This window comes from Spinacia oleracea, chromosome 2 (assembly GCF_020520425.1).
Source record: "Spinacia oleracea cultivar Varoflay chromosome 2, BTI_SOV_V1, whole genome shotgun sequence".
NCBI lineage: Eukaryota > Viridiplantae > Streptophyta > Magnoliopsida > Caryophyllales > Amaranthaceae > Spinacia > Spinacia oleracea.
In genome coordinates this window covers 72,786,062-72,836,986 of record NC_079488.1, presented here as the reverse complement: position 1 = coordinate 72,836,986, position 50,925 = coordinate 72,786,062, and the positions used below count along the sequence as shown (strand labels likewise).

The 50,925-nt window shown below is 36.2% G+C and overlaps 4 protein-coding genes across 10 annotated transcripts; 2 read left to right on the top strand and 2 right to left on the bottom strand.

Moving 5' to 3' along the window:
- Positions 1-6,024: 6,024 nt before the first annotated feature.
- On the top strand, positions 6,025-8,589 carry LOC110801264 (rho guanine nucleotide exchange factor 8). The gene is made up of 7 exons (XM_022006607.2): positions 6,025-6,349; positions 6,431-6,547; positions 6,649-6,803; positions 6,913-6,987; positions 7,078-7,350; positions 7,487-7,807; positions 7,909-8,589. Exons 1-7 carry the CDS (start codon positions 6,115-6,117, stop codon positions 8,269-8,271), a joined length of 1,539 nt encoding a protein of 512 aa, XP_021862299.2. The 5' UTR covers positions 6,025-6,114; the 3' UTR covers positions 8,272-8,589.
- On the bottom strand, positions 7,802-12,097 carry LOC110801262 (pentatricopeptide repeat-containing protein At5g18950). Of its 5 annotated transcripts, XM_056837006.1 has the most exons (5): positions 10,031-12,097; positions 9,644-9,929; positions 8,832-8,907; positions 8,416-8,460; positions 7,802-8,272 (listed from the first exon to the last, which is right to left on the bottom strand). In XM_056837006.1, the coding sequence occupies exon 1, from the start codon at positions 12,024-12,026 to the stop codon at positions 10,272-10,274; it is 1,755 nt and encodes a 584-aa protein (XP_056692984.1). In that variant the 5' UTR covers positions 12,027-12,097; the 3' UTR covers positions 7,802-8,272; positions 8,416-8,460; positions 8,832-8,907; positions 9,644-9,929; positions 10,031-10,271. The 5 variants fall into 5 exon arrangements, with proteins under 5 accessions (XP_056692984.1, XP_056692983.1, XP_056692986.1 ...); XM_056837005.1 differs by lacking the exon at positions 8,416-8,460 and having other exon boundaries at positions 7,802-8,154; XM_056837008.1 differs by having other exon boundaries at positions 7,802-8,460; positions 9,644-12,097.
- An 831-nt stretch (positions 12,098-12,928) lies between these two features.
- On the bottom strand, positions 12,929-18,895 carry LOC110801266 (aspartate aminotransferase, cytoplasmic). Of its 2 annotated transcripts, XM_056837009.1 has the most exons (13): positions 18,669-18,880; positions 18,397-18,468; positions 18,214-18,275; positions 18,017-18,100; positions 15,842-15,941; positions 15,633-15,753; positions 15,332-15,495; positions 15,064-15,201; positions 14,586-14,654; positions 14,322-14,443; positions 13,985-14,079; positions 13,547-13,667; positions 12,929-13,332 (listed from the first exon to the last, which is right to left on the bottom strand). In XM_056837009.1, the coding sequence occupies exons 1-13, from the start codon at positions 18,720-18,722 to the stop codon at positions 13,248-13,250; spliced, it is 1,287 nt and encodes a 428-aa protein (XP_056692987.1). In that variant the 5' UTR covers positions 18,723-18,880; the 3' UTR covers positions 12,929-13,247. The 2 variants fall into 2 exon arrangements, with proteins under 2 accessions (XP_056692987.1, XP_021862303.1); XM_022006611.2 differs by lacking the exon at positions 14,586-14,654 and having other exon boundaries at positions 18,669-18,895.
- A 7,989-nt stretch (positions 18,896-26,884) lies between these two features.
- LOC110801265 (uncharacterized WD repeat-containing protein C17D11.16) lies at positions 26,885-37,484 on the top strand. Of its 2 annotated transcripts, none has more exons than XM_022006608.2 (16): positions 26,885-27,074; positions 27,179-27,306; positions 28,265-28,437; positions 28,599-28,678; positions 28,753-28,848; positions 29,203-29,323; positions 31,287-31,345; positions 31,450-31,515; positions 32,909-32,979; positions 33,077-33,173; positions 34,736-34,810; positions 36,263-36,361; positions 36,454-36,597; positions 36,683-36,775; positions 37,010-37,087; positions 37,175-37,484. In XM_022006608.2, the coding sequence occupies exons 2-16, from the start codon at positions 27,188-27,190 to the stop codon at positions 37,241-37,243; spliced, it is 1,440 nt and encodes a 479-aa protein (XP_021862300.1). In that variant the 5' UTR covers positions 26,885-27,074; positions 27,179-27,187; the 3' UTR covers positions 37,244-37,484. The 2 variants fall into 2 exon arrangements, with proteins under 2 accessions (XP_021862300.1, XP_021862301.1); XM_022006609.2 differs by having other exon boundaries at positions 26,889-27,074; positions 27,167-27,306.
- The last annotated feature ends 13,441 nt before the right edge of the window (positions 37,485-50,925 follow it).

Here is a 50,925-nt window from a genome sequence, read left to right as displayed (position 1 = left end):
GCTGCAAGTGGGTGTTCAAAGTCAAGTTAAAGTCAACTGGTGCTCTGGAAAGGTGTAAAGCCAGATTAGTTGCAAAAGGGTTCAACCAGAAGTATGGGATTGACTATGAAGAGACCTTCAGTCCAGTAGTAAAGATGACAACTGTCAGGTGTTTGATTGCTGTTGCAGCTAGCAGAAACTGGCCTCTTTTCCAGTTGGATGTTAACAATGCATTTCTCCATGGAGATTTAAAAGAGGAGGTGTATATGCAAGTACCAGAAGGCATTGATAATCCTGATAACAAAGTATGCAAGCTGCTCAAGTCCATATATGGTTTAAAACAAGCTTCAAGGCAATGGCATGAAAAGCTTATGACTGCTCTTGAAACACAGGGGTTCATTCAATCCAAGCATGACTACAGTTTGTTCATTCACAAACAACAAGGTCATATTAATATAGCAGCAGTTTATGTTGATGATATCATCCTTACTGGTACAGATCACAACAAACTCACTGCTTTGAAAGCATACTTGCACCAAGAGTTCAGTATCAAAGATTTGGGGAAGCTGAACTATTTCCTAGGTATTGAAGTTGGCTATTCTTCTGAAGGTATCATTCTTAGCCAAAAGAAATTCACCAAAGAATTGCTCAGTGACTGTGGTTTTGATATCACAAAGAAAGCAATCACCCCTTTACCAGCTAATGTAAAGCTAACTCTATCAGATGGAGAATTGTACACTGACACAGAGAAGTATAGATCACTGGTTGGGAAACTTAACTTTCTAACTCATACCAGACCAGACTTGTCCTATGCAGTTCAGTTCTTAAGCCGGTACTTGCAAAATCCTAGACTTCCTCACATTACAGCTCTACAACACACCTTGAGATACTTGGCACACACAGCAGGACAAGGTATACTTCTAAAAGCTTCAGAGTGTATCAGATTGCAAGCTTTCTCAGACTCAGATTGGGCATCTTGTCCAGATTCTAGAAGGTCCATCACTGGTTATGTATTGTTGTTAGGGGGGTCACCAGTTTCATGGAAATCCAAAAAGCAAAACACAGTTTCTAAGTCATCTGCAGAAGCAGAATATAGGGCAATGGCTGCAGCATCATCTGAGGTAACTTGGTTGGTTAACTTATTGGAAGACATGGGAGTTTCTAATCTTAAACCTATCAGCCTTCACTGTGATAATCAATCAGCATTACACATTGCTAGGAATCCAGTGTTTCATGAAAGAACGAAAAACATTGAGATTGACTGTCATTTTACACGTGACAAAGTGTTAGAAGGCCTTCTACATCTTGCTTACTTACCCACTGAACATCAACTAGCAGATGTTTTTACCAAGTCTCTTTCTTCTGCACAGTTTCAACAATTATTGTCCAAGATTGGAACTTGTGATGTTCCATCTTGAGGGGGACTGTTAAGCTTATACATGTTGCACAATTGATCAGCTTGAGCATTAGTTCAGTACGTACTACATTGTAGTGCATGAGAGTTGCCACGCTAGCACTTTCAGTTAGTATAGCTTCCTTATTTCTAGGAGTTAGTTGTAACAGATTTCAGTAGCTTCTAGAATGTATTAAGCTATAAAAGGCCTTCATTACTGTAATAATTATTCATTAGTTTTTGATCATCAATACAAACTCTCTCTCTTTTGATCACATTTTGTCATTTTCTTAGCGTTTAGACCATAAATAGACTAATTTCTTCTGATATTAGACAGTTTTGGACCTCTTTGTTGTTTTCCTTAGGTTTTTGTTTTTTCGTTTTGTTTGTTCCATTTATGGATTTTTTTTTTCTAGCTTTGGCTAGGTTCTGGGAAGATGATATGGCTTTATTGGATTATGGTTTGTCATTAACTCGTTGATTGAATAATTCGTGCGCAGAAAGCGAATGAATCTACTTGGAAAGATTTGAAGACTTCAAAACTCATTGTTCGCTTAGAAACGGTGGAGTACGAACTATGTTATAGCAGACGGGAGAGTAAATTATTTTGATTGTAACATTTATTTTTTGGTATCAATGTAAGTTTTCAGTTTTTGGTTGGTTTTGAAAGTCGTGTGATTTAGATTGAATCATGAACTAAAAGTTAGTCATACAATCATACTTATAGTAATCATGTTGATTTTAAAACTAACAACAAAACACTGGAAACTACTTTTGTGATTTTCCTACTTTTGTTTATAGTTTTGTAAAAAAACAGAAAATTAAAAACAAAAAGCGATACCGAACAGAAACCTATAATTTATTTTTTTTTTTTTTTTTTTTTTGTAAGAATGAAGATGCTAATATTAGTACACGGCGTTTTACCTATATAAAACCATTTCATTCCTTCCTTCTTGGAGATACTTCAGATACGAGCAAAACCCATATTCAATTCTTGGGCCTAGCGTCGAACTCATTAACACAGCCCATAGCCCATGGGGCGACTTTCATCTGGCCCATGTCTCGTGTTTCAAAGGCAGCATACATTGATTTAGTTAAACAACAACAACAACAACAAAGCTTTAGTCCCAAAATAATTTGGGATCGGCTAACATGAATCGTCGTAGGAGATCGTCATTGTCATCAATCAAACCAGAAAGGAGCAGGAAGTAAAAAGAAAAAAAAGCAAGGAAGAGAAGGTGGAATTAATAAAAGTAATAAGAGAAAAATGTATATATATATTATAGAAGAAATATTATAAGAGATAATAAAAAAAATATGTAAAGTTTAAAGTAAATGAATAAGTAAAATAAGTACATTTCAAAATAACATGTAAAAATAAATAAAAAATTCAAAAGAATTTTAAAAATAAAAAATTAAAAAAAAATTAAAAAAAAAATTAAAAAATTAGAAAGATGAAAGTTGTATAAATCAAATGAAGTCATCAATATATATTCTCTCCCTCCACTCTGTCCTATCCAACGCCATATTTTCCTCAATCCCAAGAAAGCTTATATCGTGCTCAATCACCTTCCTCCAAGTTTTTTTAGGTCTTCATTCACTGCCGGTCCCCAAGTCCGGATAAAGGAGGAGGGTGCGGTAGGTTGGTGGCGGCCAGCATAAAATTAAGCCACATATCATGACATGAATCGACATTAATTTAGTTAAATTTAAACTAAATTTGTTTTTCTTTTTCTTTAACACACATTGAACCAAGTCAAACACTAAAAAAATGTTATAGACCAAGTCTTATTTGCTTTAGAATATTTTGTATTTATGCCAATATGCTTTACAAATAACAATATTTCATAATTCCTATTCCCCTACGTGCACATGTTTTTTTCAATTCACTAAGGCATTGTCCGGCCATTTTCATCAAAAATCCATAATGTTATTATTTACGCCTTTTCTTTTGCGAGAAATAATCTTTACATAAGACTTATATAATGAAAATTAATTATTTTGACGAAATCATGCGTCGAGGTTGTACTTTAACCAGTCGTGTGTGAAATGAGCTAAGAAAAAGTTGTATCATCCGAGTCCATGCCTCTCTTCCAAAATAAGGGTCATAATTATTGTGAGAAGAGAGGCCGAACGTGAAAAGCATGACTTTCCTTAACTCATTCCACACACAACTCGTTGAGGTAATGATACATAAAAACACGAAGACCTAGCATATAGGCCTACACTATCTAACACGTTGTCGATCACGTAACATTTGTCCTACTCTAAACGCATACATTATGTTTTTGACATTTTTTTATATGATCTTTAAATAAGAGAACCATAAGATTATCTCTAATTTTATTATTAGAGTGAGTTGAAGCCGGTCAAAACTCAGCCTTTTTTTTGTAAGAATTTATTTATTTTTCTCATGTGACAAAATTAAAAAAAAAAAGGGTAGGTTGAGGGTTGGATTCCGAGTGAGATATGAAGTCCAACATGACTCAGCAATTTTGCCGGCCGAATGCAATTGGGCCAAATCTTGGTCAATGGGTTGGGTCATGTGGGTTAATACCTTAATGCTCATACTCTTGCCACTTCTAATATTTATTGTGTTTTTTTTTATTTTTTTTTAAAAAAATGAGTCGTCGAATATTTCGAATTAGAATATTTTTACCAAATCTCTTTTTTATTGTCGGCAGTTCAATTTGCAAATTAGGGCAAGAGTTTATACAAACAATAATATAAGATTCCCCCTAAAAAAACAAGAATATAAGATTGCACAAGAATTTCATATGCATGTTTTAATTTAGGTGAGCTAAATTAATTAAAATTGTTGCATCAAATAAACTAATTAAAATTGGCTAACACAATTATTATCATACAGATTAATAATTTAATCTGATGAAGTCCACTAAAAAAAATTAGCTTCTACTTTGTAAATAAATATCGGTTAGGATATGAGAAAAAAATACATCAGTCTGATACAATTAATTGAGTTCTAATTTCATAAAAATCGATTAATATTCCTCTAGTTGAGGTGTAGAAGCAATTTTTTTTTTGGTGGTACCACTCGGTTCACCCTTAGGGCTAATCCGGAGTCAGTGTGAGTTTTGGGTGCATAAGCTTCATTTCCCTCCCAAATGTTATTGCAGGGAATCGAACATGCATCCTACCTACCAAATTCAGCCTCGTTTACCACTGAACCAACAAACTATTAGTGGTGTAGAAACATATTTGACGTAAGAAAATATATTTAACTATGTCAAGTAAGAGAGTTTAACTGTTTAAGACCTAAAAAAAGTAAGAGAGTTCAATGTTACCATTTGCTTCAAAGTGGCTCCGACGTACGTACATCATTATTTTAATTTTAATTTTTTTTTTTAGTTAGTTAAGAAGAAATGACTCTACTGAACCAGTATCAATCACAGATTAATCAATTTAGCTACACTCTCAAGCATTTTCGCAGTTGATAAGCTCAATCCTATCGCCTTCAAGTCACAAAATGAGTTATCTACTAACTTATATTGGTTATTTTCTTATTATATGTCCATAAATATGATAATTTATGCTACATACGTACTTGGTCGGTACGGAGTATTACAACAATGACTTAGCTTCTATGATAGTTACTCTTAAGTTGTTAACCACTCCTAAAAACTCCCACGGAAAAAGACATACAACGAGTACTTGTTACTTTCATAGATGATAGATAAGTTAGTTGTAAATTGAAAACTATATTACACTTTATAATTATAAGATAAGAGGCTATAGGTTAGCAAGCTAGACCCATTTTGAGAGTGGGGAAAAATGATAAGGGGAATCCTCTGTTACAGTGCCTCTGGTGAAGATTGAACTCGAAAATGAAATTCTTTCACACGATGCCCAAGGCGTTGCTTGGTATAACTATATTACATGCATGACATCTTCCATGCTATTTTTTAAAACAATGCACACCACTAATAAGATAAACATTGTATTGCATTTATTTGCCTAGTGGCTCATTCGCGGAAAAAGAACCAACAAGTTAAACACATTGACCATTGACTTGCATATGTAAACATTACAGAACAATAGTTTAACAATAGTTTAAAAATAAATAAATAAATAAATAAGTCATAATCTGATAAAAACAAGTAATAGTCAAAAACATAAACCCAGAATTAGAACTTAGAAGACGGCAGAAGAATTGGCAGTAAACAATTAGACAATTAGCTGTAACTTGGCGTATTACCGGGAATTTAGGCTCTAAATTGGAAGATTTGGCTTTAAATTCAACCATTAATCTCTCATTTTTACTTAAAATAAGGCCTCTATAAATTTATGTTTCTGTCAATCTTCTCACCCTAGGTTTTATTTTTATTTTTATTTTTTTCTCTCTTTCAACAACAGAACAACAGTAGATCATGCATCCCTCATTGTATTGCTGAAACACGACGTTTTCGACATCCCCTTTAAGTCTTAAGCCTTAATTAAACTCTGAAAACATCCATTTGCTTGGTTGTTTGTGTTGTTCCATTATTTCTCCCCCCAAAACCCTCAAAGTCGGAAAGCTGAATCCCCTTTCATTAACGGTTTTACCAAAAAGACAAGAAGATAGAATCCCTCAAAAGGGGATTGACAATTTAACAAATCTGTCAGAGGATAAAGGATCATCTCCTCCGCCGCTGTCGGGTTCTGGTTATCACGAAAACCATGGGTTTTACCCTTCTTTGATAAAACTAAGAAGGGGAAAGACATACGTTAGGAATCCCCTTACAATGGTAAGAGCCTTTGATAGAAGCAGATCGTCATCATTCAACTTCAGAAAAATGTTTGATTTAAAAAGCCACAGTTCTGACAGTAACCATTCTCATTCAAGTACTGAATCAAAAAGTCCCATGGAAGCTCATCATCATAATGTAGCATCATCCTCCCCCCCTGATCACATAGGTTTCGTTTCTCGCGTTACAAAAGACGTTGGTGTACATAAATATGTCTGCAAGGTGTCCTCAGGTAAAAACCTATATACTATATCACCTGTTTTCTTCAGATGAATTATTTGTCAGATTATAATGTTGTGGGTTTCATGCACAGATGTTGATTTAATGAAAGAAAGATTTGCAAAGTTGTTGCTGGGTGAAGACATGTCAGGTGGTGGCAAAGGTGTTTCATCAGCCTTGGCTTTGTCAAATGCCATTACTAATCTTTCAGGTTCATCTCTTTTCCTTGATTTCAGCCCAATATTATGGAAAATGGAATATGGAAAATGGTGAATCAATTCTAAGTCTTTTCCATGATAATTAATGCTGCAGCTTCTATATTTGGAGACTCTAAGAAATTAGAACCAATGTCATCGGATATGAAAGCGAGGTGGCGAAAAGAAGTCGATTGGCTCCTATCGGTCACCGACCACATTGTCGAACTCGTCCCTTCGCAGCAACAAGCTGCCGATGGTTCAACCATGGAGGTAACATATTACATATATCACCCTGGCCCACATTATTTTATATAAATCTGGTTATGCAGAAAATCTGCAGGAGGAATTTGTTTCTGATTCTGGAATTGTTCTTGTACAGATAATGGTAACGAAACAACGAAGCGATCTCCTGGTTAACATCCCAGCATTGCGGAAACTCGATGCCATGCTTCTTGTAAGAATCCATGAAACTTGTATACCTAAGTTCCCAATTAACTGCATCATTTCCCCGTCTGACGAGCACAATTTTGTTCTGATAAAACAGGACTGTTTAGATAACTTCAAAGGGCAGACAGAGTTTACGTATGTTGATTTCAAGGATGCAAATGACGCAGAGAAAGCCGCCAGCCGAGACAATGACAAATGGTGGATACCTACTGTCAAGATCCCAACTGGCGGTCTATCAGAAGCAACGAAGAAATGGATACAGCAGCAAAAAGATGCTGTCAATCAGGTTCTGAAAGCAGCCATGGCTATCAATGCCCAAGTGCTCTCAGAAATGGAGATCCCAGAAAGCTACATTGAGTCCCTTCCTAAGGTGAGGATTACTTCCTTCCTTTCAAACAAATCATGTTTTCAGACAAACCCACATCCAAATTGTACTAAGAAATTGCAACCAAGAAAAACAGAGAAGTAACTAACTTGTATAATTTTCATTTGTGATGCTTTGACAGAATGGAAGAGCAAGCCTCGGTGATTTAATCTACAAAAGCATCACAGATGAATTCTTCGATCCTGATAGCCTATTATCATCCATGGACTTGACGTCAGAGCACAAAGTACTCGACTTAAAGAACAGGATTGAGGCCTCAATCGTGATCTGGAAGAGGAAGATGGTCCAAAAAGATGGCAAGTCGTCATGGAGCTCCGCCATAAGCATGGAGAAGAGGGAGCTCTTTGAAGAAAGAGCAGAAACTATGCTACTCATACTAAAGCATCATTTTCCTGGACTTCCTCAATCCACACTTGACATATCCAAAATCCAATACAACAAGGTAACTGACCAAGATCATTTCATTTTATTCAGCAAGTTTCTGATACAAATTCCAAACATAGTCTCTAACAATCTGGATATTTTTACTTTTGTGTTTTACAGGATGTGGGACACGCGGTACTAGAGAGCTACTCAAGGGTACTAGAAAGTTTGGCTGCTGCCATCTTGAATCGGGTAGATGATGTCGTTTATGCTGATGCTTTAGCAGTAAAATCATCATCAGGGAGTGAACCAGAAGAGAATCTTACACCAGGGACACCAACATCCATGACATTACTGGATTTTATGGGATGGAATATCGACCAGGGAGAAGCAAAGAAGAACCCAGGTAGTGATTTTGATGAATACCTGAAAGAGCATGATCATGAAAAGATTATGGCAAAGACTCCAGAAAACAAGAAGATATCCTATCTTGAGAAGCTTGAGCATTGGGGCGGCCTAAGAAGTCCAACAGCGCGGCATTAAACTGGGAAGTGCACAACATGATGAGATTAAAAAAGACAGCGAATTTTAAGCTGAGAGGGACAGGAAGAGCATAGGACCAAAGAAAGCATGTAGAGAGAGATATCTTACTTTTTCTGAAATGTGTATATAAATTTTAACAGATACCTGAGGTGGTTTGTACTGACCTAGTCCTTTAGGAGTTCTTCCTTCCTATGACAGGACAGGGAAGTTTCAGCGTTTAACCGTGGATGCTTTTATGAGGTATCCGATATCCTAACTTTCACTGTGCAAAGTGTACTCGAGCGGCCATGATTTATAAATTTAACTTAACTTGCTCTTTGTTTCTCCCCTTTTTTTTCTTTGAAATAACATGAACAAGCAATGTTTCCCAACAAGAAAAAAACAGAAATTCTCAATGAACAACAAATTAAGAGAAGAAATTATTTTCCTTGTTTTGTTTTTTATAGTGAAGAACCAAACGTTGATCCACTTCCTTATGAGTTATGAGATAGGCAAGCATTCCCATATGTGTTCACAATCGACAAAAATTAAATGCCGTCCAAAAGATGAACATATCTTACCCCAATGTAGGATTGATACTCAACATGTGTAAAGCTCCAATCTGCCAGATGAATTGACTCAAATGTCTAGGTATGCCTGTCCAAAGAAACACAATAAATAGAAAGAAAAATGCTAAGTATGGCCACCAAATCGTCCAAGTAATAATTTGAAACACTCAGATTTAAGATATGCAGAATAAAATGTTCATGCTGTCATCAGATAGATGCAGACGTCTTTGCTGTTATAAATGCTCGTACAAGTCATGTAAATTTGCCTGAACAGAACAAAGAAAAACTTAAACAAGAAAGAGACAAGAAAAACCAAGAGGTGAAAGAAATGATGATCAGTGAAATGTTTTTTCTGCAAAATCTGTCCAGGGGTCAAGTCATCAATTAAAAGTAGAAACGTATGTATCACATACTCAGGGAACTACCACAATTCATCACTCATTACCTCAATAGTTACAAGTCTCAACAAACAATATAATCTGGAAAAATTACCCCTTTTGATACAACATAAGAGTCGTCTTAGCAGATTCCTCTTTCACCAATATAAGTTTCCTTTTAGATTTTTCTACCAGTATTAAGCATCCATTTAAAGATCAGCTGAACAATATGAATCATACTTCGTAAAAAACTAAAAATCCCACAAACAAACAATAAGATATGACTAGCAACAGCTCTTTCCATTTCTACACTTGACAATCCTCAATCTAAATCAAATTATTGAGAAAAAAAGATCGAATAGAACATTAATGCAATGAGAAGTACTGATATTGTAACATTAAATATATTCAAGCATCCAGGGTAAAAATGAGGAGTAGAATACTCACACAAAGGGTGTTAAGTGCATTAAGCAATAGACTATTTCGTGATGAGGTCCATAAATAGCAGCGTAAAATACCATGGCAAGAGGGCAAGAGAAATCACTCATATCACTGTAGTATGGGTTACCAGTAAACCAGTATTTCTTCTGCATAAGTAATTTCTGAGGAAATAGCTTGGTTGGTGCAATATACTGTGTAGTTCTTTGTATATTGGAGAAGTTGTTTTGTGAAAGAAAGACAATAAGAAATACAAGTACTTGTCAATAGCTCACTGCCACTTTAATCTGTTTGCCTGCGCATTGCATCACATCAAAGCAAAGAGTTGAGAGTCCACATACAACCGTTGATCACCACCAAGAAAATTTGAGTTGGACAAGTGAAAAAGGGAAAGACCTCTACAAAGACAGTTCCTTCCTGAGCAAAGAGGTCCAAATTAACGATGGTGACAATGAGTAATCATAACATCAAGGTTGTGCATATATGCTGAGCCACTAATGGAGCAAACAGTCACACTAGCAGCACTATAGCTTAATAAGGACAGTGTACCATATAACATGTCTTCGCCTCCATGCTTGAGCAAGAAAGACCATAGACAGTAACAAATCTATCTCAGATAATGCATCAGCACAAATAGCTAGGAAACTTGGCTACTGGATATGATATCTTGGAGAAGCATCTCAACATGGTTTGAATTAGTACTACAAAATTTACTAACAAGGGAACGGGATAAAAATTTCCCAAGCATATACCCTACTGGTAGCATAGAGTTCACAACAATTAGTGCAGACTCCAGCTTATCTTGCTGAACAAGGCATTTAATGAGTCCCAGAAAGACCTTCCGTCTTGGAATAAGCTTTCTATCTAGCATCTCAGACAACCAACGCATCCCATCAATTGGTGATCCTTCCTTGCACAATCCATCTACAATACATTCCCGGTTGTATATTGAAGGTTCAACCCCTCTGTTCATCATATCTGTCAACAGCTCTAATGCTTGCTGAGTTCTTCCCAGACGACAAAGTTGTTCAATAAAAGGTGTATAGGATGAATTTGTAGGCGTCAATCCTTGTGCCAAAAGCTCTTCAAAGAACACCTGACCCTTAGCCAACTGTCCATCCTTACAGAGGCCCCGGATAAGAGAGTTGTATGTAATTACATCAGGTACAACACCACTCTGAGACATTTCTTCAAACAAGTCACAAGCTTCCTTTGTCCTTCTATTCATGCACAATCCAGCAATCAAGGTGTTATAATTCACAGTGTTCAGCCTATAACCTCTATCACACATCTCCTTTAGCAACTTTAAAGCCTCTTCAACTTCATAGATTCGACAATATCCACGAATAAGCACATTATAAGTATACTCATTTGGAGGTATACCTTTTTCTTTCATTTCAACCCACAAACCCCTAGCTTTCTCAATCCATTTTAACTGACAAAGCCCATGAATCATTATCGTATACATCACCCTATCCGGAGCATACCCTCTAGCCTTGAGCTCATTAAAAACTCGATACCCTTCACCCACTCTCCCACACTTGCAAAGACCATGAATTATTTCTTGATAAGTAAAAATATCAAGGTGATGATTTGTTTCAACCATCAGATGCAAAAGCTCTGAAACCCTATCATACTTTCCATCCATAGAAAATCCACTTATCAATCTTTTCAAAGCAACAGTATCAGGAACAACCCCATCCTTCCGAATCTGGCGAAGAAGCTCATAACCCCCCTCAGCATTGTTATCAATACAACAAGCTTGAATCAAATACCCAGCAGTCTCCACATTTAGAACAACCCCACAATCCATCATCTCCCCATACAAACTCCAAACAATATCAGTTCTCTTATCCCGAACCGCCCCGGCAAAGGCGGCATTCCAAGTAACAATAGATGGGCGATGCCCCAATGATTTCAACTTCTCAAACAAATCAACAGCCTCATTAACAAACCCATCATTACACAAACAACAAATCAAAGACTCAACTGAATCCGGCTCATGGTTAAACTGAGGAAACGAGTCGTAAATCGATTTCGCAACAACAGAAGCATTACATTCAACAAGGGAAGTAAACAAAGACTTACATGAAATGGGATCAAGGGAAAACCCAGATTGGGATTCAAGCCAATTGAAGAGACGAAGAGAGAGAAATGGATTGTTTTGAAGTCGAAGTACCTCATTGAAGAATCTGGTGTCCAAGAAATTGAAGGATGGGAAAAGAGAGATTAGTGTATTCTCCCATCTGGGGCGAGTGCGAATGATCTCACAAACTTCCCCAGCAACTTTTGTGATCAATTGTTGCTGTTGTTGGGGTTCGGAATTGGTTGAAAAGTGTCGGAAACAGGGCTTAGGGTTTTGGCGGAAAATGAACGATACTTGCTTTGCCATTGGAAGGAAAGGTGTGAAATGAGGGAGTATAATCAAGAACAGAGTACAATTATAAGTTAGAAAGTTACACTTGGAGTTTAGAACTTGATTTTCCTATATCCCAAATTCAGCGAATCAGAGCGCAAATTAAGTGACATTTTTAGTTCGGGGTAATAATAATATTACTGTTTAATGATAACAATATACACAACTCTTAGACTTTACATATGTAATGCATCTCCTAAATTGCAATTAATTTAGGAATACGAATCAAAATCACGTTTCGAGCCCACTACATAGGGCAATCATGACATTTTCGAACATTTTTTTATAATTTAAATGAAGAGAGAAGCTCCAAAGAAAAAGAAAATAAGTTAACGAAAGAAAGAACAAGCGTACAGAAGTACAGAGGAGCTAAACATGCCAATGCCACACCCCTAATTGGCTAATATCATCATCTAAAATTCTACTAAGATCTATCGGGATGGTCTCCAAGAAAAGGAATTTGGACAATTGAGTGATGTCGTGATTTGCAAGCCAATTCGCCGCCTTCTATTACCTCTCATTATATATGAATTACCTTCAGTTCCCAATCATCTTCTTCAAACATGTAGACAATAATTTAGCTGGTGTACACACTCTCCTCTTCCACCATCAATTGTTGCTAAAGGATTGCACAAAAGCCAGACATTGTTTAGCAACTGGTTGGTTCACTTGACTGATTTGACCGTCTTTATGTATTACGGAGTAACATTTTATTTTTGTTTAAAAACATACTCCTTATTGTATACAAATCCGTATGGAGTAATATTCTCAGAATTAATATAGATGAGTACGAGGACTATAGACCCCAAAAATGCCTGTTTCGGGCCTAATAATCATGTTTGAAGATTAAAAAAAACGTAAATGTCCAAGGTGCAAAATTGGGGATGGCAGAGCCTAAACAATTAAAATTTACAATTTCAAACAATCAAAAAAACCTAAGATGATCACGGATCACCCATAGGCAATGAAGACCATTTCACTTCAGTCACAATCTCATACTGAGTATTTATTTTCCTGAAACTCGGAAAACGTCAACTTTTCGAATAATCCTGATCTTATGAGCTCAAGCTAATACAAGTAGAATCCCAAATCAGGAAAGTTTTACTAGAAACAAGCAAAATAGGTGATTGTGGGTCTTCGCCAGAGGGGAAAACAACCTCATCAGCCAGCCACGTTATTCAAAAACCGAGTCTTGATCTAGGCAACCCGAGTAACAGCAGCATGTATAGCATCCGCAAGATGTGGGACAGTCCGAGAACTCAAACCAGCCATGCTTATCCTCCTGTACATAATCAATATTCAGAAATAGTATCATAAACCTATGTCACAAATCACAATCAAGTTTGAAGCATCTTTTAACTAGAGCATCAGTCCTTTTTTGAAGAGCAGTGCTTCCTCTGCCACATTGGCATATGTGTTTATGTGAGTCCAAGGATGAGCATAACATTCAGATTGCCAAAAGAAAAACTGCTAAAAATAAACAAATATCTTCATACCCATCAGATGTCATGTAGATATGGTACTCGTTCCTCATGAAACTGACTTGTTCAGCATTCAAGCCGGTGAAAGTAAACATGCCAATCTGCTTGATAATGTGACTCCAATCTCCAGGTGTACCTGTAAAAAAGAGTACATTATTAACATGCATTTGCACTAAGACTAAAACTATGTCTAAATCTTTGCATCATTAGAAATTTCAGGACTGAAAAAGGTGAAGAGTATATTATCCAAGCTGTTATTAACATATCATAGACATCAGTAGCCAAGTTATAAGGAGATTCTTTCATTAAAAAAAAGTTGAAAGGGGATTCGTAAAATCTTTTTAAAGTATGCACCCCAAATCCAGGGAAGGACTAAGTAGAAGATAGCAAGATTAGCAACCAGCATGAAATTGTATTATCGTTATCCTCAGTTCCTTAATTACAATAACTCACCTCTAGCAGTTAATGCATCAAAGAGCTGCTGGCGCATGCTTATAATTCGATCAGCCATTCCCTTTAGCTCAGCAGTCCATTCATCATACAAATCCCTGAAGACATTTAACATTCAGGTTGAGTAACAAAACCCATATACCATGATAATTATTTAAATATTTACTCAACGAAAGCTGTGAACAGCCATAACAGCTTTCAGAATATCAATTAATCTATTTACATTTCAACTAGTAGGACAGACGTTACAAAGAAGGTAAATTCGTTCAATAGTTATCGTTGCTCACTTGATTAAGTAAAATTTTAATGGTCAAATTATTGAAAAAAGGAGAATGCATACTTGTCTTTGAGTACTTTGGCTACAATGGATGCTCCATGAATAGGGGGGTTGGAGTACATAGGTCTAACCACAAGTTTCAGTTGGCTTTCCACCCTGCTCGCGACATCTGCTGCCTTGCACACCTACCAAGTGAATTTATTATAAGAACACGTCAAACCTCATAATTTCTATAATGTTTAATTATTTTGCTTCAGTGCTTAGCCCAAGTCTGGGGCCTGATTTGAATTACTTCCATATTATAAGATGAAGCTTAAGACCACTAGCCTTCTTTTCATGCCTGAACCAGTACTTCCAATCCAAAGCAGGTTTGAAAAACCAAGTAAAGATCCAAATCTGAGCCAACTCCAAAACAGAAAGACTTCAACAATTTATGAGAAAACTCATGCCCTTTTCAAAGTATTGTGTCTTTAATATACTCCAATCATATATACTGAAAATGTTCAATTGTTTGTCGAATTTTCATACAATACTACACTTACCTACCGAATCAATGGATTCAAAAAACTTAGTGTCAAATTGCATCTACAGGATACGATACCTCACGAATAAATGACTCGCTTGGATACAACAGATGTTCAGTGGGATAACATAACAGATGAAAAGAACATCTACCACCCCCCCCCCCCCCCACCCCCACCCCCTCCACAGGAATGACTTGTTTGTAAACATATATGCTCACTAGTAACAGATATATACATTTACAGACCTAGAAAGGGTTTGCAAGAGTTCAGAAATGTCTTACAATGCTGAGGGCACCGACACGTTCCCCATAAAGACCCATATTTTTTGCATAACTTTGAGCTATGAAACATTCACCTCCATCTGCAACAAACATACGAACAGACTGCGCATCTTCATCAAGGCTGCCACTAGCAAAACCCTGGAATACAAATTAAAAGAACGCATGTCAAAGGTCATTCTATAACTTGCACTCCAATCCAATGACTATTTACTTGATTGAGAATATCATCTATATCCAGAATTAGAATTTAGAAAGGTGATATTATTACCTGATAGGCACTGTCAAAGAATGGCAACAACCCTTTTGATCTTACTAGCTGTCTTATCTGTTCCCATTGTTCTGGGGTAGGATCAACACCTGTTGGATTATGAGCGCATGCATGAAAAAGCACTACTGATCCGGCGTCAGCAGCATTTAGATCCTCTAAGAGACCTGTTTTGATGGGTAAATGTATTTAGAAAAATCAACAGATTTTTTCTATGGACTCGGTTTAATGAAACATCATTCTACGACACAAGATAGGAACTATGAGAAATTGAAGCACTGAACTCAGGACAAGGGGTTATAACCTTGTAAGTCCAGACCCCGTGTTGTCGGGTCATAGTATCGGTAACTCTTTACATTCAACCCTCCTGAAGTGAAAACTTTTGGGTGGTTTCCCCATGTTGGTTGTGGAATGTATATTGTGTGCTGTACAACAAGTACACGGGTAAGTTTGGTCTTCACATCAGTGTATAGTCACTTTTAAAAGACGATGAAGTAGACCATGAGAGCATACTTGGTGGTAATGTCTTGCCAGAAATTCAGAACCAACCCTAAGTGACCCTGTACCTGACAAACATTGGGCAGTAGCGATCCTGTTCTCCAATACGGCAGGGCTGAGGCAACGAGAACAATGAGCAACATAAGAAAAACCAGTATAGCTAATACAATAAAACTCTACAAAGTACGAAGAACAATTGAACCATACAAGTAATTCCAATATCAAAAACAAAGAGGAGGGTGTTCCAATAAGTAAAATTGAAAAAATACAAGATTTCTTAACCATCAAGCAAAAGAAACAATGTCTCGTAAGTTCAGGGTAAGCAAACCCTGGGTTGCAGTGGAATATAAGCGTAATAAACAGAATAGCTCAAGGCGCTGAAGATTAATCTATAAATTGTTAAAAAAAATACTAATCAGTACCATCATTAAACACCATACATTTAGGCTCCGTTTGGTAAGGCGTAAAACATTTTCATTGTAAAACGATTTTCCATGGAAAATAGTTTTCAAGGGAAAAAACAATTCCAAACTAGTTTTCCTTTGTTTGGTAACTTAAAGGAAAATGGGAGAAAATGGTGAAGATTGAGGGGAAGAAAGGAGAGGGAGGTAAGGAGGAAAGAAGGAAAAGTGGTTTCCCTCCATTTCAAATGGAAAAGAGTTTTCCATCTTTGAGAGAGTAATGGAAAATTGTTTTACATCCCTTACCCAACCAAACAACGTAAAATGATTAAAAGGGGGAAAATCGTTTTCCATGAAAACGTTTTACGCCCTACCAAACGGAGCCTAAAAAGTGTAAAATACAACAAAAACACCATGAGACTACTATTTCATTTCTTTCTTCGCTAGCTTGTTAGCACTTAGCAGGAAGAGTACAAGGAAAATAATGAACCAACTCATTAAATCATGAGCAACAGATAGTCTAACCAGTTATTGTAAAAAAATAAAATAAAAAAATAAAGAGGTCAAACTCAATGCCCGTCAACTCAGATTTTTCATACAAAATTAAGAGGTTGATTCAGCAGAAGGGATGCTAGGTTTATCTATAGAAATCTTAATTGGGACTATGAAATGTGATGAGCATTTGATTACTATAAGGAGGGACGCTACGTTTAGTTTAGAAATCTAAATTTACATACTTAACTGTAAGGTACAAGTATACAGAAGCACACTTGCAGCTGCTGCTGTGGTATGGTATAGTTGGCACAAAAAGAATCACCAATTGTTCCAAGGAAGACAAAAGCTGCCCCTAATATAAGGAGGATAATCCGAGATATAAGTTTTGAAACAGATTAATACCCTTAAGTCTGTTTTTCTTGATGCTATAACCTAGTGTGTATGAATTTAGATTTCTAGTGGCTACAGAAGCCCGTCCTAAAATGTAAGTTAAAGCCTAAGTCTCAAAATGATGATTTCTATGATATGATTGCAAGCTAGGTTACTCGCCCTAACTATTACATCTCTAAGCACCTGTGTTGAATCCTCGCAACTCCTACATGAGTATGTATACTCCAACACTTCATTTTGGTTAAAATCATGGGAAAACATCTAAGTGAGATACTTGGACACATCTTTGTGTTGGACACAAGTACCCAAGTCTAAGCATCATAGACTGCAAGGATGATGTATCTTCTGTTAAAAGAGTTAAATTTTACTAACATTTGCGAGAAAACTGTCACATTGTCTCAACCCCTTATCCAAGACAAGACATAATTTTACTAAAAAAAACTGTATAATAGTTTGGTCATTTCCACACTCCCTCCCATTACTCAATCAAAGTAGGGCATATAGGAAAGTTCAATCATTATTCATTACTGCCTAAAATTAGTTATCAAATTGTCTCAAACCCCTCATAATCAAGGACATCACATGAATCACAAAATTTTCTTTTATTAGTTACGACTTCGTATATCATTCCATCCACTCCTCATCACTTGATTTAAGTAGTGGCATATCAAGATACCCAACCATAAACCACTACCATTTCAGAAAATGTAACATCTTTGTTTGGACATCCAAATTGTGACTATAAATTCTAGACAATGGAATATGGTTGCAAAAAAAGGTAACAACTTTTCCCGAACATCACAAAATAACATACATATTATCAATTCCTGACGAGAACGGTATTATTAACAGGAACAACTGAATAAAACTATAACCAGAAAGTACGAAAACTCCAAAGGATCACCTGTCAGCACCAAGAATGAGCTTTGCAGTCAACTTATTGAAGTCGGCCAATCCAAGAATCGGAAGATACTCCTTCAAGTGAGACCTTTACAACCAATTGAGCGTACACGAAATCAAAAATCACAAAGTAACACAACATAAACAACACAACCAGCAAATTCAAAGCCAAATCATCAACTAGTTAGTGGGAATACTTACGGATCATTAACCAACAATTGCTCAGCTTTCCTGACTACATTCAACACAATAGGTTTTCCTTCCTATCATCAATCATACAAACTTCAATCTAACAAAATACCACGTTTTTTATACCAGGGGCAGGGGCAGGGTGTGTAAATAGTACAAAAGTCAAAACTTTGCAACTCAAAAAACGAAACGCACCTCAGTTCGATAAGCACCAACTCCTAAATTCAGCTTAGCTGGGCTAGGATCCTTGTTATAAGCAACTGTCACCTTTTTCATATTAAAAAATATCACAATTAATCATCATCCCAAGTATATCACTCATTCATAATCATAACAGACTAATCAATGAAAAAATTTAAATAAAAAAATGTGATCAATCAAAGATTTGTACTTAACTAAACAGATTATGGAAAAGAAAATCAAAATGATTGGAAAATCGATCATAAAAATGAAATGGAATGACATACCCCTAAAATGGGATCTTCGGGAGCTTGGACGACATTAGCGAAGACAGAATCCATGGAAGAAGAAGAGTTTTGAAGGAGCGATGAGATGAGAGAGAAAATGTAAAGTGGCGATCAGAGGAGAGAGAAAGTTAGAAGGTTTTGGAAGTGACGAGAAACTGTGGGCGCACCACGTATATGTAAATATGTAAATATGTAATTGTAACTGGCTTGGGGAAGAGGAAAAAGCAGAGAGGAGTCTACAACTTCCATGCTTTTGTGTTTTTAATTGCTGTTAACTGACGCGGCGATCTGTTAAGTTTTGTCTACTGTGACGTGGCCTTTTGCCCCGGTATAGCCTCCGGCACGGGACTACGGGTCACCTAAGTTGCACCAAAACGGATACGGACACGGACACGGACATAATACGGGTACGGCGATACGCCATCTTAAAAATGATGGACACGGGGACACGAAAAATAATAATACTAAAATAATATAATATATCAAATAAATATAAAATTAGAATCATTAATAAAATAATACGCAAAAAGTAATTAAATTTATTAACGACATTCAAATAAGAAAATAGAACTATTCTACACAAAATGATACGATAATGACACAATAATCATCTCCTCCTGCATCCCACACTCCTCCTAGAAAGTAGACGGAGATTGTTGTGAATGAACATTAAGGCTTCATAAACATAAGATCAGATTCACATGATGGATGGAGAAACCCGCTAAGGAGACCTTAATTAATGTCATGGTGGCTTGTGAATCTGGTCTTATGTTTATGAAGGTTGTTGATTGCTCATGACGCCTTAATAGTAATATGAAATATTACTCCGTAATTAATAATGAAATATGTGTTCAAGACGTGTCAATCGTGTATCCGGCCATGTGTCTCGTGTCCTAATTTTTTGAAAAATCCCGAATACGTGATTTCGTGTGTCGGACACATATTTTCGCGTGTCCAAGGCGTGTCGGTGTCCAATATGTGTCGGACACGGGACACGGCAGCCCAATGGCGTATCGCGGTACCCGTATTGTGTCCGTGTCTGGCCCGTGCACAACAAGCTACTCCCGCCGTCCCTTAATACTCGCATCATTTTGACTGAACACGCTTGTCAATGCACAACTTTGACCACCAATATCTTTAACTACATATTATAAAAACTTATAGTAATATTAATATTTTAAAAATATATATTAAGATGAAGCCAACAATATATTATATACTAACATTTATTTTTATATACCAGAAATAAAATAGGGTCAAAGTGTATTATGTGAATAATGCAAAAAGTCAAAACGGTGCAAGTATTAAGGAACAGAGAGAGTAACAAGGAGTTGTGTTATCCGTTTTGTACCTAAGAGAAAGTTTCTTTTCAAAATTAATTAGCAATGGGAGAAGTAGTTATTCAACGTTATAAGTTGGTTATTACTCCGTATCCTTTGCTACTCCGAAGTGGCATAATTCAACAAGTTTATATTTTTATATGGGGTCTCAATACTCCCCTTCAAATGTAAGTTGTCTTTAAGCTTAGACCATTTTCAATGATCTAACCGGACTATGATATCATGATATGTTTTTTTGTATAATGAGCAACCATATCTGAGTAGTTGTTTGTATATCAATCCAACTTTGGTTGTTTCATTTAATGATAAAACGGCTAAAAGGTCAATAGATACAATATATAATGGTGGAGTACACACCCTCATTTGCGCCCTCACCCTATAGCTCATTATTGGCTGCAATTACTTGGAACCTTCCTAAGATAAAAACAAAACTACCTAGTACATAAATTTATGGAAAATATCAGAAATTGACATGGGAAGAATTTCATTTTCATGATGCTGGACTGAAGTGCTTAGCTTGATTTGGGCTTGATTTCTTCATGGGATGGACTCCCTTTTAACCCGAGAAATAACAATAACAAGTTTTTCATGAGTTTTGAGGTTTGAATACAAACCTTACTATTGCTAGCCTCCAAGCTATTTAAGAGAGGTTGTTAAAAAGCAAACATATTTGCATCTCATAAATAAAGAAATCAAAATCATTTATTTATTTTCATGTAAGTTTAATGATATATGTGTCGGTCCCGACATAAATTTTTAAATAGGTTTGTTTATCATTAGCACGAGAGATTGGTTGAAAATGGGGTTTATAAAAGGATATGTGGCTTGTAAATAAACATTGTGAAAGTTTGCTCGATCTATTGGTATTGCAGTATTGCCCTTAATCAGTATATATAGCTTGACAATTAAGAAAGGGAATGTTAGACGATCGTATATAAGATGAGTATAGTTGTGTTAGGAGCATCTTCGTCTTGTTTCTAGGATGAGAATATGTGTACCAAGAGTTAGGTATATTCAAAAGTTTTTACTCATTTCATTAGTTTTTTCCATCTGGAAAATTTAAAATGAGCATAATCGATAAAAGAATATTTATTTTTAGTCTTGTATAATTGTTTAATGTAACCATATGCTTGATTAATAAAATTGAAATATCGTTAGTGTTAATTAAAAAAATCGAATTTTTTTGGTGTTAATTAATTATCTTGTTATTTGTAATAAATTAATTGATATTTTACCGAATAACTAGTTATTACGTGTAATTAATCTTTAATTATGTGTCGTTAATTAACAAGAGTATAGTTATTATTAGACATAATTATTTAATTGATATTAATAAGGTAAGTTTATATTGGATGGGGAATGTGGTAAAGTATGATTAAAGCTAGAGAGAACCCGTCAAAAAAATTAAAGGCCCTGTTTGGCAAATAGCGGTTAGCTGTTAGATGTAGCGGATTGCATTAGCAGTTTTGACTAACTCTTGGTATTAGCTTGTTTGACTAGCTGATTGTATTAGCTGGTTATGTAAAAGTGTTTGGTAAATAGCTGATATATAATAGTTGTTTGATTGTGTAAAATTACCAATAAGGACATCAACTTATTTAATTATAGAGAATTAGTAATTGCTAAATATATGGATATGTATGGTTAGATTTTTATCGGAATAAAAATGTACTAACATGAAAATAATTAAACAACATTTATATAAATTGAAAATTTGTTAATCCCACTAACAACTTTTAAGAAAATAAATCATTAAATGTCTAATTTGTAAAATAGGAATAACTAAGAGAAAAAAAAGTTTACATTACACTCTTCTAAGAAACTCATTTTTTTTCATTATTACATTATACATCATCTATTTAAGAAATAAATGTCTAGTTAAATAATATAAAAATAAAAGGTAACCAAAGTAATAAATTTAAGTATTAAAGTGAATAAAGAAAAGGTAAGCACCGTGTTATAATTTTGTACATGATTTTTTTTCTTCTAAAATCACTTATTTAATTTCTCTAAAGTCACACTAAAAGCACTGTATCTAATATATCTGAACTTATTTGAATTTATTTTCACATTAATCTTTTGGCTATAATAAGTCAAATAAGTTGAGCATTACAAATCATTCATGATTCATCTAACAAGGTTGTTAAACTCAAATAAGATAAGTTTAACAAATATAAGGACTTATTAAGCGGTAATAATAGAAGGTTCATTGGACGATCAAGATGTTTAAAAGTTCGAGTCGATCTCAAATATTTTTGACATTTTGTATTGTTCTATCATTGTTTAGCTTCATCTTCTATGTTGTTGCAAGGGTTGTTACCTTCATTGTAATTATTTGATTAAGCTATTGCGAATCGGTGAATCCAATGATAAATGTATGGGCATGATTGATATGGGTGTAATTTTTGCAACTTGAGGACTAAATTGTCTTTTTATCTTACCTTATACAATACTCTAATTGAAAAAGCTCATTGGAGCAATTTTTTTGAAATTAGAGGATTCATCCCAATCCTCTATTTTAATCCTCTTACTTCCAAACACCTATATTAGAGGATTAAATTGGTCAAACCCCTAAATTGGCCAAATTCTCTAATTTTTTGCCAATCCTCTAACAACCAAACACCACCAAAGTGTGAGAGAGGGAAGTGATGGGGGATTATTTTTTATCACTAGTAAGAGGGTGTGGGGTAAAAAAAAATATACTAGATAGGAAAATGGAAAATGATGAGTGAGAAAGTAGGTAGAGAGAGAAGGGGGATGAGATTATATTTGCTCACCATTAACAAATACGATAATTAGAATAAGTATTACAAAAGATAACCTAGGTAGTATTTACACAAAAATAACTAATCTAAATCATCCGACCAAATGAATTCTTAACTTTGGAGAACCATATAATTAAAATAAGAAAAGAGAGCACCATGAAAATCTGAGATATCTCGCCACGGAAAAACACCTCTCCCCGAGCCCAACAGGAGAAAATTTTCTATAATCTTTCACAAGGGGAAAGAAAAACTACATTATAAGAGAGAAAAAAACACCCATCTCTTCTCATCAAACCCGTACATGCCAAGAGAAATTGTAATACATCTTGATCGAGATGCAAAATATTCCTAATACATCTTAACAACCAATAAATTTTTTTAAAAATAAAACAAAAAAGAAATTATACACAACTTTACAATTGAAACAAACCAAATCTAAAATATCCAAGCCCCCATGATAAAATAGAAACCATCAAAGGAAAAGGCGAGGTTGAATGTTGCATATCATGGTTACCACCAGCGATGACTGAAATCGGTGAATATGAGAAAAAAACGACGGTGAGAGGTGAAAAAATATAAACGATAGAGGACCTCATACAAAATTGATTTAGAAATCAAATATCGATGGCGATTAGGGCTACTAATATTGGAAGAGAAATTCTGACTTTAAAAATTATGTAGTACTCCGTAGTTAAATAAAATATCCATTCATTTACAAAGAGGAGTTTTACCCCTTAATATTAATATAAGGCTCCGTTCTGTTCGACTTATTTTATCTGAACTTATATTATTTAAACTTATCTTAAGTTTACTGAACTTATCTAAACCTATTTTATCTGAAAAAAGTTATTTTGTCTGAAATAAACTTATCTGTCAATCTGTGTGTGAAAATGTCCGAAAAAAAACTTATTTTTTCTGAACTTATCTGGACTGAATTTATCTGAACTTATTTTTTCTGAAATAAGTCAAAATAAGTCGAACAGAACAAAGCATAATTGTCAAGTAGAAGTTTGTTTGAATTTACAAAGAGGAGGTTTACCCCTTAATATAATTGCCATAACTGCCAGTTGGGACTTTGACTGGATTTGAATTTTAGATCCGATATCTCTATTCACTTGAGTCATTTGACTTTTGATTTCCAATGTGAAATATTTATTGTGCTCTTACAAACGTGTTAAGGCTCCGTTTAGTAGGGCGTAAAACGTTTTAATTGTAAAATGATTTTTTATGGAAAACATTATTCAAGGGAAAACACAATTCCAAACAAGTTTTCCTTTGTTTGGTAACTTAAAGGAAAATGGGAGAAGATGGTGAAGATCGAGAGGAAGAAAGGAGAGGGAGGTAAGGAGGAAAGAAGGGAAAGTGGTTTCCCTCCCTTTCAAATGGAAAAGGGTTTTCCACCTTTGAGGGAGACATGGAAAATTGTTTTCCATTCCTTACTCAACCAAACAACGTAAAATGATTGAAATCGTTTTCCATGAAAACGTTTTACGTCCTACCAAACGGAACCTAAATGAAAAACAAAATAAAATTCATTATCTACTTTTTTAAAGATAATTTTAATCTAAAATATACGAAGGGTACTGAACCAACACACAGGTCTACGCTTGAGCACTCCCAAATAATATTTTGCAACTGGTGGAGTTCAACCTTGCAATTTCGACTTGAGTTCACCACCAACTTGCGTTGATTAAGAACTTAATTAAATGGGTACATAATTTTGAGAGGTTTTTGCGTACTCCCTCCTATTTTAATACGAAGTACGAGTTACACTTTATAAAATCGGTCGTAATTTAATATTTCCTCCGTTCTTATTTATATGACATAGTTGAGTTTTGTACACTATTCACACGAGGAACTAGACAAAAACATATCAGACCAAAATAAGTTCAAAAATGGTTCTCACAAGTTCAAAAATGGTATTCAGAAACTCAAAAATGGTACTTAGAAGTTCAAAAATGGCGTTCATTTCTCAAATATGATACTCAAATTTTTTCAAAATAATGGTGTATTTACCGCCGTGCCCTCGGATATGTGTTTGGAGGCATATATTTGATATGAGCCTCTTTGCCATCCTATTCACACAAGCTCATTTGACTTCCTTTTGTAATCTATACGTAAGAAAAAACATAGTCGTGTGAGGTCTTAATAGATTCGTCTCAATAAATATTTTTTAAATATCAACTTTTTATAATTTTTCTTTTCCATAATTGAAGATAATAATGTTTAAAATCGTGCATTGACATCATGCCTAGATAATCGTGTCATTTAAAAAAAACATAGAAAATATGTGTTTCTATTGTTTGGTATGTCATGAGACTTGTGAATTCATAATCCCCACTCGCGCGCATCGGTCAAACTCTAAGGCCCTGTTCTTTAGAGCTGAACTGAACTGAACTGAACTAAACTGAACTGAATTGAACTGAACCGAACTGAACTGAACTGAACTGAACTGAACTGAATGCTCCTGAACTGAACTGAACTGAACTAAACTGAATGCTCCTGAACTGAACTGAACTGAACTGAACTAAACTGAACTAAACTAAACTGAACTGAACTTAACTTAACAGAATATATTACCGAAATAAATAATAAATAATAAATAATAAATAATAAATAATAAATAATAAATAATAAATAATAAATAATAAATAATAAATAATAAATAATAAATAATAAATAATAAATAATAAATAATAAATAATAAATAATAAATAATAAATAATAAATAATAAATAAATAATAATAATAAATAATAAATAATAAATTATAATTAATAAAATAATAATTAATAAATAATAATAATAAATGTTAACTAATAAATAAAGAATAGTTATTAATTAATAACTAAATAACTATATAATAAATAATAATAATAATAATAATCTGTATTTGATTACTAAATAATTACAATAAATGATAAGTTTTAATAATAATAATAATAATTCATAGTTAATAACTACTCCCTCCGTTTCTTTTTGTTGTATCCGTTTCCATTTTAAGCATTTCATATTGTTGTATCCATTTAGAATCTATTCTATTTTTGGACATACATTTTATCCTAAAATACCCTTACATTTCTATCTAATTACCAAAATACCTAAAGATTCTACCCATATTCCCACCTAATTTTCCCCACCCATAATATTTAATTCTTTTCCCTTCCCCATATACCCACTCTCTCACCTCCTTTATCACCCATCATTATCACTCATCTCTCTTACCTTATTTCTTTATTATTTTCTCACTCCTTTATTTATTATAATCTCTTACACCCAATCATTTCTCTTACACCCAATCATTACACGTATACCCATACAAACCAATATTCCAAATTTCTTAAAAACCACACCAGATTCCAAATGGATACATCAAAAAGAAATGGAGGGAGTAATAACTAAATAATTAATAACCCGTAATTAATTAATAAAAATAATAATAAATTATATTAATTATTAATAAATAATTATTTATAAATAATAATAATAAGTAATATAATAATATGAATATAAATATAAATAATAAGTAATATAATGATATAATAATATAAATATAAATAATAAGTAATACAATAATATAAATAATAATATAAGTAATGTTAATAATAATAATAATATTATTATTATTATTATTATTGTTATTTATTATTATTATTATTAAATTAAATTAAATTGAATTAAACTGAACTGAACTTAATGCTCCTGAACTGAACTGAACTAAACTGAATTGAACTGAACTGAATGCTCCTGAACTGAACTGAACTGAACTGAATGCTCCTGAACTGAATTGAACTGAACTGAACTGAATTGCCAAATAAGTCATGAAACTGAAATTAAGCCAAAAAGAATAGGGCTTAACTCATATTAAACGAGGGAGTATCAATTGTCTGTTGGTTCAGTGGTGATTGAGGATGAACTTGGTAAAGAGGACCTCGAGTTCGATCCCCTACAACAACAATTGGGAGGAGACTGAAATCTATCCATTCAAAACTGACCCCGAATCCGACTTAGCCAAAAGTTAAATTGGATGGTACAACAAAAAAAATAAAAAAAATAAACGAGGGAGTATTATTTTTCTTTTTGTTAAAAAAATAAAAGTAAATTGGTGTCGACGTCATAATTATTTTCTCTCCCCTCAAACTCCAAACCTGTGCTCTGCCGCCTCTGCATCTCCTTCCTCCTCCCGCATTCTCCACCTCCTAAAACCCTAACAACAAAACAGCGTCTTGTAGTTGGTAGTTGTATCTATAGTCGCCACCGCTTCTGCCCACCACCTCTCCTTCTTTGCTGCTGCTATTCTCGGTAATTATCTACAAGTACTTTGTATTTTGGTGTTTTTCATGAGAAATTACACTTGAAATTCGTATAATCCTTTTGAATATGATTCGATTAAGATATTAATTCAGGTGGTGAAAATGATTGCGGCAATATCATGGGTGCCCAAGGGAATTGCAAAATCAGTACCAGAAGTAGCTGAACTTCCTTCTAAAGAAGAAATTGAAGAACTGCTCCAAAGTGGCGCCCTAGACGCAGTGTAATAAACTTAATTTCATTTTTTTTTGCTCGATTTCTTGTTTATAAAGTCGTTGTTGTTGACGGATGAAATACCCTTAGCCACTATTACGGGTAACACTGGCCTTGGCTTTTGGAAGGTATAAATGTGATATCTATTTGGCTGTTTTAATATGAAAAAAGAAGCCAAAGGGGTTTAATTGTTGTTTTAGGTGCTTAAAGGTATTGAACTAGTTGTCTTTGATAATTCCTGAATCCAGACACTATATCGAGTTGTACTGTCATGTGGTATGTGATTTTCTAGTTCATATTTACACTTCACATAGTTCTAACTTCTAAGAGCATGTTTAGCATTGTATTTTCAAGTGTTAGCAATGGTATATATTAACCATTTCCGTTATTGTTTGGTATGATATGTGGTGTAATACACTCCATTTTCTAAGGGTACCCATTGCCACTTCCCAACCCTATGGTAAAAACTCTTTACCCTTCTCAATTGCCAATTTGATTTTGATACAAGGGATTCCTTTCGTTATTTATACCAATCAACTAATTATGGTAATAGTTGGCATTACCTTTTTTTCCCTTCTCATTTGCTTCCATTTCCTTTCCTAAGTTCATACCAAGCATGCACTAAGGTTAGAGGTGGTTTGGAATTTGTGGCGCAATATTACTAGGTATTTTAATTTAACTGTGGTTTAATCTGTCGATTAGAAGTATGGAAGATGGGCTCGGTTGGCGTACATCCTAACCATAGCTCTAGGTGCACATTTAGTCTGCTACACCAACATGTTTTTGAGATTCTGTTTTTCCTGGTCCCTACAAGCATCTAGAGATGATACTGTTTTTAAAGTTGGAAACTTGGGGGGGGGGGGGGAGAGGTAACATTATGGGATAATCTGTTGGATTTTCATTTTTGTTGATTCTTCACGTGGTGTATTCTTTATCAGAGATTGTAATGCTTTTTATTCATATGACAGAGATGGTGAGCATGATGAAGAAGAAGATGAGGACATGGATGTGGAGAGCATCAAGGAGGTTAATGAAGGTGAACATGCATCTGCCGTGGCAGAGGCACTTAAGGATACAGGTGATATAGTAGATGCCTTCAAGGAACTTGACATGGACAATTATGATGAAGATGGCAATGATGGTAAATCATGCATAATATTTCCAGTACAATGTTGTTGAGTTTTCTTTCTGTTCGAGTGACTTCAAATGTTATTTTAACATCCTTGTAGTCATTATGATGAGCTTCTTGATCTCTAATTCTTTATTTTATTACGTGGTCATGCTTCGTTTAATGAAATATAGGCGTTGATGTATTTAGTAAAGGGCTTGGTGATGCTTATTATTCCCATAGCGAATTGGACCCGTACCTGAAGGATAAAGATGTAAGCAAGCTACTTCATATTTTCTCTCTGGGTTCATTGGTCTACCATTTGTTGCTGAATTTGTTACTTGTCAGGATAATGATTCAGAAGAGGAAGAGGATATGTTCATAAGAGCAGAGGATTCAGTTATTGTTTGTGCACGTAATGAAGAAGAAATCAGTCAACTTGAGGTATATGAATGAACATAAGGAGTTCCCTATTTTATTTTCGATGTGCATGTGTTTTTAAGAATTTGTTACAGTTGCTGCTGAGTCAAGGTGGCTCAGTTAGGTATTGGGCAGGTACGATTATGAATATCATGTGTAAATGTGTCACTGAGCCGAGTGCACCCATGAAGTTCTGCTTTACTAGTTGAACATTGAAACTTAATTTTATATCCCAGATTTGTCTCCCTCTTTTATGGGCATATGCAATCTTGTCCTTTTATCATTGCCGTCATTTCCCCTTTCCGTTCAGGGAGAGCTTATCGGTGCGTGCAGGTATTGGTTAGTATTTTACTGATTGATAAGCCTTTTGACATTCAGGTTTATATCTTAGAGGAAACAGAAGATGGCCCAAACTTGTATGTTCACCATGATATCATCATCTCAGCATTCCCTTTATGCACTGCATGGCTTGACTTTCCACTAAAGGGTGGAGAAAGAGGTTTGATACTAAAACATTTGAGATACACGGTTCTGGGACTAAATAACTTGTCTGGAATTTTCGTTTTTGGTTACTGTTTGTTGGTTGTTGTAGATAGATGTGAACTTGGTGTGGCATTCATATCTAGGATTTTAAGATAGTATGATTCTGACTGTCAAAATGTGATCCCTTATTTGGCGATCAATATGATATAATGATCTCTGTAGCGAAATAAAAGAAACCTGATGACCTTTGCTATTGCTTCTTGTGCTAATGTTTGGTCCTCTCTTTCAACTGTAACCTGCAATGAAGAATAACATCAGATTTTTGTCTGATTTCAATAAGAATGGAAGTCCATCTTGTTGATAATTACCTATTCATGGTAGCTAGACTGTTTTGAAACCCTTTCTTTATGTGTTATTATCATATTATGTGATTTCTCGAGCTCTTGATAGCTACCAAAGAATCTTTACGATTAAAAATTGTAATCCTGCTTTATGCATTTTGAAACCAATATCTATTGAAGATATACATAGATCTGCTTTCTAGCATTGTGATTTGTGACAAAGAAAATGCAGGCCTACTTTATGGGTAATAATTTGCATGTCCAAGCTCTATGTTGGACAATAGTTTTGATGCTAGGGGCCTAGGGTTGATCACTTACGTTAAAAAGTTACTGTTAAATGTAAGGTAACAAATCGGAAATGGATAGAGAGAAAATAAACAAGAAAAAGTGTTAGGGCGGGGGAGCATAGGTCATAGTGGTTGTAGATTTGTATTTGGCCCAAGTTCAATTTAATGTGAAAGAAAATTCCAATTCAGTTTTTGGATTTTGAGTATAAATCTAATTCAACCAGATCTGAATTCGGACGTGGTAGTTTGAATTTAATCTTTATTTCCTGAATGGTTAAAATATTTATCTAAAACTTATCTTTACAAGTCCAAGCATTGTCCCACGAAGTTCAAATTTAGTGTTGAAAATGGATATAACTATGTACTTCCTCGTTCTCTAAAAGATCTCCCATAGAGAAAACTTCACTTTATTAATATTTGAGTGTAAAATGTGCACATGAGTTGGTAAAGTAGGCCCTTGAGGAGAGAGATATAGAGAAGAGCAAGTGGGAAAAGTTACGAAATAAGGTATGGGGCAAACAAATAGTGACATCCCAAAAAGGAATATGGGCAGTTTTTTAAGGAAGGAGGGAGTATGTGTCAATAAGTAAGTTTTTAATTTGGCTAATTGCCTACATTACTTATTTATTTTTTGGCCGAAGTCCCTTTAAAATGTATGTAACCTAAAAACAAGGCCGAAAAAAAATCCGAAATATTTGGTTTTATTGGAGCCGAACACCCTAAATCCAAATTGATGAAAAAAAGTCCTACCCAAATGGCTTGGATTTGATTGGATGTTATTCAAATGATGGACGCATGAACCCCTAAAGGAGTGGAGAAAAAGGATTGATGTGATGGAGATGTTCAGCTAGAATAGAGGATGATTTTTTTTAAAAATGTACTTTTAACAGTTTGGCTTGAAGAAAAGGAGGTATGCAGTTTGTATTGTAACATCCAAAAATGACAAGTACATAGTTTATTATAGATGTATTTAATTATTTGATCCTACAAAAATATCGATTTTATATTTAATTTCGCCTAACCTACTTATCCCCAAAATTTTAATTTTTTTTTTTGGGTTTTCTAAAAAAGTTATTTTCCTGTAGGTCTCTCAAAATAATCTCGTATAGTATTTGACTTTTCACTTTTAAGGGTAAGACTAAGGCTTCCCGTGTCTAAGCTTCTCCAGACTTTTCACTTGGCTGTTTTGTACACAAAATTTGTGAATGTATTGATTGCATTTCAATATCATGGTTGGATGACTTGGTTGCTGCTGCTGTTCCCTTGGTTTTAAGTTTTTGATGATTATTGAATTCTTCCCAAAGAACGATTCTAAAATTGTTTTGTTTTAAATCTTACCTTTACCTTTCAGGAAATTTTATTGCTGTAGGCTCAATGGAACCTTCAATTGAAATATGGGATCTTGACATTGTAAGTAGTATACTGTATTTTTAGATCAAATATTAATTATATGAAAATGTAAGTGATAAAGTTAAGGGGCAAAATTTGAGTTCTCATTCTGAATATTGTGACAGATTGAGGAAGTAGAACCATCACTAGTATTAGGCGGTATTGTTGAGAAGAAGACAAAAAGAAAGAAGGTAAGACTACTGAACGTCTTCAGTTCTCCCGCTTTTGCAATCCGCTTTCAGTTTCATGATGTCTTTTTGTTTGTATTGCCAAATAGCTGTTATCATGCAATTAGACAATTAGTAATGGGAGGGCTGTCAGGATGATCATAATGTTTATCATGTGTGATCAACAAAATTGGTTTCTGTTTTTGATTCTGCAAAACTCAGTTCATGATTTTGCGCTGTACTGTATTATATTTGACAAATCTATGTCTTTTTCCAAATAATTCACTTGAACCTAAAAGATTTGTTCAATTTTCTTTTCAGGATTATTTGTATGGAGGATTGCTAACCTATATAAAAGAACATTCATATCACTGTTTGTTAATTTGGGTGATCTTACTATTTAATCGCACACTGACTTCAGCATTATTAATGCTTAAGTAATACTCCCTCCGTCCCTAAAAAATTGCCCCATTGCAATTTTTTAGGTCAAACTTTGAAAACTTTAACCACGAATTCTCATTAGCCCATAAGAAATAATATTATCATGTGGGGTCTTGTTAGATTCCGTTAAATATATATTTTTGGAATATCAACTTTCTATAATTTTTACCCGTGTAGAATTAGAGATATTTACGTTTTAAATCGTGTCTTGGAGACTGTGAAAAGTCAAATGGGGCGATCTTTTAGGGACGGAGGGAGTAGTTTGGAGTGGTAAAAGGAAAAGATTTCGTCATTTTTATTTAAATAAATGGTCATTAGTTGGTGTTTCGTGATAGAATGTGCTAATTTGAAGCAACGTAAATACCAAGATGTTAACCTTTTGATGTTTCCTGAGCTTCTTCGTAACACCACAGAAACATTATGACTTATGTTTGCTAGCAATGGTCTTTTGATGATGTTTTGGTATATGTATCAGAAGTAATGTGTTTGTATAATTCGAAATCTGCCTTGAAATAATATGTTTCTGAAAGTCAATTTGCAGTGGGTTTCTTAAGTATTTGAGCTAGGAACATATGGGATTAGAGACTAAATCAATATTTTTTTTTTTCCGATGACAACTAGAGACTAGATCATAAACACATTGTGAACATGAATTATTTGACATGAGCAGAGTTATATCTTTGCCCCTGTTTGGATATCAGAGAAATTTTGAAATAAAATTTCGTATATGTTCTGTCGTCTGTGATATGAATCTTTATATGCCTATTTCATCACTGGGCTGCAAGTAGATCTAGTGGTCTAGTTCCAGAAACTATTTTAGGTCTGTTTCCTGTTGTCTATGACAATTCCAGCCTTGAGACTCTTCCCTGATTAGGTTATAAACTCAGACCTACTTTTAAGTTCTGTAATCTCAATCAACTGTTCCTGATGCCGGGCTGATTTTTGTTGCTTCTGCTAACCCGTATTTTTCTCTTAGAAATCTATCAAGTACAAAGAGGACAGCCACACCGACTCAGTTCTTGGCCTTGCGTGGAACTATAAAATCAGGTCTGAGCTTTACTTTCGTTTCTTAATCTTTTTTCACCTTCTACAGCAGAATGCTTAAAGATAAATGTGCCTTACTGCTATATTCTGTGCATACCAGGAATATACTTGCTAGTGCTAGTGCAGACAAACAAGTTAAGATATGGGATGTGGCTACTGGAAAGTGTAGCATTACCATGGAGCACCACACAGACAAGGCAAGAATTAACTATTGTTTTTGGCTTGCTGATTCAGCCTATCTCAGAACGGGTTAGAATGATTATCCTGATAGACAATATAACATGAAGTGCAAAGAAAACAAAAAGTCACAGAAGATATAGATGAGATGATTCCCTAACGCTTTAATTGGTATAAAATTTGTAAAGGAAAGGAGGGGAAGGTAAAAGAAAGGAAGGGAAGTAAAATTTTTAGTCCAATGCGTGGGTTGTCAGAAGGAAGTGAAGGAATAGGAAAGGATTTTTTTATTAACAACTTTTAATTTTCACTTTCCTCCCAAGTTCATCCAATTTCGGGAGGAAAGGAAAGTGAATTTTTTATGAAGGAGCTTTCCTTTCACTTCCTTGCTTTCCTATCAGATCCCATGTAATATTCGGAACCAATCATAGGAAATGATATTTATCTTTTTTTCCCTTCCAATTCCTCTCTTCCAAGAGGGCTTAAATGGAAAGTTGATTGCAATACTTGAATGAAGTAGAAAGTCATAGTTGGCAATCATCATGTTTGATGAAAAGTGAGAGTCAAACAGTTGTAAAATAAAAGGTTACATGATGAAGTTCCTTTAGAGAGTCAAACTTCCGAAGGTTGCATGATGGAGCTCGGCTATGACCCAGCCTAAATTATGGCTTATCAAAGCTGTGATCCCGTAGTTTGGAATTTTGAAGTTCTTATAATGATTGAGGAAAGCTGGAACCAGCTGATCATTCAACAAAGTCATTCTGCTTAAAGTCTTGCTCTGGATGCCTTATTATTTTGTACATAATAGATAAAACCGAGATCCCTGTCATCTTATATATCAATATCTTGTTACAGCACACACAACCTTGACATGTAGCTTGGGTTAAGTGATAATTGACAGGACAAAATGACCACAATGTTGACAGTGTACAAGGGTCAAAAAATAATTTCCTCGACCCGGGTCACATATGTGACCCAATGTCAAATGCGTAAAAATTGGCGTGGGACCGCATCCTGCTCCACTTGCAGTATTTTTTGGGTGTTTGCATGCAAAGAGGAAATGCAATTGTATCGTCATTTGTAATTTTGTATGCATGCAACAATGTTGGGGTCACATGTGAACCTGCCAGCAACTAATTTTTTTTTTTAATTTTTTTTGTTTTGTTTTTCTTTTTGCATGATAACCATCCACGTGTGTATAGTGTACTGAAGAAAATGCATGTTTACCTCATTGTGCTATATATGTATGTTTAAGATTATACGTTACATTTTTTATTTATATGTAATGTTAATTTAATTTCATATTTATTCGTTTGTTAAAATTAATAATTGTGTTTGAAGGTGAATTTAAAGTGGAGTATATGTAAAAGTAAAAAAATAGGTAAGAGAAATTAATGACGTTGAGTCAAGATTGTAGAAGCAAAAGGAGAGATTTAAGTAAGTGGTATGTCAAGTTAGTGGAATATGAGGTGGAAGAAGGAGAAGGATGAGAGAGAAAATATTTTCCACTTGACAGAAGGTCAAGAATGCACATGGTCTTATAGTTGCTTTTTTTGACAGTTATTTGTTTTTGCCTTGCTTGCAGGTTCAAGCAGTTGCGTTTAGTCATCATGTACCAGAAATTCTCTTAAGTGGATCTTTCGATCATTCAATTGTCATGGTAATGAAACAAAACATGGTTGTAGATAATACCAGTGTTTGATTAATAATGTTGGCAATGGCATTGGCATTGAGCTATACTTTTATTCGAAATTCTGAGAGGGTTCTGTTCTATCTGCATTAATATGGTGGATCTTTCGATTATTCAATTGTCATGGTAATGAAACAAAACATAGCTATAGGTAATATCAGTATTTGATTAATAATCTTGGTAATGGCGTTTTCATTGGCATTGAGCTATACTTCTATTCAAAATTATGAGAGGAATTCTCTGTTCTGTCTGCACTAATATGTTCCCTTTATGCCATAATGATTGTTCTTTTTTATAATTTTGTTATGTTCAAGATGACCATGGTGATGATCCTTTATGTTTCTATATAATAAGCTGCCATTTATAGATATTCCTTATTGTTTTCCGAAAATCCAAGTAACACCAATTCTGAAATGGATAAATAAATTTTTGGTTTTAGGATATCCTACTATTATAGGCACTAGTTAAAAAGAATATGAAGGAAGAAGATGCCTTCCTCACCAAAAGCAACTTGACTAAAGAGCCTTGGTTAACAAGGTTGAAATAAAAATAAGTTTGGAGATTTCTCAATAACCTTTAACCGCTATAAATGGGAATCCTATAAACGAAAGGTTTAACTCAAATTTAGTTTCCATGGCATATATATTGTTTTTTCTTCCCATTCACTCACTTCATATTCGAAGCATCACAGAATCACTGAACTAGTTGAAATACATCCCTTTCATGAAGTCTTTTGCATAGTCTTTCCTATATGAACAGGTCACCGTGGTTTCCCCAAATAGGTATTTTCGAATTGAATGTAGGAATATCAATATCCTGAACTGAAAGCGAACAATTGAATCAAGCCCATGTCCTTAAACACTACCTTACGAATTTTATTCTGCTTTCACCATCAGGGTAATATTTTGTGTTTCCAACTTTCTTTTGAGTTATATAGATAATGGATTTTGTTATAGTGCTAGACTGTTGGAACTCTCATCATTTTTAAGCTTTATTTACCTGATCCCAAATCAGTGTAAAAAAGCTAGACCTTTCTTGTTATATGCCAAAATAGGCGCTTTTATTTGCACTTGCAGTTTGCCACTAATTACATAATTGAAGGTCTATATCTCAAGATCCTGACAAGTTCCCCTGTTTAATGAAATATCCATTTGGTTGCATGATTTCCCTTGTTTCAAAATTTGTTGGCAGGACATGTATATTAATGAGGTCTACATGATATTAGGCCTGCTCTAGATTTCTTCTCATTGATTAGTTAACCTTTATTTAGACGGACATGTTGTGGACTGTAATCTAGTGAGAGCATGCGCTGCAATATTTTTTTTTGGACATCTGAATGCTTTGCATTTTGTTGTAACGATCTTTGTTTTGCTTTTCCTTTGTCCTTTCCATCTTTCTCATGGGAAATATTGCTTGTTGCAGAAAGATATGAGGAATCCTTCCCACTCTGGGTATAGGTGGTCTGTTGCAGCAGATGTTGAGAGCTTGGCATGGGATCCACATACCGGGCACTCTTTTGTTGTTAGTGTTATCTGATCCTGATTAAGTTTTCCTGTGCCGTCTGTGGAAAGGGTGAAAGATTTAACTAACTGTTTCAAAATTGGAAAATTCAGGTAAGCCTTGAGAATGGAATGATTCAGGGTTTTGACATTCGGGCTGCTAGTTCCAGTTCAGATTCAGAATTGAAGGCTAGTTTCACCATTCACGCACATGACAAAGCTGCCAGCTCCATCTCATATAATGCCTCCGTACCTAATGTATACACTTCTCCTACTGGATTTGAGGGCATTGCTCCGCTAGTTCTTAGTTTTGCCTAACTTATTCTGCTATTGCTTACTTCAGCTCCTTGCTAGTGGCTCAATTGATAAAATGGTTAAACTATGGGATTTGTCAAATAATCAGCCTTCATGTGTTGCTTCCCGGAATCCTAAAGCTGTAAGTATCTGTTAATTGTAAATTTTTATTTTACCTGTAGAGAAATATGGAAAAGAATTTCACTCCGATCATATTCTCATTGAATTTTTGGCAATCTTGTGGTACCGTAGGTTACAAGCTAAAAACACTTGGTATAGTTGATTTTTGGTGGTCAAATAATGATTTTTACTTGTATCTGCATATGTTTTTGTCAGATTTTTAAGATTCTTTTTCTCATCTCTTCTTATTCCACAGGGAGCTGTCTTTGCGGTTTCCTTCTCACAGGAAAATCCGTTATGGCTTGCAATTGGAGGTTCCAAGGGACAATTAGAAGTAAGTTTTTGGCAAAAATATATTTATCCCTTGTTTTTTTTCTTCTTAAGATTGTTTTTACTGACCTAGAGAAAACACTAATTGCAGGTGTGGGATACATCTAATGAAGCCGGAGTTGCTAAGAAGTTTAACAAAATAAATGCTAAGAAGTCGTAGTGCGATAAAATTGGAAAGATGAGCAATTAAATCTCATAAAAGTTTTGGCGGTCTTTTGATGTTCTTGGTTCTCCTCGATTCGGTTTGCCTTCTGTATTTATAGGATAAAGGCCTTTTTTTTTTCAAAATTTAAGGAGATGTTTTGTTGTTCCTCAAATGGGAATCTTAATTTATTTCACAAGTTTGTATTTTGAATCTCAGAGATGTCATGTTGAGCAATGGAGACCTTTTTGCAACTGTATATGTTTTTGTTTTGTATTTTTTTAATTTAAATATATTTGCAGTAATTAATTTGCAAGAGGATTTTGCGGGTAAATTATATGTACTGAGATTAGATGTGTATTGATCTAGGATAAAAACATACATTCCGTAAATTTTCCTAATAAAATACGAATTAAATATTAATGAAACCCAATTATGAAATGGATCTAAATTTTGTGTTACGATGCCTATGAGTAAATGAATCATAATTTATAAAAAATAAAAAAGTTCCTCTAGGGTTTCCTTGGGAGGTTTTCGTTCTAGTGCAATACTAGTCGTCTTCTTCCGCGTTCGAAGGTATTGTTGATTTTTCGATTTTAATGGCGACATCAGAGGATTTCTCCCATGAAAAGGAGGAAAGGGAAGTCGAGTGGGTGGAGGACGGAGACGAAGAGGAGGAGGCAAGACTCAGCCTGGGAGTTGTGGGTCGAATATGGACGGAGAGGAATATTAATGCAAATGCCCTGATTGGTACGATGAAAAGAATATGGAATCCGAAGCACGGTCTAGAGGTGAATTGCATAGAAAAGAGCTTGTTTTTCTTCCAATTCCACCATTGGAGGGATAAGGCTTTTGTCATGGAGGCCCAGCCGTGGCACTTCGACCACCATGTCCTAATCCTAGCGGAGGTTAAAGGTAATGTGCGCCCTTCCGAATTACCCCTGAACCAAGTACCGTTCTGGATTAGGGTTTATGATTTGCCATTGAGAAGAAGGCTGAATGAATCCAATGCGAAAACAATTGGAGACAAGATGGGGGAGTACATTAGCATGGATAAATTAGACGTGATAGGAATAAACAAGTCGTTACGCATCCGAGTTTTAATCGATGTACGAAAGCCCCTCCCCTGCTCGGTGAGACTGAAAATGAGAGGTGGAGTAGTGGAGGATCTGCCGGTAAAATTCGAGAAACTTCCTGTGTTTTGCTACATATGCGGGAAACTAGGTCATGGTGAGAAGGACTGTGAGGATCATGTAGGAGACGTTGAGGCGGTACGTAAGTTTAGTGACAAGTTAAGAGCTTCACCTTGGAAGGTGAACAAAGGAGAGGCCACGATGACGGAGAAGGAAGGGTGTGCTCGAGCTCTTTTTGTTACGAGGAAGAAACCAATGATCAACCCAGAAACCGTGAAAAACCTATCAGCTGCAGTAGAGAAACTTCAGGTTGAGAACATCTCCCTATCTGCGGTGCGTGAGAAGCCAATTTCACCTAAGGGAGATACTGTGGACAGCAATGCCATGAAGGAGATGGCCCTCTCAGTAGCAAAGATCCCTGGTGGGCAGGAGAAGACTCATAGCGGGGCGCAAAGTGCTAGTACCAGTGTAATGCAAGGAAAGAGTGTAGAGGGGAGTGTGATAGAACAGGAGGTCACAGGTGAGGGGGCAGTGCTGGAGTTCGCAGTTGGTACGGGTGGTGATCAAAAGAAACACAAGGGATGGAAAAGAGTGGCTCGGGGGGAGAGAAGAAGTGGGCCAGAAGGGTCTACTACACTCGATCAAAAGAGGTCCAGGGAGACAGTTGACATGGAAACTGATCAAAGTGAAGAAGTCGAAGGGAAACGCAGCAAAGAAGATTCCTTTCCAACTCGGTCCTTTGATGTTTTGGCGGCGGTTGGATGTTCCCAACCCCGCCGAGACCAATGAATCTCTTATTCTGGAACTGCCGGGGAATTGGCAACCCCTGGACAGTTCGTCAGCTCCGGAGATGGAGCACAAGTTATGCCGTTGACATTCTGTTTTTATCCGAAACAATGATAAGCAAGGGTGATGTGGAGGCGTTGAGAAGCAGGCTAGGCTTCTCGAACAGCTTTGGTGTGGCTAGCAGGGGCAAGTCAGGGGGTTTGGGTCTGTTTTGGAAAGCTGATAGGTTGTCTTTCAACCTTATCTCGTATTCGAGGAACCACATTTGTGGTGATGTAGTGGAGGGATCGAAGAAGTGGAGGTTTGTAGGCATTTATGGGTGGCCGGAAGGGGAAAATAAGCATAAAACTTGGTCTCTCTTGCGGTACCTGTGCGAGGATGAAGAGATACCCATCATTATTGGAGGGGATTATAATGAAATATTGGCCTTTGAGGAGAAGGAGGGGGGAGCTGGTTTGGAGAGACGAGAGATTAACCAATTTAGGGATGCTGTGGACGAGTGTGGGTTGAGGGAGATGAGATTTGAAGGGAGTTGGTACACATGGGAGAGGGGTTTAACTCCGGAAACTAGGGTGCGCGAGAGACTGGACCGTGTCTTGGTGTCTCCCCTTTGGCTCTCTTTATACCCGGATAGGAGTGTGGAACATTTTCTACGTTATAAGTCTGACCATTCAGCCCTACTAGTAAGGGCCAAGGAGCAACGAAAGTCGAAGAACAGGAGTAGGAAAAAAGGTTTCAAATTTGAGACTAGCTGGCTGCTAGATGAGTCGTGCGAGGTGGCGGTAAAGGAGGCATGGGAGAGAATGAGAGGTGAGTCGGTGGAGGGCAAGCTGGCTGGGGTGGCTAGCAGCCTCACGAGTTAGGCGAGTGATAAGTTCAGTGAGCTATCCAAGAAGATCTCGGTCGCGGAAAAATCTCTCCACGAAGCTCAACAAAAACCAGTATCTTCGGAATCATGTGTAGAATGCATAACGCTAGAGAAGACCCTTGACGAGCTCCATGCTAAACACGAGGCATACTGGTACTTGAGATCCCGAGTGGCGGAAGTGAAGGATAGAGACAGGAACACCTCATATTTCCATCACAAAGCTTCCCAACGCAAGAGCCGAAACAATATTGCGGGTCTCAAAGATGATGAAGGTGTATGGCAGGAGGACGATGAGAAAGTGGAAAGTATAGTTACTAATTACTATAATCTATTATTTGCCTCTTCATTTCCATCCACACGTGACTTAAATGAAGTATTAAAACATGTACCAAAAGTTATCAGTGATGAGGATAATTCGGAGCTGGTCAGACCGTTCACAAAAGAGGAGATATATGATGCACTCCAACAAATGCACCCGTGTAAAGCCCCTGGCCCGGATGGTATGCATGCTATTTTTTATCAGCGGTTTTGGCACATCATCGGAGACGACGTTTTTGACTACGTGAGTGGTATTTTGCATGGCAGTAGCTCCCTTGATCATGTTAATAAAACCAATATTTCACTTGTTCCAAAAGTTAAATATCCTAAGTGCATCTCTGAGTTTAGGCCCATTAGCCTATGCAATGTCTTGTATAAGCTGGCATCGAAAGCCTTAGTGATGCGGCTAAAATCTATACTCCCTAATATTGTGTCCGAGAATCAGAGTGCTTTTGTTCCAGGAAGATTGATCACTGATAATGCACTCATTGCTCTTGAACTGTTCCATACGATGAAAAAGAGGGCAAAAGGTCGCAAAGGATACATAGCTATGAAGTTGGATATGAGCAAGGCCTATGATCGGGTAGAGTGGGGCTTCCTACGGAAACTGCTCCTCACGATGGGCTTTGACGGGAGGTGGGTGAACTTGGTAATGCAGTGTGTTTCGACAGTGTCATACTCTTTTATTATTAATGGGGGAGTTTGTGGTCCAGTTTCTCCATCACGGGGTCTTCGGCAGGGGGACCCTCTCTCTCCGTTCCTGTTTATTTTAGTTGCAGATGCTTTCTCTCGAATGTTGCAGTCTAATGTGCAGGAAGGGAAGATTCACGGTGTTAAGGCTAGCCGTCGTGGGCCGGAAGTCTCACACCTTCTCTTTGCAGACGATAGCCTTATCTTTACTAGAGCTAACCGACAGGAGTGCTCAATTATTGTTGATATACTCAACCAGTACGAAGCAGCATCCGGACAGAAAATTAACTTTGAAAAGTCGGAAATCTCATTTAGTAAGGGAGTTAGCTTGGAACGCAAGGAAGAGCTCGTGGGGTTCCTGAAAATGAGGCGAGTTGACCGTCATGAGAAGTATCTTGGCATACCAATGGTGGCAGGGAGATCCAAGAAAGCAGTGTTTGGGGCCCTTCTTGACAGGATATGGAAGAAACTCCGAGGTTGGAAGGAGAAATTGCTCTCAAGGGCCGGGAAAGAGGTTTTGTTAAAGTCGGTTATTCAAGCAATCTCGACCTACTTAATGGGAGTCTACAAACTCCCGGTGGCAGTCACTAATGACATTCAATCGGCAATGGCAAAGTTATTTTGGGGCTCGGAAGCAGGAAAACGGAAAATCCATTGGCGGAGCTGGAAGGCCTTATGTGAGCCTAAGTGTGCAGGGGGCATGGGTTTCAAAGATCTTGCCGTATTCAATGACGCTCTCCTTGGCAAGAAGGCTTGGCGGCTAGTACACGGTGACAACACATTGCTAGGTAAGGTTATGAAAGCGAAATATTACCCACATTGCTCTTTCCTCGAGTCCTCATTGGGGTATGCTTGCAGTTACTCATGGAAGAGCGTGTGGAGTTCGAAATCTCTTGTGAAAGAAGGAGTCATATGGAGAGTGGGTACTGGAGAAAACATCAACATTTGGAACGACCCGTGGGTTGCCGATGATCTGGGTAGGTTCATAGCCAGCGAACCAGTGGACGGGCTTCACCATGTTAGGGACCTCATTGATTTAGAATCGATGGACTGGAGACATGAGATTCTGGAGGAGCACTTTAATGACAGAGATAGAAAATGTATCTTAGCTATTCCTCTCAGTTGGCGACCACTCAACGACGAAATCACGTGGGCTTATTCAAAGGACGGTTGTTACTCCACAAAAACAACATATATGTTGGGTAAGGGCCTGGATTTTGAGGCCTTACACGAGGCCTGGTCTTTCATTTGGAGCATGGAGGTACAACCGAAAATCAGACACTTTCTGTGGCGACTTGGAACGAGTACGCTGCCTGTCCGTATGCTTCTCAATCAGAGGCACCTCATTGATGATGCTAGCTGCCCATTGTGTAGTACTAATGATGAAAGCATAGGCCATGCCCTTTTCGATTGTGGAAGGGTGCATGAACTGTGGGTGGAGAGTGGATGCACGAGCCTAACTAAGTGGGAGGATACTACTACCTGGTATGAGTTTTTGCTTGGTTGGAAAAAGTTTGACAAAAAGCTACAACAACGAGCAGCCATTCTGGCGTGGGTCATATGGTCCGAGCGCAATCGATTTGTTTTCGAAAGCAAGGTCACGCCCAATAGTGTTATTGCAACTCGAGTGCAACGCCTAGCGGATGAGCAAGGTAAGTATGAGGCCTCCATTTATAAGCAGCCGTGTAACAAATAGGCACGTAGCCCCAACAGGTGGTTGCCTCCCCCGAGTGGTGTAGTTAAGCTCAATGTCGACGCCTCTCTCGCGGTTGAAGGATGGGTGGGGATGGGCGTGGTTGCCCGTGACTCGAAGGGAAATGTCCTATTTGCTTCGTCAAGAAGGGTCCGCGCTGGATGGCCTGTGGAGATAGCGGAAGCGAAGGCTTTGGCAAATGCGATCAAACTTGGTCGTAGGTACGGCTTGTCAAGGGTCATTTTAGAATCTGATTGTCAGTTGCTCATAGCTCGCCTGTCAAAGGGAGCCATCTATCTCACCGACCTTGATTCGGTCCTAGGTGATATTTTGTCGCTTTGTAGTTCTTTTTCTTCTATTTCTTGGTCACATGTTAAAAGGGATGGTAATTATGTAGCCCATCACCTTGCGAGACTAGTTCCTTTTGGTGTTGAACAAATATGGGAAAATCACTGCCCCACAGAGATCAGCCCATATGTACTCATGGACACTTTGTCCCTTGATTAATGAACTAGCTCATCTTCCCTCTCAAAAAAAAAAAAAAAATGAATCATAATTTTTTTTCCTATATTAATTGAGTACTGTATAACATAAGTTATTCAAATTATGAATAGTTAATTGACTAATAATCCAAATGTATATAGGGTTTCTTTCTTGAGTTCAGGTCATGAACCAACAAAAACCATGTGATGAAACTAAGTTCTAAACCTTCGCCGAATGCACACATTATGTCTGAAGCTGTCATTTGTGGACACAGATCTGGATTTCTATTATGGAAATTTCACAAATTGGGGAAACTTACCGTTATAACTGCCTATGCTATGCTGATAACGGATGATATGGACCATATCATGGATGATCCAGCTCGGGATTTCTACAAAACCCTATGGTCAATGAAGATACTTCCTAAATGGAAGTTATTCATTTGGAAACTTCTTCACAAAGGGATTGCTTCAAAGTCAATCTTGATAATAGAGGTATTCATGTTTCTCTTTGTTGCGATTTGTGCGATAATATGGAGGAAGATACCCACTTCCGTTTTTGCGGTATTGCTCGATAATCTTGGAGGGGTGTAGTTTTATCTCTTCACTCCAGAACACAATTATTCCATGTCCTTTAAGGAATGGTTATGTTTTATTTCCGACAATTTCACAGCCATGGTGGTAGAAATAGCCCCAGAGTTGTATACTTCATCACTACACTCTGGGCTCTTTGGTTGGTTAGAAATAATCGAGTTTTTAGGGGAATTACTTCGTCATTTCCAGTAGTTCAAACCTTTATTTCACAAGCTATTGGGCAGAGCGGGATCCTTCGGCGTCATGTTCATCCCTTTTTGCGCTTCTTTCATCCTCCAGAGATGGATCCTGAGTAGTCGCCATGGTTTTTCAGAATAATCATCACTGGTAGTGAGGGGGATGGATATATATATATCCTTGATTTTAGTTGACGGTTCGTGGAAGAAGAATTTAAGGAGTGCAGGAATAGATTGGTATTTAGATGGACAAGATAATTAGGGATGTCAGTGGGGCGTGAAGGAAATAATGCCCTTGGTCCAAGTATGCATTCTATGTTAAGTCTAATAAATGCGGTTCAGTATTAATTAACAAGTTAATAATTCAGTGAGATCAAGTGAGCTGAATGCCTAGCTAGAGGCCGCTTCAGTTCAAGTGGAATTAATGATATTAATCCACAGCTTACTCTTGACTGAACCCGTAGGGTCACACAAATAGTACGTAAACGGATCAAGTATTTAATGGCATTAAATACTCCATCTAAGAATATTCGGAACCGACGGATCTTGGTTTCAGTGGGAGCTAAGATCGTCACAGGCAAGAAATGAATACTCCGGAAACGATGATATTGCCGGAAACGGAAATATGGATCGTATCGGAAATATAAATATTATCCAAGTCGTAGATGTTGCCGGAAACGGAAACATGGTACGTATCGGAAAATATTATCGGAAATGGAAATATTGCCAGAATCGGAAATATTGCCGGAAACGGAAATATTGTCAGAATCGGAAATATTACCGGAATCGGAAAATAATTCCGGAAACGGAAATATTAAATATTTGTTCGAAACGGAAATTAATTCCGGAATCGGAAATATTAAATATTGTTCGTATCGGAAATGAATTCCGGAATCGGAAAATTTAATCGGAAGCGCATCGTACGAATAAGCATCGGACGAGGCCTGCCGGACGAGGCCTAGCACGAAGCCAGGCCATCGCCCAGCAAGCCAAGCGCGCCGCACAAACAGCCACGCCAGGCCCAGCGCAAGGCCAGGCCCAGCAGGCTGCGCAGCGCGCACAGCGCGCACAGCACGCGCAGCGCGCAGCGCGCGCGGGCGCTGCGTGGGCTGCTGCTCGCGCGCACGCATGGGGGCCCATCGTGGCTGCCGTGCGTGTGTGTGCAAGTGTTTGTGTTCGTGCACGTTTCCTAAAACATGCAGAGTTCGGTTAATGATTAAATTCCTAATTCTATTTGATAAATTAATTAAATTAGAGTTCTTGTAGGATTCTAGGTTTAATTAATTTGTATCTGAATAGGATTTCGATTCCCTTTCCATACCCCTATAAATATGAGGCTAGGGCTCACAATTTATAACAAGTTTCAAAGTATTCAAAAGTGAGTTTTTTGAGAGAAAATTAAAACACACATCTTGCTCATAAAGTGCCGAAATTTTCTAGTACCTTAAGGGCGATTCTAGTTGGTCAATCTTAAGGCGGATCCGGACGTGTTGTGGACTATCTACGGAGGGACGACACTTGGAGTCCTAAAGACTTGTTCTTGTTCGGTTCGGGCGCAGCTAGGGAGGGCACGCAACAAAGAGTATGCATCTAAATTATGCTATATGATTATGTGTAAATAATATGTTGTCCTGGGTTAATGGTTGTTTCCGCATGATCTATGTAATGTCATATGTATCATAACCTAACAGTGGTATCACGAGCCCCTTATTATTTTCATAATCTAAATTGCATGAACATGGTTAAATATTACAAATTTGCAAGAATTAAAAGGGGTGATTAATTTTCGTAATTGTTAATTAATTGCAAATTGCGTTTATTTAATTATACGTACGCAGTTTTTCGGCAGTTTCTTCGTTACTCATCCGAATTGAGTGATTTTTGTGTCAATTCCGCATGTAAAAGGCATTCTAAAATTTTGACAAAAAGAGTATTTTTCTGCCGAACCCAGAATTCTCAAATTCGAAGCCTAACTATGACGTTTCGAAGGTTTTAGTTTTTCGAATGCAAAATTTCGTAAATTTAAGATGTTAAATTAAATATTTGCGATTCTTGTTGATAAATCTTGAATTTTTGATTGACCTACAGCATATGTTTAACAAGTTTGAATGCCTAGTCTTGTTAATTATGCAATCTAATTTGTAATTATGATTAATTTGTTGAAAATTATAATAATTTAGAATTAATTTGATTTTCATAATTAATTGTAATTTAATTAGAAACCTATGATTAAAAACCACCATAAAAATTGTAAATTTATGATAAATTTTAAATTTTTATGACCTAGACTTGAATCCATAACAATCGGAAATCAATTGGATAATAAATTTTCGATTTTTCGCCCTAAAATTATGAAATTAATATTATTTATTAATTTGTCATTAATTTTAAATATAAATTTTAAATTTTTTATGCGATTCGTTCATAAAACTTGCACGCACGAAGCAATGGACGCTTCGTGTTACCCTTAAGGGGTGTTGTATAATGCGGGCATGCGACGACGAGCAAGGGAGCTCGTCGCCCGTGCGGCACGAATGCAATGAGCAAGGGCGTAGTGCACGAGCACAAGGCAGCAGCCCTGCCTTGTGTCGTGTGCCACGAGCAATGGACGAATGGGCATGGGCGAAGGGCGAGCCAAGGCAGTTGCGTGTGGGCAGCAAGCGAGCTGCGCCACAACGCGCGCTGCCTCGCACAAGAGCGCGCAGCCTCGCGCGCAGCGAGCGCAAGCTCGCGTACCACGAGCGCTGCGCCCAGCATTGCTCGCGCGCACAACGAGCGATGTCGCCCGCCCAGCGAGCGATGTCGCGCGCACAGCGAGCGATGGCTCGCGCGCCCAGCGAGCGATGTCGCGCGCGCAGCGAGCACCAATGCGTGCGGAGGCTTGCGATGGGGATGCAGCAGCTATGCGATGAGCGCATGGGCTGCGCGCACGTGGCCAGCAATGGCTGTGTGCGTGCGGCCCATGGGCGTGCAACGCGTAGGGTGTTTGCGTTACGATTAAAGATCGTTTTGAATGTTTAATTTGAAAATTCCAGTTCACGTAATTTTAATTAATTTTAAAATTAATAATTTAAATTATTTTCTTGGATTTTAATTTTGAATATTGTAATTATAATAAATTTTATTTATTCTAATTATTTTACTAAAATTAAAATCATGAATTAATTTAAATACGACTGAAATTAAATTAAACTTTTTGGATTCAATTATAAATTTATATGAGCTTTAAATTTTAATTAAATTTGTATGTTTCCGGTTAGACTAGAAATACATTTTTATGTTTAAAATTAGTAAAGCATATGAATTTATTTGTTTAAGTGGGAGCGTATTTTAGTCATAAACTCTTGATTAGGTCTACAAATCCTTAAGGTTAAAACAACTTGATTAGAATTAATAAGGACTGAATAATTGGTAGATTATTGGTGCCCTTGATTAATTGCTGCAAATGTTTACGTGATGCATAATGTGTTTTACTAACCAGCTATGTGGGCCATTCATGATAATGAATGGGTGAATGGTATATATTGTATATGTACTGTTTTGCAGGTTATGAAGTGACTAGTATGGCCCAAATAGGATAGAAAATATGGTCTGCGTACCATTAATTTGAATGTAATTGGTCTAAAGTACCAAAGTTATTTTTCAATTCAAATATGGTCTGCGTACCATCAAATAGTTGTAACTAGTTATAGCTTATCCTATTTGAAGAAAATGGTGCCTCCCACGGAGATTTTCAAGACGGACTTTGAAGTTAAAGCTTCAAGATGAAGTCGGGCCATACTAGATCACATTTATCTTATGCATGTTTTAAGTTATTTATTGCTTTAAATATGTCTTAATTATGCATAAGATTATGGCTTGATTATGTTGCATGATTAAGGATTTTAGTTCACTTAAAATCTAACCAACATAGTAAGAGCCTTAAGTTCCAAACTTAAAAATTGAGTTAAAAGGTGCCATGCCAAAATATACACTTGCTTGGATATCCTTTACATCAATCTAGTAATAGTTTTCGCTCAGCGAGGTGTTACTTATTGGTCCTAAAGGGGCAAGGTACACAAATAATTGTGAGTACATGTTAGTTTTGGTGAAACTCAACGATATAAGTAAGGAGTCCTTTTATGTCGTGGCAAAATCGATAGGTTTACCTAATAAGTTCTTAGACGTGCCTATCAACCAAGAATAGTTTCTAGACTATTAGCAAAAGGCTTTTGCTTACCTAAAATGTTTTAGAATTGAGTCGACAAACTGTGCTTAATTCTTCAATGGTTTTAGGATCTTGGAATCATTTTATTCACACCTGCCGGAACAATAAAATTGAATAAAATGCAAATAACTTGTTTGAATTGCATGGTTGCTTTAATTTCAAGTTATTATTCATGATAAATGTTTAGACTTTGCATGCTTCAATGTATGTTTTAATTATTGTTTATAATTAAATATCTTGCACTGCAATAAGTCCTTTTAGAAAGGTAACAGTAAATTTCCTCGATTGGTAGTGAATCCAAGAACGATTCACGGAAATGAGAGAAAGTGAGCAATTTAAAATGTACGTTTCTTTTAGCGACTTTTATGGTTGTTTTCGAATATCAAAATCGAATGGCAAACCAATTGGTGCTTGTGAATTCGAAATACAATGTAGTTTTGAAATCATAAAGCATTGAGTTTAATACGCTCAGCTTTACCAATGGTTAACAACCTAATGTCTTTGTCCATTTAATTCTCGAATGAGTCTAGTCCCTAGACATTCGAATAGATCGATACTTAGAGAACTTTAGAAGCTTCTGGTAAGATCATCTAGTTGAAACAAAATATTCAACATAAATTAAAATGGTAAAGAACCTTGTTGGTGACATTGGACATGTCTAACAAAGTATAAAAGTCAACACTAAAGAATTCAATTCTTAGGACTATAAGAAAAGGTACAAGAAATAGGAAAACGAGGAACAAATGAAAGGAATTTACGATTTCGTTTCTACCTATAAGTTTATGTTTAAGGAGAAGTGACCTAGCAATCAAACTTCCTTGGTATCATATACCGCTTGAGGTTCTTACTTCGGTAATAACTCAAACAATGGAAGCTAGGATACACTAATGACCTACAAGTGGGAAATGAAGCATGGCAATGCTACATTAATTGTAGGGTCATCTAGTTTGTTTTAAGTCCTTTCAAAGGCTGGAACTTAATGGCTATTTTGTTCCATAATCAGCATACCTAAATTTCTGCTTCAAACACAGAAAGACTCACATTCAGAAGAACAAAAACAATGCTTGTTTGTTTGTTTATTTGAATGAAATGGTCAATTACAGGTTGAGTCAATATGCTTGATTAAAACAAACAACTCTTTAAAGAACTTTACTAGGTTCAAATCAACCCCTTGATTTGAGTTCCACTAATCTTTGGCATTGTTGCTTAGACCATATCAACAAATTAACATTCAAAAGCTCTATTTTGATGGACTTTTGAAAGTTCATTGATTTCTAGATCAATTTAAGACGACTAGTCTTACTTGTTGAAAGTAACAAAAGATATGAACTATTGTTAGAACGCCTAGACAATAGAGTTCAAAGCTAAAGAAAGGTTTTATGACTTTATTATTTCACACAGATTTGAGTGAATATAGGTTTATTTACTCAATGTGATATAAGTTTGAATCTGTTTGGCTAGTTCAAAGATTCAGAAGTATAAATCCCACTTGGTAAGAAATCATAAAGATCTAGGTTAGATCATGTTGATGATTACTTAAATCAAGAATGATCATCAATGATTGTGTAGTAAAATTCACAATCTAGCTCCATAAGATATGGCATATCTTAGTTGGAATAATCGAAGTCAATTAGTACTTGATTCGATTAATGATGAATCATAAAGACTTTTCCTATAATTTCTAAAACAAAATGCTCAACTACCACCAAACTAAACTAAATTCGTTAAAGCTATAGAAAAGAAATTTCAGAATATCTTTTCGATAATATATATCTAGAGAGTTGCTAAACTCAGTGGGAGCTTAGTGTTTGTTATTCGACAAACTAAGGCCCAAGTATAGATATATGTTTCATTGTGATGAGACACAAGGGTATTGTTTCTACCACGAATTTTTGAGAACATAATGTTTGTTTGCTCGAAATAATGTCCTTTTGGAGATTCGTTTCCAAAATAACAAGTGGGAGAAAATAGACCTCGAAAGTCTTCGAGGCGAACAACAAACATAAACGGACATTCCGGAGGCTTTTCAAAGTGCTTCAGAAAATCCGAACTTATTCTTTAAGGACTTTAGAAGTGGCTTTAAAGAATAGACATCTCTTAGAAGACTTTACAAGTGCTTCAAGGAGAACAGAATATTCAAAGGACTTTCAAGTGGCTATTGATATTCTATTGTTTGATATTCTATACCCAAGTAGGCATAGAATTCAAGTCACTGAAACTATGAGATTCTTCTATTAGATAGTGAAGAAACATAGAGATCAGGTCAATGAAACTATGAGATTCTTCTATTAAATAGTGAAGAAACCTACAACTTGCAGTCAAACTATTATCATATAGATTAATGAGTTTGTGACTTGTAAGAAAGCTATGACGAAATATAGATTCCCTAAAATGGTTAGAGGCCATATATAGACTATATGTTTAAATGGTTAGAGGCCATAAAACATACTCAATGTTTTGATGACAAAATTAAAATTTTGTTGATTTGCAAGAATAGTTTCACATCTATTGGTTGCAAGTTTGTTTTAAGGATAAAAACCATCAAACATGAAATTGTGTTCACACGCAAAGCTAGATTAGTTGCTAAAGGTTACAAGCAAATTCATGACATGGATTGTGTTGAAACCTCATGCATAATCGTAATGCTCAAGTCTATAAATCAAGCAATGATTGCATATTGGTACATATGGCAATTGGATGACAAAACATATTCCTCAATCAAATGTTGGAAGAAAACTATGTACATGGTATGT

Bases quoted from the DNA above. Each gene is read 5' to 3' on its own strand.
- LOC110801262 (XM_056837008.1), bottom strand. From the start codon at position 12,026: ATGGCAAAGCAAGTATCGTTCATTTTCCGCCAAAACCCTAAGCCCTGT.
- LOC110801265 (XM_022006608.2), top strand. From the start codon at position 27,188: ATGATTGCGGCAATATCATGGGTGCCCAAGGGAATTGCAAAATCAGTA. The intron at 32,980-33,076 runs GTCTGAGCTTTA...TGTGCATACCAG, and splicing joins GCGTGGAACTATAAAATCAG to GAATATACTTGCTAGTGCTA. The intron at 36,776-37,009 runs GTAAGTATCTGT...CTTATTCCACAG, and splicing joins CTTCCCGGAATCCTAAAGCT to GGAGCTGTCTTTGCGGTTTC.
- LOC110801264 (XM_022006607.2), top strand. From the start codon at position 6,115: ATGGTAAGAGCCTTTGATAGAAGCAGATCGTCATCATTCAACTTCAGA. The intron at 6,350-6,430 runs GTAAAAACCTAT...TTTCATGCACAG, and splicing joins TGTCTGCAAGGTGTCCTCAG to ATGTTGATTTAATGAAAGAA. The intron at 7,351-7,486 runs GTGAGGATTACT...ATGCTTTGACAG, and splicing joins ACATTGAGTCCCTTCCTAAG to AATGGAAGAGCAAGCCTCGG.
- LOC110801266 (XM_056837009.1), bottom strand. From the start codon at position 18,722: ATGGATTCTGTCTTCGCTAATGTCGTCCAAGCTCCCGAAGATCCCATT. The intron at 18,469-18,668 runs GTATGTCATTCC...AATATGAAAAAG, and splicing joins CCGAAGATCCCATTTTAGGG to GTGACAGTTGCTTATAACAA. The intron at 15,942-18,016 runs GTGATCCTTTGG...TCGTTGCCTCAG, and splicing joins CTCATTCTTGGTGCTGACAG to CCCTGCCGTATTGGAGAACA.